Genomic DNA, 60,948 nt, shown 5'->3' with positions numbered 1-60,948 from the left:
TTTTAAATTATAATGATAACAGAAATCACCCAAATGGCCCTGATCAAAAGTTTACATACCCTTGAATGTTTGGCCTTGTTACAGACACACAATGCCCGACAACACCTTGACACAACCTGAGTGAAAACAGGTTGAAACAACCACACTGTCTTTTTCCAGAGCAGCCTGTATTTCTCCTGAGGTTACCTGTGGGTATTTCTTTGTATCCCAAACAATTCTTCTGGCAGTTGTGGCTGAAATCTTTCTTGGTCTACCTGACCTTTGCATGGTATCAAGATATCCCTGAATTTTCCACTTCTTAATAAGTGATTGAACAGTACTGACTGGCATTTTCAAGGCTTTGGATATCTTTTTATATCCTTTTCCATCTTTATAAAGTTCCATTACCTTGTTACGCAGGTCTTTTGACAGTTCTTTTCTGCTCCCCATGGCTCAGTATCTAGCCTGCTCAGTGCATCCACGTGAGAGCTAACAAACTCATTGACTATTTATACACAGACACTAATTGCAATTTAAAAAGCCACAGATGTGGGAAATTAACCTTTAATTGCCATTTAAACCTGTGTGTGTCACCTTGTATGTCTGTAACAAGGCCAAACATTCAAGGGTATTTAAACTTTTGATCAGGGCCATTTGGGTGATTTCTATTATCATTATGATTTAAAAAGGAGCCAAACAACTATGTGATGATAAATGGCTTCATATGATCACTATCCTTAAATAAAAGACAGATCAGTCCTATTTTCAAAATCAATGCCAAAATTTCGCAAACTTTTGAGCACAACTGTATATATATATATATATTTCTTTTTTTTTCTTTTTTTTTTTTAATATGGGGTCAAAATATTGAAGAAAAAAGAATAGGAAACATTCAGTTGTCTCTCTCACAACTGTGAAGAAAATGCTGATTTGATGAGATAGAGACACAATGGCAATTCTTGAAAATATAAAGCTCAGCAAGGAGGAAATGAGAGGTACATGCTTCAGAGGTCTGGAATACGGTCATAGGAAAATCCTGCTTCCTGCCCAGTGTAAGAGAGGATTGAGTGCAGACCAATGCCTGAAATGGCACAAACCCAAAGAAAGAAGGAAATGAATGTGAAGGTAAAAAAAAAAAAAAAAAAAAAAAAATATATATAATGTGGCATGTGAGAATGGCAAGTTTGTATAGATGTATCCCACTACCAACAGCAAATATTGTGGACAGATTTCCAAGAAATCACCAGAATTTCCAATTTTTTTCCAGTTTTTATTTTTGTCTGTCATAGAGAGAAAATAACCTTTTGAAATTTGGCTGAGCTGTCTGTGGTTTGTGCTAGAACCAAACAAAACCAGAAAATATAAAAATCAATAAGAAAATAAAATCACACTTCTGGGTTATAAAATATGTGTTGAATATAAATGATTAGAACATTCAATACATTAAAATAACAAGGAATTCAGTAATAGTCCCTTTATCAAATCTTTAAAAGTGCAATAGTTAAGGTGCTAATTCTTTTCAGGTCCACTGAAATAGCTATTTAACTATCCTGATGTCCCTTAAGTTTTTCTCCACATCATTCTAAGATTTCTTAATCCTAAGAAATCAAATTCTTGATTAGCTCGGCTTCCTTTCAGTATACTATTTTGTAATCCTTTGCTGAAAAGACCAGGATTTCCATGTTGGTTTAGGCTGGTTTGTATTTTTTAGTGCTAGTTTGGTGCTGATGTAGATGGTGGACCATTATAGCCATGCATTTCACTAACAAAAAATGCTGGTCAACCAGAATAGTCGTTCTGGTGAGGCTGGTTGACCAAGAAAGTCTTGCTGGTCAAGCTAGTTAAGAAGTCTAGTGGGAACACCAGTAAACCCATGTTGGGACCTTTTCAATCCCATCATTATTTTTTTGTGCCACTGTAATGTATATTTTTCCAGTTGTCATCATATGTGGGCGATTGAAACTTAAGCAGTTCCATTAGAACATCCTCTCAGTGTTGAAGACCCTCAGTTTTGTCATGAAGTTGAAGTAGATGTAGGCCAGGCAGACCAGCAGATTCTTCATCACATAGAGCAGTGGTGTTACAAAACCGAAGATGGCAATCAACGATATCCTCAAGATCAGGAAGGGCAGGTCTTGAAGGGCCACACCCAGAGGTGAGAGGAGAGGACTGTGCGGAGTTAGAACCAATCGCATTGTGGAGAGGAAGCAAAATAAGTAAACCGGTAACGCCCAGCCCGAAAAATACACAGGCATGTGGCCCGCTACTCGAACCATCTCTACCGTGTCCAACCAGAATAAGAAACTGTCCGCAAAGACCTCAGCACGGGCATCGCTAGCCAGGAGGAATCCGAGTGGTCCAGAATGTGGAGGGGTGTTTGTAAAGTTTGTGAAGTTCTGAAAGGGTACCCCTGAATGTGGAGAAATTCCTGTAATGCCAAATGGCTGCCCTTGGTTGCCTGGTAATCTTGGAATTGCACCATTTGCATTCAACCCTGGAACTGTCGTGTTGCCTTGGAGCCCTGCGACTGCACCATGGGCAGGTAACCCCGAAACTGCTGTGCCGCCGAGATGGCTTGGAACTGCTCCGTTGTTGGGCAACCCCGGGACTGTCGTGGTGGCCGAGTGACCCGGGACAGCGCCATTGGCGGGTAAACCTGAAACTGTGGCATTGCCAGGCAGTCCTCGCACAATACCGTTCGCTGCCACTACACCATGCTCTGTGCCCGCACTGGCATTGGTTGCTGTAGGAGATGGGCCAGTCATAGGAGTGACCATCTGAGTGACTCTTCCAACATGTGTAAGCATGGTAGTGGGGATATCTGAATCCCGTGCCAGTTCGTTAGCTGCACAAACACAGAAAACACAGATTAACAGAGCAGACTTGAAGCTCAGTTATGGTTTACTGCAAAGACACACTTATATACAGTTCTCATTCTCAATTCTCATTCTGAGACACCATCTTTCTGATCATGTATGTGTGTATTTGTTGACTTTTTCCTGGTATATGCATAATACAAAAATCATAGTTTTAAGAGAAAATGAGTTATATGCAACTTTCTATTAATATTTTAGTTATCAGAGTAATAATAGTCACACTGAAGTTGTAATGGTTATTTGACCATTGCATTATTAGTATGGTTATGAGGGTTTTCTGAAATTAAGAGGATACAGCGGAAGCTTTACCTACACACTGTGGGTGTAGATACTGTATGCATTCTAATATAATAAAGAATAATAAAAAATCTTTCTAAATAGCTCCAGTCAATTTTTTTACATTTCCCTATATAATGACTATAATGCTAAATATAATATATTTAAATTATAATATAATGTTAAATAAAGAGTGTTTGAACTTACAAACTGTGGTATTAGGTCAACAAAATAAACTGTATAATTGCATTTCTGAGAATGAGAGCTTTCATTTGATGTATGACTTCTCTAAGTGCTATGTGAAAGACTTTCTTATTCATATTAATATTTATACCACATTACCTCTTGTGGTGCTTATTTGAGACGTGGATGTTTTCAGGCCTTATTTTGTTATTTTATGTAAAATAAATGCAAAAGTGATGTTGTTTTATGAAAAGTCAAAATTCTAAGCTTTCAAATAATAGGGTACAATGGGGGTAAATGCTCCGCGGGGTAAAAGGCTCCATTGATTTTATTTTCTCCCAAAACACTAAATAGCACAAAAACTACCACAGGACTTTCCTAAACACCTGTTTGTCACAATACACTGGAAAAATTTTCTGTTCCTTGAGATCTTTGCGTGTGGTGTCTAAAGGTTGATTTTGAATTTTTAAAACATTCCAAATTTATGTAACTAATGAAAATCCCTGAAATTAACAAATTTATTCTGAGACAAAATACTTATTTATAATTTTCAGTTTTGCTTTAGGTGATTGAATCAAACATTTTTCAGTAACTGTCCTATAAGTGACAGGATAGTATTTGGGGTAAAAAGCCCCCCTGTTGCAGGGGCAAAAGGCCCTTTTAAACACATTGTTTTCTTAAGTGGGGCAAATAGATTTATTATGAAGAATGTTAAACGTGTGCTCACATTGACTCATCCAATCATAATAGAGATTAGTTTGTTTATAGAATATTTGAGATGTAATAAAATGCCAAATGTGTTTGAAATTAACAAGAAATGGTTGACTTTTTCTGACTTGGTTATTTTGAGTAAGCATCAATTAATTTGTTACTCAAAAAAGCATCTTGGTGTCTCAAAATTATTTGAATTCGTTGACAAATTGTTCCCTATAACTATTGCCCTGGTATCTACACAATTTCACTTTAAACCCCCAAGGAGCCTTTTACCCTCACCACCTTTTTTTTTTTTTTAAACTGAATTTTAATTGAAACAACTTTCCATTATTATTTATTTTCTCACAAATTATGTTGCTCCATCAATTTTCAATTTACATTAAAGAAACTGAACATCAATTCCATTGTTTAATACAGAATTTTTTGTAATGTTTGCAAACAGAGGTCTCCATAGTGTTTTGGCGGCATTATGCATTCACTGCTTTTGTATTTTGTGCTTAGTACATGCAAGGTCACCATCTCTTTGAGGTCAGCGTTGAGTTGAGGGATTTCTAATCCACACAGGATGAATTGAACAACACATTCCTTGACTCCTTTCAGTCAACAAAATTATTTGAAGCTTACACATTTGTTCCTCAACTTCTTTGACACCAGTGAAAGATTCTAAAGGCACGTGCAAAGTCTAATATCTTGATGAGAAATCAAAAGCTATAAATGTACAGCAGCAAAACATGTGAAACCTTACTATTAAACATTAGACAAATATTAATACTTATTGAAGGACACAAAAATTATGTTTTAGAAAGCCAACATTCAAAATATTATACATTTTCTATTTCTTGTGGTTAAAGGAATATCCCAGGTTCAATACAAGTAGACAGCTGTCACGGTCCTATCACTTTGTCAGGCTGGGTTTTTGTCTGACGGGACCGTGACATCATCACCCCATGTTCTGTCTTGTGTTTCGTGTCCTGTCTTTGTGTTGAGCACATGAGTCTGGGTGTGAGTTACCGCGTGCGCTCTTCGGTACTGTCACGGTTCTGTCACTCTGTCACGTTGGGGTTTTGTCTGACGGGACCGTGACATCATCATCCCATGTATTGTGTTTCGTGTACGTTCTTTGTGTTCAATTCAGTCGGTCTTGTTTCATGTCAGGAGCATGGTGTCTGGATCCTGACTTCCTGTATGGTTCCGTTTCGGTCTGTGTCGGGATCCGGACACATGCTCCATGTTCTGTTTGTTCTGTTTGTTCTTTCACAATGTTCCCTGTTTTTCACGTTAAAGCCCTCTGCTTCGCGTCAGAGACAATGAAGGTGGCATATGCCATCATGCTCCTCACCGGAAGGGCCGCTGATTGGGGAACCGCCATGTGGGACAATGGACGTCCTTGTTGCGCTTCATTCATAGCATTCGCCACAGAGCTCTGCCGATTATTCGATCCAGCCCTGTTGCAATATATATCAGCCAGTCACATTGTTTCCGCTTTTGTGGATTCCGGAGCCAAAGGGAACTTGATGGACATCGACGTGGCATCCAAGCGGCAAGTTCTGATGGTCCAGCTTGATGAACCTATCACTGCCTGGAGGAGGCGGAGGAGGAGCTGGGCGCCTGCTCAGTCACTGACAGCATCCACGGCCACGGAGGCCATTCCCCTGCCACTGCCAGTGTCCAGGGCCATGAAGGCTGTTCCCCTTCTGCTGACATCGTCCTCGGCCACGGGGGCCTTTCCCCTGCTGCTGACAGCATCCAAAGACACGGAGGCCCAGCTCTGGACCTGGTTTCCATTAAGGATCTCTCTGTATTTAGCTGCGTTCAGCTTTCCTTCAACCCTGACCAGTCCCTACCACTGAAAAACACCCCCACAGCATGATGCTTCCACCACCATGCTTTACCGTTGGGATGGTATTGTGCAGGTGATGAGCAGTACCTGGTTTCCTCCAGACATGACGCTTGGAACTGAGGTCAAGCAGTTCAATCTTCATTTCATCAGACCAGAGAATCTTGTTTTGCAATCTTGCATTGTAAAACAGGTTGCTGCAGATTTGATTCATAGTGTGGAACTTTTAACTTTAAAGGCACTTTAACTTTGAAATACACCGGTGGCTCTTATTGTGAAATGTTTACGCTTCACTGCATCCAGCTGCTCATTCAAACAGATAAGGGAAATTAAATGTGCATTCCTACAATAATCTACAACATATAACAATGTAAATAAAAGTAAACATTGTCATATTTCAATAACACTATATCATCATCAACAGTTGATCATTAGTAATCACTTGTCATACATTTCCGAAATGTCCTAATGATTACGAACTGCTCTGAAACATCTGAAAACACTCACAAGCGTGCTTGGATAAAATACAACAGTGCCGTGTTTTCACTTTGAAGGACGCAGCGCATGCATTTATTTAATTAAATCATATTCTTTTGAAGTCTGTTACTCACGTTAGGTCATATCACGATTCCTGTCTCTATGCCCCCAAATTTAAGACCTCTTTAAAAAGACTGTATCATTTAAGATATTTAAGATTTTTTATGACTTTTTAAGGATCCACGGAAACCCTGCCAGAGAATCTTGTTTCTCACAGTCTGATAGTCCTTTAGGTGTTTTTTTTGTGTGTGTGTGTGTTTTGCACTGAGGAGATGCTTCCATCTGGCCACTCTGCCATAAAGCCCAGATCAGTGGAGTATTGCAGTGATGGTTGTCCTTCTGCAAGTTTCTCCCATCTCCACACATGATCTCTGGAGCTCAACCATAGTGACCATCGGGTTCTTGGTCACCTCTCTTACCAAGGCCCTTCTCCCCCTATTGCTCAGTTTGGCCGGGCGGCCAGCTCAAGGAAGAGTCCTGTTTGTTCCAAACTTCTTCCATTTAAGAATTATGGAGGCCACTGTGCTCTTGGGAACCTTCAGTGCAGCCGAAATGTTTTTGTAGACTTCCCCAGATCTGTGCCTCAACACGATCCTGTCTCTGAGCTCTGCAGGCAGTTCCTTTGACCTCATGGCTTGGTTTTTGCTCTGATATGCATTTTCAGCTGTGAGACCTTTTATATACAGGTGTGTGCCTTTCCAAATCATGTCCAGTCAAATTAATTTGCCACAGGTGGACTCCAATAAAGGTGTAGAAATATCTCAAAGATGATCCAGAGAAATGGGATGCACCAGAGCTAAATTTCAAGTGTCATAGCAATATGTCTGAATACTTATGTCAATGTGATATTTCAGTTTTTTCTTTTTAATACATTTACAAAGTTATCAAAACACTGGTTTTTGCTTTGTCATTATGGGGTATGGAGTGTAGATTGATGTGGAAAAAAATAAATAATTTAAAGCATTTTAGCATAAGACTGCAACATAACAAAATGTGAAAAAAATGAAGAGGTCTGAAAACTTTATGAATGCACTGTATATAGTGATTTTGTGCCTGATTTGTTTGTTTTTGTGGCTTAGTGCAAGGAATGTGTCACTACTAAGTTTTTTCCCCCTTAATAACAACAATAAAACACAAATTATCATTATTACATTGTGTTTTAAACTATATATAATGTGTCAGAAGCCACATTGTTATCAAAATTGGTGCTTGCAGAGTGTTTGACACTGGGCTTATGTATGTATGTAAGCTTTGTGAATTTTATATGAAGATACTCTCCTGGTCTATTTTTAATCAGATGTAATTTCCAGTAACTGCTATACAGTATCTCTTATGGGGGTGATTTTGATAAGTCAGCATATCCTTGCAATAATAAACTAGAACTTTAGTGGAGCTCTTCTTGGAAAAGAGAACTTCTGGTTCTGTACTTGAACCACTATGGTTCTTGATTTCTCTGAAAACGTATAAGGAACTAAAAGAAGTAAATTGATTTCAATTGATTTATCAACTGATAGATTGAAGAAGAAAAAAATCAACCATTTAAAAGCAAAGAGTTGATTTTATAATTTCTAATTTGTAACAAAATCAGAGTAAGGCGAAAAATATATTTTGTGCAAAGTGTCCTGGAATTCTTTCATTTGCTGTAGATAATTATGGTATTATAGTATTATGTTCCTGCTATAGTGCATTGACATTCATTTTGTGTTTTGTAATATATGTGGAGGTGTTTGTTTTACCTTGGCCCGTAAGTCGGCAATGTCGGATTCTTTCCACTATATCGATGCAGATTAGGGAGAAAAGCACTAGTGAAACTGGCAGTTCAGCAAATGTATCCAACCTTAGATCATGTCTAATCTGCAACTAAAGAGAGGGGGTGAGAAAGAGGAAAAGAGGGAAAGAAAGAGATGTTTAATTTTTTTTTTTTTTTTTTTTTTTTACAATTGTTTGATTCTTCTATCTTTGTACCAGCTTTTTGCAAATGCAGAAAATCATAAGGCCAGTTTGGCCTTGGAATGCCAGTCCGGATAGGGATTTCTGCATTGGGAATGTTGAAGCATGGCTGTTTCCCTACAGCAGTATTTTTGTACTCAGGGAAGAGGAAAGCAGATGCAATGTCTTCACTTGTTAATATTCTGATTGAGCCATATTCTAATATAATATATATACAATATACTACACAGTATTAGAAAAGGCCATTATATTATATTATATTATATTATATTATATTATATTATATTATACGCAAACATAATTTTACTGTACTCATTATGAGTGCTTTGCCAAAATTCAACAGTATTATAATGACTTTATGCAAAGGTATTACGTATGTGCAAGATTTCAATAATAAATAGATTATTAAAGGAATATTCCAGGTTCAATGCAATTTAAGTTCAATCAACAGCATTTGTGACATAACATTGATTACCACAAAACTTATTTTGACTCATCCCTCCATTTCTTAAAAAAAAAAAAAAAAAGAATAAAAGAAAAAATCTGGGTTCCAGTGAGGCACTTACAATGGAAATGAATGGAGCCAATCCGTAAACGTTAAAATACTCACTGTTTCAAAACAATAGCCACAAGACATAAACACTATGCGCATCTTCAATATTTTAGTGTGATAAAATCGCTTAACTAACTTTTCTGTGAAAAGCTAAATCCAATTTTACAACTTCTTGCAAGGAGAATGTAACATCGTTAAACCCTGTAATTTTTTTCTGTGGCGATCAACATTATACCACAAATGCTGTCGATTGAGCTTAACTTGTACTGAACCTGGAATATTCCTTTAAGATTCTAATGCAATGTGATATAATTAATTCTACAATATCTGACCTTGATGCCTGAGATTTCTAACACATTCCTTTCATATACAGGTATGGAATTTTAAAATGCTGGGAGTTAGGATACATCTAAACAGATAAAGCATGCGGCTCATCCCTTATGCAATATAGACACACACACACACTCTCTCTCTCTCTCTCTCTCTCTCTCTCTCTCTCGTGTGTGTGTGTGTGTGTGTGTGTGTGTGTGTGTGTGTGTGTGTGTGTGTGTGAGTGTGAGAGAGAGAGAGTGTGTGTGTTAAACTGACACAGAGATTAAACTGAGTCAGGAAGTGAAAGAAAGGCTGACTCAAACACCCTGAATTGTTGCTTTACCAAAACAGGAAGAGCAACTGCTTATCAGTGTAGAGCATCATCACAATCAAAGACAGCTCAGCTCTTTCTTCTGTCTCCTTACATCAGATCACTAGAACCTCTTCTGTAGCAGGTATACACACACCTAGAGGAATGATTATTGCTCAGAGATTGCTCTTCCATTGCTCACGAGGCTTACTGGAGCTCTTAACTACAGTATGCTTCATTTAAGAATCAACTTTGTCTCAGAATTTTCCTCTAAAATTTAGGAGACATAAAAATGGAATCACACCAGACAATTGTTGCCATATGGTAAGCCAACCAAGATTTAAAATGCAACACACTCTCACAGCAGAATTGTAAGGATTCATACGACTTTTTGAATTTTGGTTATTTGTATGATATCGTACAACTGCACTCTTATGAATTCGTACAACCTTCACTACAGCCAATGACGTCGCTGGACATCGTTTTCATCTAATACGTGACAATTACTTGCTTCTGTCAAACATAACAGCTTCCTGTCATGTTTACACACTCTACTGATCGGATAGGATTAGACAAGGGGTTTGGGTAAGGGCATAATATTAATAAGCATGTCCTTGACACCTGGCAAGCAGAACTCCCGCTTACTTCCACATTACATTTGCATATGATGAAATTGGACAAATTCATATATACGAAATCTAACGAAATTATACGAAATAGCCAACTCGTAAAATATGTAAGAATTTACATATTTAAAGAGATCGGTTTGGTCTTGGAGGAATATGAGTTTATATTAAGATCTCTGACTTTTGATTGCAGACTTTAGTATCTGGGCACAGCATTTGTAAGCCAACTGGTGTGTAAAATAAATACTAGTAAAATGCAATCTGAAGACGCTACATTTACAGGATGTACAGAATTTCTGGACGTTGGACTGCAACATTTCATTCAGTTTTCTATGAAAACTTCACACATGGATTTACCTCAGAGCTGGCTATGAGAAACGCAAAACAGGGCAGCGTTGAGAGGAGCACGTAAGCCAAAGCAACAGGCCTCCTGAGGGAAGGAAGATGAAAACAGTTATACCAACATATTGCGATTAAAGTTTAAGACCACATCCACACTATTCCATTTCAAAACTCATTTCTGTTTCCTCTTTTCTAACATCATCGTTTTCCAAAGTAGCCTACCATATTCAGTAATGGACAGTGCTTTCGAAACACATTTTCAGTGGAGAAAAATGGCATTCTAGTGTGGATGAGAGACTTAAACATAGCTAAATCAATGCATTTTCAAATGAAAATCGATTAGTGTTGACATGCCCTAAAATGGCCAAACAAGATTAAATGAATAAAACTTATTTTGGTTTTATTTATTTTTCTTGAGGACTCCTCAAATCTCTTAGATGGAATTGTCAAGACAATGAAAAAAATTAATAATTTTTTTTTTTTAATGGCAGTAGCAGTAGCCAGGCATCAAAAAGCCCTTGAATATCAAATTCAAGGGGCAAATACTACCCCTTAATGGAAAAGTTCATTTCTAAAACTGCAAGACACCATACTAAAAAACAATATTATATTAATATTATACCACCACTACTACTATTCATACTAGTTGGGTAGAATACTATACCTGACACTTAAACAACAATACCATACACAATGTACACTGTACTATAGTATGTACAAGACACCATACTAAACAACAATACTCTACATGACAAGTATGACAGCTTTTTTATAAATAGCCACACAAGTAATTTTTTATTTATTTACAGGTCAGTATTGTTAGAATATACAGAGGTATTCAGAATTCATGCCATAAATAAACCACATTTATGGTGAAACAACACACAACTTGATGCTGCCAGGCATCAGTCAATAACATCCACCATCACGCCCACAAACTCAAAGCTACACAATTTGGAGTCAAAAAACACACTCTTCCAATCTCTCTTTATCTCACCACTTCTTCCGGGCGACCAGTGCCTTCTTCTTCATAAACACCATGTACTTCATAGGTAGCCAAATCAGCATCGCCACTGATGTCACATAGGCCACGGATGAAGCCACAATCAGCCAATAAGCTGTTGTAGAGTTCCCACCTGCAGGCTGCAATTGGCTCCTCACTTGAGCTACAATGAGGGCAAAACGTTGCATTATTATAAAAAGTGGAACGCAGAAGCTGGCGAACTGCAGCACCTCACAGACAGCAAACTTAATCTTGCTCCCTGAGCCCATGCTGAGAAAGGGATGCCAAACAAAGAATTAAAAAGAATAAAGGAGAAAGTGTCATTGGCTTCCGGGGGGGGGGTATTGTGCCAAAGCACTGGCATATTCCACCCACAGCAATGGAGCAACCCGTCAGGGTAATGCTTACTCTGCACTCACCATTGTGTGACCGAATCAGGCCAGGCCTGAACACACATACAACAAACACACACACACACACACACATACACTACCAGAGCACGTTTGTAAACAAACAACATTGGTATCATGTGGTCCCAAAAAGTATTTCAACACTTAAGTCACAGTTAAACATGTATGAATGTCTGCATTAGATGATAAACCATCAAACCAAGTGGTATTTATTTGAGGGTCATTGATAAATAAGGTTGTCTGTGAAAAAAAAAAAAAAAAAAAAATCTTTAAAATAATCACGTTTAAAACACGTGTCAAAATTGTAGAAATTTTTATATTTTTACTTTGAAACAAGTCTAGGTTCCCCTCGTAACCTTGGTTCCCTGAAAAGAGGGAACGAGACACTACGTCAAAAGCTGGCTCTATGGGAGCACCCCCCACGGGGTGTTGACTTTGAAACCCATACCATCAAGCCAATTGGTATTGCTGATGCCATCGTGGGCATACAAGCCGAAGCCCAGAGCCACACAATCAGGATTTTTCAACTGAAGGGAATGAGAGCAAACCATTAGTCCCATAACAGTGAAAATTCAGCAGCTGTGGCACAGCTACGCAGCATCTCATTCACTCCTTTATGTTAAACAATGTTACAAGAGCAACTGTGATGTTCCCTTTCAAGAAGGTAACTTTAACGTTGTGTCAGAAGCTGACGTTTTGGGACGTCACTGATTGTCACTGATTTCACTGATGTAAAATACTTCTGGTAGAATAAGCTTTTATGCCCATGGGACATTGTATGCCTTGTGAATCATGCGTAAGAACAATAGCATCCATGAACCAGCGGGAAATTATTTTCCTGAAGATGGCCAATCACTTTGAGCAGCCTTCAAAGCAAACAAAGAGTTGTTCTAATTCTGTGAATTGACTCGCTCTGTCAATGTACATACATAATGCCCTACCGGGCTGAGCATGTGTAGTCTCTTAGGCTCATCTTCCTCAAATAGAAGAGGAGAGAACGCCTGCAGGGTAAAAACCTAAAACCTAAAGGGTTGCCAGTATTTTGGGCACATACTGTAAATGGCCTTTGACAGGCCCAGTCCAAATTCTAGCAAGAGTTGCTGACCGAAAGGGTCTGAAGGTCCTTAACATGTTTTACTGATGCCTAAGTGAGTAGCAGCACAGTCTTCAGTGAGAGAATGCGAAAGCTTACCGCTTCTAGTGGCTCAAACGGAAAACCCATAAGCGTGTCTAATACCAGCGCTAAATCCCATACCAGGACAGTAGCAGGTCGAGAAGGTTTCAGACATTTCGCACCATGCAAGAATCTACTGACCAAATGTTGTTTTCCTACAAACTAACCCTCATCGCCGCTATGGCAGCAGTGTATACTTTGAATGAGGATAGAGTGAGTCCTGCATCCACACATTCTTGTAAAATGGAGAGTAATGTCAGCTGATCCTGAGTCCCAACTGCTCCAAATGCATGAGCAACATATCTCTGTACTTGTTTGCCTGTGCCTCTAATTGAGCTAGTAATAGCACATTTTGTAGGTAATTAAGGCGGAAGACGCTCAGCTTCTGCGGACCAAGTGCAATCGAAACATTTTGTGAATGTGCGAGGACCCAGGGACAACCCGAAGTGTAGGACCTTGAAATGAAAAGCAGTCCACTCAAATGCAAATCTCAAGAATGGTCTGTGACTAGGGCCAATTTGCACATGAAAACAAACATCTTTCAGATCGATTGATACAAACCAGTCCAGAGGGCAGACATTAGACAAAATCTGTCTCTGAGTCACCATCTTGAACAGATAATTCTTGTGTGTCAGATTCAAGGGTCTCAAGTTAAGTATGGGCCAAAATCCACTGCTCTTTTTGGTGATCAGAAAATAACAGCTGTAAAAGCCTTTCTGTTCTTTGCCTGTGGGTACACTCTCTATCATATCTTTGGCGAGGAGAATCTATACCTCTGAGCATACAATTGGCACATCAGGTACCGGGACGGTGGAGGAGAGAACGCCGTTGAAGTGTGGCGCTCTCTTTATGAACTGAATCACATATACTGTCTGGATTGTGTTCAGTAGCCAGCTAGAGATTATAACGGGTCTGAGGCCACAGCAGTTGGTCTTTGACCAGTGGGGTCTGAGGGCTGCCTACCATGGGGGCGGTCATTCAGAATAACCAGGTTGGTAAGAGCTGAAAAGTTGTCCGTTCTTGTGAAGTTGTTTGTGCCTTGAGCAACTGCAGTGAGGTTTGCAAACTTTATTTGGTCATGACACACATTGGGCACAGAGACAACAAGAACAGGCATTTGGTCTCCATCCCGGCATAGAACTGCGGGGTAGAACGAGAGGAAGGCTGCACGGACACGGCAAAGTGGTCTGGGTCTTCTTCTGAGCCGAAGCAGACTAGTCTGTGTGTGAACAACCCCACTTCGCTGGTGCCAAACCATCAGGAATGCTTGGCCTGCCCAGAAGGAACTTCTGACAAGCTCCAGGAAGCACCACATTTTGCCTGGGTGCAGGCCGCTAGGCTTGATTTCTTGCTAGTGGACGTGTTTCCACTCTTTGGGAAGAAAATAAAAGTGTTAGAGATGGTAACACTCTGTTTGGCTGGACATTGTCCCAAAGTAGAGCATGAGCAAACCATCTGGGTTATAGTACTACACCGTCTTGGCAGGATGTGCCTTTAATCCAGAAATTGCTTTCTAGCCGATTGGAACCTCTCGGTGAAAGCATCAATAGCATCACCAAAGAGGTCCTGCTAACACAGGGGCATCAGCAGGATGGCTTTGTCTATGTCGCTCAGATCTGACAAGATTAGCCAGATGGGTGTGAAGGCTGCTGCATCTGAGACATACGTTTTCGACAAGTACGGTGCACTCAATGTCTTGACAAGCTGAGCTTCATGCATTCACAATTATAATCCAGGAGCGCTGCTTTAGAATGAACTCGGCTCAAGCATAAAAGACAGAGCCCGTGCCCATCTGTCACGGGAATGTACTGTATCACTCACATGCTGAAAAACACCTGCGAAACATTGGCCATATTTAAAAAGATGTTTCAGCAAGTGTACTCTTTTAGTTTGCTTCAAATTTACTCTTTTATGAGTGCAATATAACACACTGTGAACACGGAAGTGCTTTTGAAGCTGTGCTTCTTTTGCTGGAACACAGTAGGTAGAAGAATATAACTAATTCTCGCTGACCGGGCGGAGATCAACAGTGATGCGTTGGTTTAGGGTTCCAGAGCACGAGAGATGGCTACGCTGCCCTGAAAGAGGAAAATTGGGATGGTGTGGTGCTGGGCTCTGGCTTATATGCCCACGATGACGTCAGCATAGCGCTTGGTGGAGCGCCAAGCATCACCTGCCAATTTAATAGGTAGATGGTATAGTGTTTCAAAGTCAACACTCCCTGGGCGAGGGTTCTTCCATAGCATCAGCTTCTGACGCAGCATTTAAGTTACCTCCTTGAAAGGTAACATAATTTTCAAGGTAAAAATATTTTGTACAAGTTTAATACATTTTTTAAAAGGTTTTTTCTAAGTTACAACACATGACCTGAACAAAATGTGCCTACATGTTACAACAGATGATACATTTGGTGGAAAGGTTTTTCAAAAAGGAATCATATTTGAAAACAATTATTTCACTGCTTATTTTTAAAGAAAAAAAATATTCTGCTCTACTCATGCCAACATTTCTTTTTTTCTTTTTCTTTTTTTTTTTTCAAGAATTTCAGCTTTAATGAGGCTTTGTTTTTTTGCTGTCTCTGCATGTTTTTTTTTAATTATTATTATTTTAAACCTCAGAAAAAATATATAAAAACAAAATTAAAAAATTAAATAAGAACATAAACATAATGTGTTAACATATATAATATTTCTGTAAATAATAACAATAACTCAGAAATGAAAAATTACTCATCATAAAAGAGGTGCATTGAAATAATTGCTTTGTGTAAATTGTATAAAACCACACACACACACACACACACACACAAAACACACACCCAACACACACACACACACACATATATATATATATATACAACATCTGTGGTTACTCTGCTCAAACACCTGTGTGAACTTGAGCAGAACTTATTTCAACCAGTTGTTCAAATGTCCTTGCAAAAATTTTTTATTTTTTTAAAAGGTCTTTATTTTGCAGATGTCATGGTTGTTTGATATTTTCTTTGCACAATGAAATGTATACATTTTAAGAGTGGCTTAAGTTTCCAAATACTTTTAATAGTAAATTTGAACAGACACATTTAGGAAGGTTTATGGTTGTTTTGTAGTCAAAATTTTTGTTGTTGTAAAAAATAATTGATGGCACCCTGCGATAGCTGTATTTTATGAATTAAATGGTTTTATTATTTAATTTTTTATATATTAATCTATGTTGCTTTGTCATGTCTCTGGGCAGATACGCAAGTACTGTGGTATATCTCCATCTTGTGGTCACTGTTAGAGACAGTATAGCTAATCATGGTTAGTCAAGTGCAAATGTAGTCATCATGAAATCATGCCTAAAGTTCCTTATTTTGGGATCAAATAATATATATAAAAAAATAAATAAAAAATAAACAGTAAAATGAAAATTTACATTTACATGCGTATGAAAGTAGCAGTGGGTTATTGGAGGAATTATGTTACAATGTTTTTGTATATGTGTGTGTTTGTTTCTCTACTTTTATTATTTGATTAAGTGTATGCTTACAGTATATGCATGTATGTATGTGTAACAGGATCAGGTTTGAGTGGGCTGTCCTATATTTGGTGGCGTCTTCAGTTTACTCTGATTTCTCAGGGTTGCAGGGGGGACTAATTTTAGGATCTGCTGTGAAATACTTTTTTAGACACAGCCTTCGGCCGTGCCCTGCACGCAGAGCTGTATTACGTCTTAAAGCAGTGGGAAAACATTCCCTCAACATTAGGCCTATATATCCCCAACAGACATAATCAGAACGAAAATGTATAGCCTATACGGGAATTTTTTTTGCTGATGGTGGAAACAGACTAATCGATTATAGGCATATGATGTTAAGAGTTGTTAAGAGTTGCCATGAAATACCTTTTCCAGCAACCCATTTCTAAGATTGTTTGGATTTTTTGTCTCTTTCATCAGTGGAGTTTTTTTATGTTTTTTATTATTTTCTAAAATATACACTCATAATATATATATACACTGGTGGGCAAAAGTTTGGAATAATGTACAGATGTTGCTCTTATGGAAAAAAATTGGTACTTTTATTCACCAAAGTGGCACTCAGCTGATCACAATGTATAGTCAGGACATTAATAACATGAAAAATTACTATTACAATTTGAAAAAAAAAAAAAAAAAAAATCAGAACTTCTTAAACTACTGCAAAGAGTTATCATCAAAAAATCCTCCACATGCAGCAATGACAGCTTTGCAGACCCTTGGCATTCTAGCTGTCAGTTTGTCCAGATACTCATGTGACATTTCACCCCACACTTCCTGTAGCACTTGCCATAGATGTGACTGTCTTGTCGAGCACTTCTCACACACCTTACAGTCTAGCTGATCCCACAAAAGCTCAATGGGGTTAAGATCCATAACACTCTTTTCCAATTATCTGTTGTCCAATGTCTGTGTTTCTTTGCCCACTCTAACCTTTTTTTTTTGTTGTTTTTCTGTTTCAAAAGTGGCTTTTTCTTTGCAATTCTTCCCATAAGGCCTGCACCCCTGAGTCTTCTCTTTACTGTTGTACATGAAACTGGCGTTGAGCGGGTAGAATTCAATGAAGCTGTCAGCTGAGGACATGTGAGGCATCTATTTCTCAAACTAGAGACTCTGATGTACTTATCCTCTTGTTTAGTTGTACATCTGGCCTTCCACATCTCTTTCTGTCCTTGTTAGAGTCAGTTGTCCTTTGTCTTTGAAGACTGTACTGTACACCTCTGTATGAAATCTTCAGTTTTTTGGCAGTTTCAAGCATTGTACAGCCTTCATTCCTCAAAACAATGATTGTCTGACGAGTTTCTAGAGAAATCTGTTTCTTTTTTGCCATTTTTAACCTAATATTGACCTTAAGACATGCCAGTCTATTGCATACTGTGGCAACTCAAAAACAAACACAAGACAAAGTTAAGCTTCATTTAATGAACCAAATAGCTTTTCAACTGCTGGAAATGGGGCCTGTCTAGATTTGATTAAAAATGACTTCTTTCAGATAGTGATGGTGCTCTTTTTTACATCAATGTCCTGACTATACTTAGTGATCAGTTGAATGCCACTTTGGTGAATTAAAGTACCAAATTCCTTCTGAAACAGCAAAATCTGTACATTATGCCAAACTTTTGGCTGACAGTGTGTGTGTGTGTGTGTGTGTGTGTGTGTGTGTGTGTGTATATATATATATATATACACACACACACACACACACACACACACACACACACACACACACACACACCGATCAGCCACAACATTAAAACCACCTGCCTAATATCGCATATGTCCCTCTCGTGCCACCAAAAGAGCTCTGACCCGTCGAGGCATGGACTCCACAAGACCTCTGAAATTGTCCTGTGGTATCTGTCACCAAGATGTTAGCAGCAGATTCTTTAAGTCCTGTAAGTTGCGAGGTTGGGCCTCCATGGATCTGACTTGTTGGTCCAGCACATCCCATAGATGCTCAACAGGATTGAGATCTGGGGAATTTGGAGGCCAAGTCAACACCTTGAACTCTTTGCCATGTTCCTCAAACCATTTCTGAAAATCTTTTGGAGTGTGGCAGGGCGCATTATCCTGCTGAAAGAGGACACTGCCATCAGGGAATACCATTGCCATGAAGGGGTGTACGTGGTCTGCAACAGTCTTTAGGTAGGTGGTACGTGTCAAAGTAACATCCACATGAATGCCAGGACCCAAGGATTCCCAGCAGAACATTTCCCAGAGCATCACACTGCCTCCGCCAGCCTGCCTTCTTCCCATAGTGCATCCTGCTGCCATCTCTTCCCCAGGTAAACGATGCATACACACCTGGCCGTCCACATGATCTAAAAGAAAACGTGATTCATCACACCAGGCCACCTTCTTCCATTGCTCCATGGTCCAGTTCTGATGATCACGTGCCCATTGTAGGCGCATTCAGAGGAGGACTGGGTTCAGCATGGGCACTCTGACCGGTCTGCGGCTACGCAGACCCATATGCAGAAAGCTGTGATGCACTGTGTGTCCTGACACCTTTCTATCATGGCCAGCATTAAGTTTTTCAGCAACTTGTGTTACAGTAACTCTTCTGTGGGATCGGACCAGACGGGCTAACCTTCACTCCCCAAGCACATCAATGAGCCTTGGGGGCCATATTTTTCTCCCATGCCAAATTATTATAATCAATTAGCAATATTAATTTCATTGAAAAGTTTAAATATTAACATGGATTTCAGAATTGCTTGGTTTTTGGTATGTCCCCCTTTTTGCTTTAATGACAACATCTACTCGAGCTGATGATCATGTATTCCAGCACTGAGAAAGAGCATGTTGTGTGCATCAATGTAAGCACAGTAAATCTGACCTAAAATAGTAGGGTAGAACGGGGCTTAAAGTGTATGAAGATTGAAAAAATAAATGTCTTTTTATAAAATATTGATGGAGCAACGTAATTTATGTGAAAAGAAATCATGACAGAAGGTTGTTTTGATTAAAATTCATTTTTTTTTTTTTTTTTTTTTTAAACAGGTGAGGAGGGGGCCTTTTACCCCACACTATAGTTATAGTTCAACATTTTTCAACTAATGCAAATAATTTTGAGACAGCAAGATGCTTTTTTGAGTAACACATTAAGATAATTCCACTTCAGAAAAGGGTGCACCATTATACTGTTAATTTCAATCACTTTTGACATTTTATAACATCTCAAGTACAGACGAATCTTCATTGTGATTGGATCAGTCAATGTGAGCCCACTCTGAACATTCTTCATAACAAGTCTATGTTGCTAAACTGGTACTGACAAAAAAAAAAAAAAAAGTTATTTATGTACAAAAATGACTTTCATCCACAGATTAAGCACTGGTGGCTCAGCGGTTAAGGCTCTGGGTTACTGACCAGAAGGTCAGGGGTTCAAGCCCCAGCACCACCACCACCAAGATGCCACTGTTGGGCCCTTGAGCAAGGCCCTTGACCCTATCTGCTCCAAGGCACCATTTTGTGTCTAAAATTTGTCTCTGGCATAGATACATTGCCTCTTATGGACTGCTAATAAAAACTGCTTAACTCTAGTAGCGAACATCTTAAATTTACAATTAACTACAATGATTTTCAGGTGAGCTTTCTTGACCTTTCATTACAAAGGATGGGGAGAGATTAGTAACAGATCTTTATAGAAAACCTACTGATAAAAATACAACTTTGAATGGTCATAGTTTTCACCGTTTAAAGAGAAGTTTTCCGATTAGTCAATTCAATAGGATACGTCACATTTGTAGTTCCGAGGAAACATATAAAAAACAATGTAATGATTTGACCTATAGGTTTCAGGAAAGAGGACATGCATATAGCTGGATTATAAAGGCTTCTTTTTGAAAATACAGATCAAAGTGAATGCCTCAATAGAAAACGTGCTGAGTCTAAAAGCAATCTCTTGTCCTGCATAATTCAATATTCTCCTTTATGTGAAGAATTTGAACGAATTGTACATAAACACTGGCATATTCTCAGCTCTGATCCTGTAATGAATTGTTTCTGTAAGGATCCTCCATGAATACAAACCCATTGCTGTTCACTTTAATCAGTTTAAGCATAATCTGTCTACTTTTCAATACACAGGGATTGAACAGGTTAAGATATCTAGAAGAGGAGGTGATGTCAACAAACTCCTCTTACAGAGAGAGGCATTTTATATCTATCTATCTATATATATATATATATATATACACTCAACACCCTCTGTCCAAAAGGGCTTAATGTAGATTAATGTTGGATGCTTTACTTGTTTGAATATTTATGAATTATGAACTTCTTTGCAATGTGTCATGTTTCTTATGCTTGTTTGTTTATACTCAATTTGCTTGAATATCATGAATCTATTTATAATGTTAATTGTAAAGTTATATTTGCCTTTGTAATGCATTGTTGATGCTGTTAGCTTTTGAGGATTGGTATAAGTGGTGGTGTTGCATGATCTTTATTTTAGGTCACTGGTGATTGTCCTCATTGGATAACTGTTTGCTTGTTTGCTGCCCACACCCATTGCCAGGTGTGAGTACTTATATAGGCCGTCAATACCTGATGCTTTTTACTGTCTGACGAAGAACTAAGGGGTCGAAACGTTGTTGTTTCTGTTAAATTTCATGGGTGCAACTATAGCAGATGTGCCGTTCTCTCCTTGTTTTATGATTTTGTCCCTTTTTGATCGTGCACCTGCCTTAATGTTTGGATGTGCAAATACTACTTCTATTCTACATAAACTTGCAGCATTTTAAAACGTATAAAAAATTAGATCAAATGACCTAAAAGTCAATCTTTAGAAACTGCATGCAATGATCTCATGGATCAGAAAACTTGTGCAGTGTATTGTGACAAACGTGTTTAGGAAAGTGCTGTGGTTGTTTTTTGTTGCTAGTTGGTAGTTTAGTGTTTTGGGACAATTTATTTATTTTTTTATTTTTTTATGAAATGTGCCTTTAACCCTGGGGAGCCTTAAGCCCCATTGTACCCTATAGAAAAATATATATTCTGCATTTTATGTCAGAACATTTCTTTGATTCACAATAATAATAATAATAATAATAATAAAATGAAATAAATAAATCCTAAAATTGTTTTAGGTTTATAGATGAACAAAAAAAATAAATAAAAAAAATAAAAGTGGTCTCAGATTTTTGGACTTGGGCGTGAAAATTTACAGCAAGTCTTTCTCTTTTTAAATTAGAAATATAATCGACTTTCATACGCGTGCATTTGCAGAACAGGCACTGGCCCCTCCAAGGGGTCCCGTGGAAGGATGACCAGCCCCCGCCGACAGCTGTGCTCGTGCACCGTTTGTGTGACTTTCGCAGTCTGTCCCCGGTACCATGGCGTCTGGCGAGGAGGACGGAACCGTGGAGGAGAAAGAAACCAACAACAAGAAGCGGACGAAAGGCGCCATCGCCACAGCATGGCTCACAATCTACAACATCGCCATGACGGCCGGGTAGTTGCGCATGAGCTTTTGCGTTAAACCGCTTTAATTCACTGTGCCTGCTGTATGCAGTCGTGTGTTTCTGTTTATAGTTTCTATCCACTGTAAATCACTCAAATAACATTTACTTCTTGGAGTGCTTTTATAAACGCCAAGAGAATATGTTGCGTTCAACTTTCGGAGTGCGCGTTGTTGATCGCTATTTTTGTTTTATTGCGGTCGGTTGTAACAATATAACGGGGATTTTCCTCGCAGTGGCCGAAGCGTGTTCAGTCTTTCCAAATACGGTCGAGAGTGCGGCGTGCGCGCGTCATTGAGCGTCTGTCGCAGTGATATGTTTAGACGCGCGCTGACGCTGGAACTCTCAGGGAGCGTTCACACGGAACACGTTTTGTGTCCGCGCTGTTTTTCAGTTGTTTTTGCAAGTAAACACGCGCTACACGGACATCTTCAAGCGGTTCGCCGCATCCGCTTGTCGCTATTTTTCAGTGTCTCGCGCCGGGTCAAGTTAAGTGTTAAAAACGCGTCTCGAAACACATGCATTCTGCTCTATTCGCGGCGCTGCATTTAGCTTTTTCAGGGCAAGGATGCGTTCGCTGTGAACGGCCCCTAACACAGCATGGCGAAATGCTCGATAAGCAGAATTAAACTAGGGGAAATGAAATGCATGATTATGAATATTATATTTGTGATCCCGTTGTTTAATACACTAGCAGTTATGCGCTCTAAATGAGTGAGAATCAAGTTCAGGTGAAGTGCATCGTTCATTTGTTGTAGTTTAGTGGAAAGCAGGGGGCAATTGCATCATTTTCTTCCCTAAAATGCTATCTTTTGTTATTAGAATCATATAGGCTACTTTGCGGCCCTAAAAAAAACCCTGTAGTGACATGCGCAAGTCATATACATTTTTGTCGTGACTTGTTAAAATATTGTGTGGTAACAACCTGTGACATTGTTTGCATGTCATTCATGTTAACCTTTAACAACAACCTAGAGACTACATTAAAAAAAATTTTTTTTTTTTTTTTTAAGTTTAAGGCATTTAAATTTCATAAAATTCCATCAAATAGAATTGTGTAATGTTTTAAAAAAAAATTAAAATAAATACAACTATATTATTACAATAGTAGTTTTTTTTGTTTGTTTGTTTGTTTGTTTGTTTGTTTTCATTTTATTAAATATTACTCAGTTCAATTTAATGGAATTTTGTTATAAAATTAAAATGTGTAAATCTTAAATGTGGGCTATGTTTTTGAGTGAAAAAAGCTTTTACGTTTATATCCAAAAGCATCATAACTTTAGAGAGCAGAAGAAAATACTGGGTATGAACAAATATCAAAATGTAGTATGTTACAGTTATCAGCCATTTAAGTTAGACATTTTTGTTTCCTTTTCTCTAAAATCTCTAAAAGCCATGAGTAAAGCTAATTGTAAATCTTCAAAGTTTAAGCATGAGAAATTACGTGGACTCTTAAACTATATGAATAGGATCATGAAATACAGCTAGTTCAACCCAATCTCATGAAAATTCGTACATAATTTACAAGTTGGCTATTTCGTATGGTCACACACGATGTTGTTCACATAAACTCTTACGACTTCATCACGTGCAAATTCCCGGATGTCTAATGCGGAAGTAAGCACGAGTTCCGCGCACGAGGCGTGAAGGACATACTTATTAATATTGTTCCCTTACCCAAACCCCTTATCTAAACTTAACCAATCAGTAGAGTGTGTAAACATGATAGGAAGTTGATGTGTGTGACAGAAGCAAGTAACTGTCACGTATTATATGGAAACGATGTCCAGCAACATCATTGGCTGTAGTGAAAGTCGTAGGAATTCAAACGAGTGCAGTCGCACGATATCCTACGAATTAGCCAAATTTAGAAAAGTTGGACGAATCCTGACGATTTTGCCATGAGAGTGTGAATTAGCCAAATTTAGAAAAGTTGTACGAGTCCTGACCATTTCGCCATGAGAGTGTGATCACTGTCTGGTTCATATTCTTCCAACCTACAGGCAGAAATCTGCTAAACCTGTAGTAAGGACTGTAAAGAGATGGACAAACGAAGCAGAGCTGGAACTACAATCCTGCTTTGACTGCACTGATTGGAGTGTTTTTGAGGCTGCAGCCACAGACCTGGACGAGCACACAGATACTGTTACATCATATATCAGTTTCTGTGAGGATATGTGCATTCCTACTAGGACTTATTTAACATTTAACAATGACAAACCATGGTTTACAGCGGAACTCAGGCAGCTTCGTCAGGCCAAAGAGGATGCTTACAGAGTTGGGGGTAAAGTCTTGTATAATCAGGCCAGGAACACACTGAATAAGGGAATCAGAGTGGCTAAAAGAAGATACTCTGAGATGCTGAAAAACAAGTTTTCAGCTAACGACCCTGCATCAGTGTAGAGTGGCATGAAACAACTTACGAATTACAGGACTCCTACCCCCAACTCTGTGGTGGACCAACAACTGGCTTATGACCTGAATGTGTTCTACTGTAGATTTGAAAGGTCCAATCTCACACCCCACACCAACTCTGACCTTCACTTCATACAAACACCAACACCTCCTGCAACCCCTGTTCTCCCCCCTCCTGCTACTCAACCTGCACTTAAGATCTGTGAAGATGATGTGAGCCGCGTCTTTCAAAAACAAAGGATAAGGAAAGCACAGGGCCCAGATGGCGTTTCACCTGCATGTCTTAGATCCTGTGCTAACCAGCTGGCCCCCATCTTCACATAGATTTTCAATAGATCACTGGAGCAGTGTGAAGTCCCATGCTGCTTCAAATGTTCAAATATCATCTCCATCCCAAAGAAACCAAAAATCACAGGACTTAATGACTACAGACCTGTCGCCCTGACGTCTGTGGTCATGAAGTCATTTGAGAGACTGGTGTTGGCCCACCTGAAGGACATCACTGGACCCTTTCTATATCACCTTCAATTTGCTTATCGAGCAAACAGGTCTGTGGATGATGCAGTCAACATGGGATTGCATCATATCCTGCAACATCTGGACAGACCAGGGACATATGCAAGGATCCTTTTTGTGGACTTCAGTTCGGCTTTCAACACCATCATCCCAGCTATTCTCCGGACTAAATTACACCAGCTCTCTATTCCCATGTCTATCTGTCAGTGGATTACCAGCTTTCTGACAGACAGGCTGCAGCTTGTGAGACAGGGGAAACTCACTTCCAGCACCTGTACAATCAGCACTGGCACCCCACAGGGATGTGTGCTCTCCCCACTACTCTTCTCCCTCTACACCAATGACTGCATCGCCAAGGACCCCTCTGTCAAGCTCCTGAAGTTTGCAGATGACACCACTGTCATCGGCCTCATCCGAGATGACGATGAGTCTGCATACAGAAGGGAGGTTAAACAGCAGGCTATCTGGTGCAGTCAAAACAACCTTGAGGAACACCCGAACACTGACCCCACTCACCATTCTAAACAGCACTGTGGCAGCAGTGGAGTCATTCAGGTTCCTGGGCACTACCATCTCACAGGACCTGAAGTGGGAGACACACATTGACTCCATTGCGAAAAAGGCCCAGCAGAGGTTGTACTTCCTTCGCCAGTTGAGGAAGTTCAACCTGCCACAGGCGCTGCTGATACAGTTCTACTCAGCAGTCATTGAGTCTGTCCTCTGCACTTCAATAACTGTCTGGTTTGGTTCAGCTACGAAATAAGACATCAGAAGACTACAAAGGACAGTTCGGACTGCTGAGAGGATTATTGGTTGCCCCCTGCCCCCCTCCCCTTCAAGAACTATACACTTCCAGAGTGAGGAAAAAGGCTGGAAAAATCACTCTGGACCCCACTCACCCTGCCCACTACCTTTTTGAACTGTTGCCTTCTGGTCGACGCTTCAGAGCTCTGAGCACCAGAACCGTCAGGCTCAGGAACAGTTTTTCCCCTCAGGCTATCCATCTCATGAACAGTTAAAACTGCCCCTTTGAGCAATAATTAATGTGCAATACACAGCTTAGTCTTTTTATATTATCCAATAATCCAATAATCCTACCTGTTCTGCCATTACATTCCCTTGCACTGTACATAACCGATTTGTATTTAGATTTGCACTACGTATGTGTATATGTGGGTGTATGTATGTATATGTATGTATATATATTCATATATGTGTATATGTATGTGTGTGTATGTATGTATGTATGTATGTATGTATATGTGTATGTATGTGTGTTTGTGAATATATATGTATGTATGTATGAATGTGTATATATATATATATATATATGTTGTCTATTGTGTATTCTATATATACTTTTTTCTTTTCAATATTTATCTGTTTTTTTATTCAATTTTAATTATTTTTTAAAAGTCTTGTTGCTGTTTTTGTATTGTTGTGTACTGGAAGCTCCTGTCACCAAGACAAATTCCTTGTATGTGTAAGCATACTTGGCAGTAAAGCTCATTCTGATTCTGAATTAGCCAAATGTAGAAAAGTTGTACGAATTCTAACGATTTCACAGTAAGAGTGTGAATTAGCCAAATTTAGAAAAGTCGTACGAATCCTGACGATTTAGCCATGAGAGTTTGTTGGCTAGTCTCAAAACTAACTTTACTTTTCTGAGCAATTTTTGCTCAATGTCTTTTAATCAACTGGTGTTGCGGTGATTTTTTTAGTGGTTGTATGAAGTCAATGTACACTGAAAAATTATTTTAATAACGGATGAAAACAATTCACTCCTACTCAAAACCGTACATATTTATAACATTTATAGCTTTACTTAATATGCATTAATGCGTACAACACATGAGTGATACATAAAGTAAATGAATAATTGTAAGTTCCTTAAACTTCTTTGGCTTTAAAAGCCATAAAATTAAGATTTTAAGTACTACTAACTCAAACGATCAAGTACAGAACTGAGGTTGTGGGGCAGGATTGTTTGGTGGGTATATAATTAGTTGTTATTAAAAATTCATAGAGATTTTTATCTCTTTTTAGTATTACTGATGTTGTTTTACCATAATTAGTTGTTTTCTGTATAGTCACCATTAGGTTGATTATTGATGCCGTTGGTGAAGTTGGATTCTGTTCAATCCATGTCATTTTTCCTTGTACATGTGAATGTGGAGAGCTGATGTGCAGCTTTACCGTCTTTGGGGAATCAAATTTAATGACTGACCTCAGTTATTTTCTTTTGAAACAATTAAATTAAGTAGAAACAACATGCTATTAGTTGTTAAATGTTGTTCCTTTGACATGCCTTTTTAAGTAAAGTTGAATGAACTGATACATTTGTGTATATCTAACAAAGGTCTTCTAGTTATGCTGACATAAAATGACCATAAGTTGAATTTACTTGAGAAGTGTGATGCAAAAATGCTACATTATTATTTTAAGCAAATCCAACACATTTTTTTTTCAGTGGGTTCCCTGATGAACATGTTCCACTAATGTTTAACAAACAAAGAATCCAAATACTTTTATCTTAATTTTGTTCAATCATTTAGAAACCTAACAAAGTATGTTATTTAGTTGAATATTTGTTAGTTTTTTTTTTTTTTTTTTTTTTTTGGCATTTTAAAACAGAATTGTGCATGCAAAAAAAATTTGATTTTAATTGCAGAGAGGCCTAATTCAAATGCAATTGAAATAATAATAAATTATTATTATTATTATTATTATTATTTTGCTCAAGATTAATCAATTAATCTTAACTGTTTCTTTAAAAAAAAAAATATATATATATATATATATATATATATATATATATATATATAATGTCTGACGATTTTATTGCATTAAATTAAATGTGTTGGATACAGTCATTGGATGTGACCTCTCTCTCTGCAGGTGGCTGGTACTGGCAGTTGCCATGGTCCGGTTTTACCTTCAGAAAGGAACTCATAAAGGCCTGTACAGAAGTATAGCAAGGACACTAAAGTTTTTCCAAACACTTGCGCTGCTGGAGGTAAGATCAGCTGCCTTAAACTATCATTGTGATTTCTTGGAACCTTCACTATCTTTCACTCCAGTAGAACAATATGTTTTTTGGTCTGTCTAAAATGAAAGAACTGATAAATTTGTCCCGACTCATTACTTTTTCTTTTTTTACATTTCAGGTTGGACACTGTGCAATTGGTATATACTCTTTAAAATGCTATTTTGTATATTAGTTTTAAAGTGCTAAAATATGTCATTCCAGGTGTATATAAAGATATTTTCAGGTGTCATTTTTGTGGTGTGTTAAAGGTATCGTGCGGACATCTGTAATTGTGACCGGGGTCCAAGTATCCTCTCGGATATTCATGGTTTGGTTCATTACAAACAGCATCAGACAGGTCAGTGCACACGATTAGAGATTAATTCTAAAATATTTTTAGGGCTGGGCGATATATATAGTACTTTCACGAAAATATCGCTATGATTTTGCTGACGATATAAAATTAAGCAATATTGTGAATATCGCGATGACTGTAGTGTGCTTTTAATTTGACCACTATTAAAGGGACAGTTCACCCAAAAATAAAAATTCTCTCATCATTTACTAACCCTCATGCCATCCCAGATGTGTATGACTATCTTTTTTTAGCAGAACACAAACAACGATTTTTAGAAGAATATTTCAGCTCTGTAGGTCCATACAATGCAAGTGAATGGTGACCAGAACTTTGTAGCTCCAAAAATCACATAAAGTCAGCATAAAAGTAATCTATAAGACTCCAGTGGTTTAATCCATGTCTTCTGAAGTGATATGATAGGTGTGGGTGAGAAACAGATCAATATTTAAGTGCTTTTTTACTCTAAATCTCCACTTTAACTTTCACTTTCAGGGGGCGTGTTACAGAAAACTTCCTGTCTTAAAGGAATATTCCAGATTCAATATAAGTTAAGCTCAATCGACAGCATTTGTGGCATAATGTTGATTACCACAAAACTTAATTTTTCTTTAAAAAAAAGCAAAAATCGGGGGCCTGGGTAGCTCAGCGTGTAAAGACGCTGAATACCACCCCTGGAGTTGCGAGTTCAAATCCAGGGCATGCTGAGTGACTCCAGCCAGGTCTCCTAAGCAACCAAATTGGCCCGGTTGCTAGGGAGGGTAGAGTCACATTGGGATAACCTCCTCATGGTCGCTATAATGTGGTTTTTGCTCTCGGTGGGGCTTGTGGTGAGTTGTGGGTGGATGCCGTGGAGAATAGCATGAAGCCTCCACACGTGCTACGTCTCCACGGTAACGCGCTCAACAAGCCTCGTGATAAAATGCGTGGATTGATGGTCTCAGACGCGGAGGCAACTGAAATTCGTCCTCCGTCACCAATTGAGGCGAGTCACTACGCCACCATGAGGATTTAGAGCGCATTGGGAATTGGGCATTCCAAAATTGGGGAATAAAAACAGAAAAAATCTGTTTTGAACATTAAAATACTCACTGTTTTAATAGTGTAGTCACAAGACATAAACAATATTAGTGTAAACATGATTTTAGTGTGATAAAAACACTTACTAACCGCATCTGTGTAAAGTTAAAGCCAATTTTACAACTTGGTTACCATGATGATGTAATGTCAACAAACACTAAAACGACTGCAAAAATGATGATTTAAACAACTTTACAGCTCAAATAATACACAAGTTTTAAAAGAAGACTTAATGTAAGTGCTTTTATAAAATTATAAGCTTCACAATTCTGTTTAAACCCTCCAAAAATTGGATAGGATTCTAAAGTTAAGATCTTTCTGTAATACGCCCCAGATGGGAAAGTGAAAATAAACAGGCGTCACATGTGACTTTCAGATGTGAAAGTGGAGATTTAGAGTAAACAAAGGACTTAAATATTGATCTGTTTCTCACCCACACCTATTGTATCGCTTCTGGAGACATGGATTTAACCAATGGAGTCATATGGATTACATTTATGTTTCCTTTATATGATTTTTGGAGCTACAAAGGTCTGATCACCATTCACTTGTACTGTATGGACCTACAGAGCTGAGGTATTCTTCTAAAAATCTTAATTTGTGTTTTGCTGAAGAAAGAAAGTCATACACATCTGGGATGGCATGAGGGTGAGTAAATGATGAGAGAATTTTCATTTTTGGGTGAACTATCCCTTTAAATTTCACGATCCTTCAGGGCTGCACAATTCATCAAAATAATATCAAAATCTCAGTAATGTCATAAGTGATTATTAAACGATACCAAGGAGCTCACATAATATGCTCTTTTCAGCAGTCTCCAAGCAGTTTGCATGGATTGTGAAAGCAAAACGCTGCAGATTTTACACATTAATGCAATTCCAAACATTTGTGACTGTTACAAGTTATTATACAAATCTAAAAACTGGACAGGTATCACAGAAAAGAAGGAGGTGACAACATTTCACCAGATTTGTAATGAGCAACACTGCAAACTGTCAAATACACATCGACACTGCAGTGCACTTTCAGCTTTCTGCCAAAATAAAAGCTCCAGGGTGAAGTAAACACGAAATATATATATATATATATATATATATATACACACTACTGATCAAAAGTTTAGTGTCACTTACTCATTCTTTATTATAATTTTAGGATAATTAAGGATAATAGTAAAGTCATCAAAACTATGGAATAACATAAATGGAACTATGGGAATTATATTGTGACTAAACAAAATCCAAAATAAATCAAAACTGTGTTATATTTTAACATCTTCAAAGTAGTCACCCTTTGCCTAGAATTTCAGAAATGTACTCTTGACATTTTCTCAACCAACTTCTTGAGGTATCACCCTGGGATGCTTTTTAAACAGTATTGAAGGAGTTCCCATCAATACTGGGCACTTATTTGCTGCTTTTCTTTTTTATTGGGGTAAAAGTCATCCATTTAAAAAACTTTTTATTTTTATAAAATTTTAGTTTTGTAATGAAATAAATTAGTATGGTGGCACAATTATATTTGTGCCTACAAAACTAATTTCAAACATTTAAGATGTTTTCAGATCAAAAGATTGGGAATTTGGAATGCCCAATTCCCAATGTGCTTTTTAAGTCCTCATGGTCGCATAGTGATTCACCTCAGTCCGGGTGGTGGAGGACAAATCCCAGCTGCCTCTGTGTCTGAGATCATCAACCTGCGCATCTTATCACGTGGCTTGTTGATCGTGTTGCCATGGAGACATAGCGCGTGTGGAGGCTTCACGCCATCCACCGCGGCAACAACGCTCAACTCACCACGCACCCCACCGAGAACGAACCACATTATAGCGATCATGAGAAGGTTACCCTATGTGACTCTACCCTCCCTAGCAACCAGGCCAATTTGGTTGCTTAGGAGACCTGACTGGAGTCACTCAGCACGCCCTGGGATTCGAACTAGCGAAATAGCGAACTCAAGGGCTTTACCACTGAGCTACCCAGGCCCAGTCAAGCGACCCCCAAACTTTTGAATGGCAGTGTATATATATATAAATATATATATTACTATTGTACAAAACTATATAATCATCATCATAATAATAAGAAAAATTATTAAGTATTATATTGTATAATAATACAATTCAACTGGGCTCAGCTCAGGTGTAAGCGCCCTTACCTCTCCGGAGAGATGCCTGACCACGCCCCCGATGCCACAATCGAATATTGTCAAAAAGCTGAAAAATATTGAGATATAATTTTTGTAGCCATATCGCCCAGCTCTAAATATTGTACAACCTTAGAGTGCTTAAAGTTTGCAGCTTGCAAATGAATTAATCGAGTTGATTTCATTACACCCTCAAGCTACATACCTATATTTGTTTCTTCAACTTCGGGCACTTTTACCCACTGTGGATTTCTAGAAAGTAAAGCCTCATTAAAACATTTCTCACGCTTTTTACGTTTACTATAGTAATATAAATAAATATCTCCATGCATCACAGAACATTTATGCCCTTTTTTCTAAAAGTCATGAAAATTCCCACCACAGTGTCATTTCCAGCACATCTCAAATTCTAGATTGTGTTTTGAAGAAATCTGCGGTGGAAATGACGTTAATGGAAATTACAGTTTTTAAAAGTTTTTTTTAATAAAATGGGGACTCCTTTGTCTTGCTAAGGCTAATTTCATAGCTAACATTTTATGTATCATAAATACACACAATTTAATAATATTTTTAAATTATACAGCTTGATTGGAAATGACGCCCAATAAAAATATTCCGCTCAAAAGGGATATTTACCTTAATGTTTTTTATTATTTGTTATTAAAACACCACTTGTCTCATATTTCATCTCAAGCATGCTCTTCACTGACACTTTTGTCGACTTGTTTAACAAGTACACTAACTTTTGAAAAAACTTTATTAGGGGCAAAATTGTTTGGTGTGGTGGAAATGACGGCACAATTGTGGGACAGTCTTACATTTTTTAAAATTGATAGAAATCATTTTAACACAATAAATATTGAAATGGTTTATGTTTATTTCACTCTTTGTTGGGTCTGGGACAAAAACAGTACAATCTATGCATTAGGGGTGTTTGATAAGTAAAAAAATTAATGATAAAGGCCTGGTAAAAAAAAAATGTATTAACTTTTAACAAGACCTACATATAATGAAAAGGAAAAAAAAAAAGTTAAAATCTGTTCATTTAAATAAAAATCAATCCATGGGACATGAAATTGTCAGAAGTTGAAGAAACACCCATATAATGTGCTCATGTATCTGAATATTTAGCAAAAATTATACAAAAATGTACTTTTTATTCAATAGTTTTATATTGTATTTTGTTTATAATTTAATTACATCATTTACAATGCTTCATGGGATGAGTAGTTCATCATAAAATAATTTCTTCGTTCATAGTCTAGTACCAATGTCATTTTCGATACTTTGATTTTTGATACTTTTTTTGCTTCAAAACAATGCTTGTACTGTAATGTTGGAGCTGGTTGGTTTGGTTCATAGCTTAGAACTCTTTATCATTTTTTTAATTAATTTTTTATCTGAAAATACTTCTGGAACCAAAAATTAAAGTGGGCGTTCATTATTGCGCGCCATTGTAACTGTTCTCTATTCACCTGTCTAAAATCGCAATCTCTCCCTCTTATTGTAAACTTTCCAAATTTGGTCCTTTACATTTCCCTCTCTGCCTCTTTTGTCTTTCCTGTGAAATGTTTGCTAAGATTCAGAACGAGGAGAGCGTGATTTTGTTCGTGGTGGTGTGGACAGTCACCGAGATCACACGCTACTCTTTCTACACCTTCAACCTTCTCAAACATCTGCCATACTTCATCAAATGGGCCAGGTGCACGTGGCATGTCACCACACTTTATTTCCCTGTAGCTTTGGCATGGGTTGGTTTATTTGAGCATGCCCAGTACTCACACTAAAAAACACTTTTAAAGAATTGAACTCATATGAACACTAATAGACAATAACTAGACAAAAAGTGTTTTAGGTTTTTAATGATTGTTGGTTCTTAAATGACCGACAATCTGCAGTGTCTTTAAACACTTATGTAATCCAATAATGGCCTGTGGTGTGATTGCAGATTTTCCCTGTTTGATTTGTGATTTGCTGTTTGATGTCTGTTGCTTTCGAATGCAGTGATTTATGTAAAAGAACATTTTAGACATTTGGTTAGTGCTAGAATTATAACACATTGCTTAAAAGTCAAATTTACCATTGCTCATGTATTTACTGTAAGCCCCACCATGTGTGTAGACCCACAGTTATATCATGTTTTATCCAGTTTTTAAAATCAGATATGAATGCTTCATTTGAGGATTGTTAAAGAGGGCTAGCAAGAAATAAGAAATATTTCACTCCAAAAATGAATATTCTGTTATTATTTACTCACCCTCATGACATTCAAAATCTGTTTGCTGTTATTTTGCTGCGGAATACAAAAGGAGACATTTTTGTAAAATCTTTATGCAGCTCTTTCCATACGTCGACAGATCATAGTGAAAATAAGCACCTTTAGAGGAATCTTCCATGTTAAATACAAGTTAAGTTCAATCAGCAGCATCTGTGGAATAATGCTGATTACCACAAAAAATATAAAAAAAAAAAAAACAGACTTTTCCCTCTTCTTTAAAAAAGAAAAAATCTGGGTTACAGTGAATTACTCACAATGGAAGTGAATAGGGCCAATCCGTAAATGTAAAAGAACAGAAAGCTGAGGCTGCAGTGGGCACAGGCTCACCAAAACCGGACAGTTAAAGACTGGAAAAACATCACCTTGTCTGATGAATCTCCATTTCTGCTGAGGTACACAGATGGCAGTCCCACTGCAGACTTTCTGTTCTTGGCTGACAGAAGTGGAACCCAACGTGGTCTTCTACTGTTGTAGCCCCTCTGCCTCAAGGTTTGACATGTTGTGCATTCTGAGATGACATTCTTCTCACCACAACTGTACAGAGTGGTTATCTGAGTTACTGTAGACTTTGTCAGTTTGAACAGTCTGGTCATTCTCTGTTGACCTCTCTCATCAACAAGGCATTTCCACCCACAGAACTGCCGCTCACTGGATGTTTTTTGTTTTTGGCATGTCATGTGTTCCCTAGTCATGTGATTGTAACTTTGTTGGATAGTTCATGCCATGTCAAGTCTAGTTTATGTCAAGTCAAGTTCATGTTTTGTTCACTTGTGGATTTACGGGTTTTTTGGATTTCACTACTGTAATTAAACTGCGCCTGGGTTCCTACATCATCGTCTTTGTCATTACCAGAAGCAGCAACGCTACAGAATACCTGACCGCCCATAATGAACCCAGCAGTTCGACTTCTTCGCCTACGTCAGCGGAGTCGTCACCTGGAGGATTATATAGAGGACTTCTGCGATCTGGCCTGCCGGGTGGACTTTAATGAGGTGGCCCTCAAGGACTGTTTCCGATTTGAACTTAATGAGCCCATCTCTTCTCTGATGCCAGGTGGTCAGAGTACCCACAGCCTGGCTCAATATATCAACCTTGCCCTGCAGATTATTGGTTCCACATTCACTGTGGGGGAGGCAGATGCCAAACCAGAGTTTCACGTCACGTCATTTCTACAAGTGCCATATCTAGCTTTACAATTTATCTTCATATGGATACAAATGGCCAGTCTCATCTTTTTTTTTCTTTTCTCCCCTTTCTCCCCAATTTGGAATGCCCAATTGCCAATGCGCTTTAAGTCCTCATGGTGGCGTAGTGACTCGCCTCTATCCGGGTGGCGGTGGACGAACCGTCAATCCGCGCATCTTATCACGTGGCTTGTTGAGCACGTTACCACGGAGACATAGTGAGTGTGGAGGCTTCACGCTATTCTCCGCGGCATCCACGCACAACTCACCACGCGCCCCACCGAGAGCGAGAACCACACATTATAGTGACCACGAGAAGGTTACCCCATGTGACTCTACCCTCCCTAGCAACCGGGCCAATTTGGTTGCTTAGGAGACCTGGCTGGAGTCACTCAGCACGCCCTGGATTCGAACTCGCGACTCCAGGGATGGTGGTCAGCGTCTTCACTTGCTGAGCTACCCAGGCCCATGGCCAGTCTCATCTTATAATCTCTCTGGTCGAGTTCAGGAGCAGGTTTCTGATCTTAAAGATTGCCAAGCTGAGCATGCTTAGTACAGTTATGATTTTGCTACCTATTTAAAGGAACTCACACCTTAACCTCTTTAACCTGATTATACTTAATAACCATGGGATTTTGATGTGAAATCTTGTGAAGTAACACTTCAGTAACTCCGTGTACTGTCACTGAATGTTGTGCAAGAAAGCATAATGCTACAGAATGATTCACATGTAATTTGAGAGCATCATATTTGGACTGTTTGAAAAATTATGTCTCACATTAAATTGACCAAGTCTCCTTTCTTTCTTACTGTCTCTTTTCACTTTCCATTCCTCAGATATAACATGTTTATTGTCATGTACCCATTGGGAGTGGTTGGTGAACTGCTGACCATATATGCCGCCTTACCGTATGTTCGTCGATCGGGCATGTACTCTCTGAGGCTCCCGAACAAATACAACGTTTCCTTTGACTATTACTACTTCCTGATCATCGTCATGCTGTCCTACATCCCATGTAAGCACTGACTTGACAATGAAATGTTTACATGCACGGTGTCATCGCATGACTTGACATCCACTATGAACATAAGAGAATTATTCTATTATGGTAGCAGTTAAAAGTGGCCATATCATCTTTACAGTTGGATTTACAAATCTTGAGACAACATGAAAAATCACAGATTCAAAATACTGTATAATTTAAATCTGGAAATAAAAACAAAGAAGGGTTATGAAGTCAAATTAAGAAATACTGTATTTCAGACTTTGCACTATTTCTAGGTCACTAATCAAAAGCAAATTTTCATTTAAATACTGTGCATTCAGAAAGTTTTCAGACCCCTTCATTTTTTCACATTTTGTTAAGTTGCAACCTTATGCTAGAATGCTTTAAATTATTATCTTATCACAGCAGTCTACACTCCATACTCCATAATGGCAAAGCAAAAAACAGATTTTCTATAACTTTTCTTTTTTTTTTTTTTTATAACCCATTTCTCTGGATCATCTTTGAGCTGTATCTACATTTTGATTGGAGATCACCTGTGGCTAATTCAATTGATTGGACATGATTAGGAAAGGCATTCACCCTTCTATATAAGGTCTCACAGCTGAAAATGCATATCAGAGCAAAAACCAAGCCATGAGGTCAAAGGAACTGCCTGCAGAGCTCAGAGACTGGTTTGTGTTGAGGCACAGATCTGGGGAAGGCTACAAACATTTTTCGGCTGCATTGAAGGTTCCCAAGAGCACGGTGGCCTCCATAATTCTTAAATGGAAGTTTGGAAAAACTGGGACTCTCCCTAGAGCTGGCCACCTGGCCAAACTGAGTAATAAGGGGAGAAGGGCCTTGGTAAGAACCCAATGGTAACTCTGGTTGAGCTCCAGAGATCATGTGTGGAGATGGGAGAAACTTGCAGAAGGACAACCATCACTGCAACACTCCACTGATCTGGGCTTTCAAGTTTGGGATCTCCATGAAAGTCCTCATTGGTGTTTGGACCCCTAGTGATGCATTCCAGAACTTTGCAAATGTACATTTCTGAAATCCAAAAACTAGTTATAGGTATTGCACTAACTGAAAACCCACATGTGTCATTTATTCTTTAACAACAGTGCATTATGGACTCAAGAAAATTGAGAAGTTTACATTATTGTTTTAATGTGAATAATTAAAGATAGATTTCCATTTTCAACATTAGTTGTACTTCAGAACTTCGTTTTATTGGACAAGAAAAACTAGCTTCATATCACACAACCCACATTTGGTTTTAGACCATTGAAAATGGGTAAAAACAATTTACAGATGGAATCACAATTGAGGGGCCCCTATTTCTCAACCATGTGGGCCCTTAAGAAATGAAGATTTTCTGAAACAGATTGTTCTGAATCAGAAAAATCTAAAGGGATATTAAGATATCTTTAATACTTCTGGAGTTATATACATTTAAATATTGATTTATGTTTATCATTTTTCAGAAAAAGTATTTACAAAATGAAAAATTTCAGCTGGGGAAGTTTCTGAAATTTGGTTGATTTCACATTAAATAATTCTGCTTTAAACTGGATATTAATGAAATACAGGGCACCCTCTGATTTCTCAGAGGAGATCAAGTTATTTTCCTGTACCTCTCATTGTCATCCTGTTTCTTCATTCATTTCCTGCATTTCTCTTTCAGTGTTTCCTCAGCTGTACTTCCACATGCTCCGTCAGAGGAGAAGGGTTCTTCATGGAGAAATCGTTGTGGAGAAAGACGAGTAGACGGTAACCATCCCCAAACCCCAGATAACAAAGTATTCGGTCCAAGATCAAAATAAGAAGCTACAATCAGATATTATGGATGAATGCACAGTGTTTCCAAAGCTGGGAAAAACTCAAACTATCAATAAATTCTGCAAAGCTTCAACACCCCTCCAGCTGTTTTTTCATTTCTCAATGGAATCAATAACAAAATCAAAGGATTTCAAGCAAAGTACAAGGACACCCCAACTTCATAGGTCATCGCAGATCTGCGTTCCCCAACATTTTCACACTCAATGGAGAAACCTCATCTGTGTTCTGAACAAGACCTTTTGGATGAAATTTTCTGTCAAACTAAACCTCATTCCTAGGTTGAATTAAATCGGATTAAACATTATCAACATTCATCTACTACACTTTGGATTCAACCTCACCTGATCTGGACTAAATTGTGGTTCAGCCTTTCACTTCCTTGATGAAAAGGCCAACTTTGACCAGCATCCTGGCCGAGCCTGGCTTTTTGCTAATTAGTTCTCATCTGGAGCTGGCCTAGCTGGTAGACCAACAAAACTGGTTGACCTGCCTGGTCTTGTTAATTGACTAAGGAAGTCTGGTTAACTTAAGCCTGATCTATTGAAAATTATGTGTCTGTGGCTACATTTTTAATTAAAAAAAAAAAAAAAAGATATTATGTGGCTCCTTACGTGTATCGCAGCAGCTCTGAGGTGAAATTTCCACTGTGTGGCGCTAAAAGTGAGTTAAATGTTCTCCCAAACAGATGAGGTTTTTAAAGTAAATGCTCAATCAAGTTTTAAATCAACAAAACCAACCTGCCTACCCTAAACCGACAGTGTCATAAGCGCTAATGTGATATGAAAAACTCAAATGCTGAAGCAACCACGTCAATTTGAGGTGCTTCTTTGACACTTTCGGCTCACGTGTCGACTCGCGTGCTCTTCGAGACTCGTCCCCAGTCCTTTGCATCACAAGTGCAACGCTCTGTCAGTTGCAAGTTGTAAATGTTGTTGAATATGTAATGCAACAGTTAAAATTTATCACCACTATAGTGTTTAGAAGTCATTAGATAGAATTGTGTGAGGAACAGGGTGAAAAGTAAGTGTTCATGAACTGATAATCTGCCGTTTACTCGTGATTTGTGTGAAAGTCAATAAAAGCATTGTTGTTGTAGTGTCCTCTAGTGTTCATTTCACCAAGAAACTGCCACGATACCAGCCTGATCTTATGAACGTAGCAAAATGTTTGCAAATCGAAATGATGTGCTTCAATCCACATGTGGCTGCAGTTTCCAAGTGAAATGTCCAGCGGGGGTGCTAAAAGCGAGTGAAATAGTGTCCCAATCAGACAAGGTTTTCAAAGGAGAATATTAGATGGAGGTTTTATTGTGTAAAACGTACCTCCCTAATGTAAAACTTTAACCTAAATTTAAGCAATAGTGTTCTAAAAACAAATGAGAGGTAAACAAAACAGACATCCTTAACCAACACCTAAACCTAACTGATAGTGTTATAAATGCAAATGAAAGGTACACAAAACAGACATCCTTACCCTTAATCAACATCTAAACCTAACCAATAATGTTGTAAATAAAAATTAAAAGTAAACAAAACACACATGCTTACCCTTAACCAACACCTAAACCTAACCGATAGTGTCATTAACGCAAATGAAAGGTAAACAAAACAGACATCCTTACCCTTAACTAACACCTAAACCTAACCAATAGTGTCGTAAACACAAATGAAAGGTAAACAAAACACACATGCCTACCCTAAATCAACATCTAAACCTAACCAATAGTGTCATAAAGGCAAATGAAAGGTAAACAGAACACACATGCTTACCCTAAATCAACATTTAAACCAACCGATAGTGTCGTAAATGCAAATGAAAGATAAACAAAACACACATGCTTACCCTAAATCAACATCTAAACCAACCGATAGTGTCATAAACGCAAATGAAAGATAAACAAAACACACATGCTTACCCTAAATCAACATCTAAACCTAACCAATAGTGTCATAAAGGCAAATGAAAGGTAAACAGAACACACATGCTTACCCTAAATCAACATTTAAACCAACCGATAGTGTCGTAAATGCAAATGAAAGATAAACAAAACACACATGCTTACCCTAAATCAACATCTAAACCAACCGATAGTGTCATAAACGCAAATGAAAGGTAAACAAAACACACATGCTTACCCTAAATCAACATCTAAACCTAACCGATAGTGTCATAAACGCAAATGAAAGGTAGACAAAACACACATGCTTACCTTAAATCAACATCTAAACCAAACGATAGTGTTGTAAATGCAAATGAAAGGTAAACAAAGCACACATGCTTACCCTAAATCAACAACTAAACCAACTGATAGTGTCGTAAATGCAAATGAAAGGTAAACAAAACACACATGTTTACCCTAAATCAACATCTAAACCTAACCGATAGTGTCATAAACGCAAATGAAAAGGTAAACAAAAGAGACATCCTTACCCTAAATCAACATCTAATCCAACAAGTAGTGTCGTAAATGCAAATGAAAGGTAAAAAAACACATTTACCATAAATCAACATCTAAACCAACCGATAGTGTCGTAAATGCAAATGAGATGTAAAAAAACCACACATGCTTACCCTAAATCAACATCTAAACCCAACCAATAGTGTCGTAAACGCAAATGAGAGGTTAAAAAAAATACGATTATCCAAAATCAACATTTAAACCCAACCGATAGTGTCGTAAAGGCAAATGAAAGGTAAACAAAACACACATGCTTACCCTAAATCAACATCTAAACCAACCGATAGTGTCGGAAATGCAAATGAAAGGTACACAAAACACACATGCTTACCCTAAATCAACCGATAGTGTCGTAAACGCAAATGAGAGGTTAAAAAAAACACACGATTACCCAAAATCAACATCTAAACCCAACCAATAGTGTCGTAAACGCAAATGAAAGGTAAACAAAACACACATGCTTACCCTAAATCAACATCTAAACCAACCGATAGTGTCGGAAATGCAAATGAAAGGTACACAAAACACACATGCTTACCCTAAATCAACCGATAGTGTCGTAAACGCAAATGAGAGGTTAAAAAAAACACACGATTACCCAAAATCAACATCTAAACCCAACCAATAGTGTCGTAAACGCAAATGAGAGGTTAAAATAACACACGCTAATTTTCTGATGCAACCATGTCATTTCTATGACACTTTCATCTCACGTCTCAGCTTCCGTGTTTGGCTGGGCTCGAACTGCTGTCTGTCTAGTCCTTAGTCTAGTTCTATCAGGTAAGCTACCGCAGAAGCTAGTCACTGTGGAATAAGGGTGTAAATGTAGGTGGGTCTGTAATTCAAGCATTAAAATGTGTAGTTTTTCAAATGATGCGTTATAGTAAGTGTTTCGATATCATAACATGGCAGTGTGCGACTAATAATGCTCAAAATAAGTATTAATAAAGTCATAATTAGCCATTGCAGTCATGATTTTGTGAAAGTGAATAAAATGCACAGTTGTTGTAGTGCTTCTAGTGTTCATTTCACAAGGAAACTTGTGTCAAAACGTAGTGTTTGCAACAAAAAAAAAGTCAGTTTGCAAAAATGTTGTTATGGTAATGTTCATTCTATGAAACTAGGTTGCGTGATACGTATGAGTCACGTAAAAATAATTTCGCAAAAATGTCGGTATAGTAATGTGATTCTGTGAGACCTGGTTGGTTAATGTAGTAAAGAAGTCTGTTGGGTCTTTTCAGCAGGATTATGTTGTTGTTTGCCAATCATCTATGTTATTAGCTGGACAGATTAGGAATTCAGTCACTGATATTGCCTTATCTTACCATATCCATCTAAATGGTAAAAATGCTAGTATAGTAAATGGCCATTTCAACACAATAACAACATTTCACACTAGCAATTAAGACTCTAAGAGAACTAGTGGATTGAATGTATGGGATTGACAAGAGATATGTAAACTGTATTTTTATCACTTGCCTATATCATTTCACAGATTATGTTTCATTCATAAACAAAAAGTATAAAAAAGATAAACAATCGTAATCCACATAAACAATCAACTTCTTTGTCAAACATCTTTAAGGGTTTATCTCTTAAGTATTCGTGAAAATGACTGTCGAGACATCTTCATCTAGATGTCAAAGATGTTCTTATGTTGGACAAGCAAGTTTTTCAAAAATCTTAAGTGTGAGAAATAATTTATTTAGAATGTCTTGTTCAAATGCTTTTTGTTTTGAATAATAATATAAGGGTTCAAGGCAAAGAGGGGAAAATGTCACAACTTTCTGAAATATTTTGTACACTTCGATCTGCACTATGATTATTTTTGTTGCTTCAATGTTTACAATGCAAAATAGAGCAACTAAACTGGTGAAGTTTGTACAGGTAGATCTGTAGAAAACAAGCAGCGCAGGTTAGGTTAATTCAAGACTCGTTTAACAATGAATGCTAAAACCGCTGTCAGACCTTCTGTGTTGTATTGTGTTATCTTTTTGTAAGAAACTTGAGTTTCATGCGCTCTGTTTTTGAGCGGATTCTCTCTCTAAGGTGCTACATCATTATATTGTTCTGTGCAGCTGAGAGAAGGGGATTTTGGGTGAAGAATGAAAGTGGTGAAATGATTCGAAACAAATGTGAAGACTTCAGATGGACATTTTCATGTAATTTAATTCAATATCTGGCAGTTGTACTGAATGAAAAAAGGTCTTTTTGTCAAACAGGAAAATGAAAGAAACAATAAAAATAACTATGACCATGTACTGAAGCACTAGCAAGGTTTTCATTGATAAATGTTCAATAGTAAATTAATAAAGGTACACTCAGAGGTTTGTAAACTTCTACTTTTGACATTCACATCATTGCCAACATGAAATGTAAGAAAAAACATTTTGGTAGACTACAATTATGATTTAGGTAGAGGCGGAGAGGCTATGTGTATGAAATTATTTATGTCATACAATTCATACAGTGTTTGAAAATCATATACCTACTGACTCTGCTTCAAAAGCTAGTGAGCTGCCTTGCTCTCTACTGCCTACATAGACAGCTGTCTTCTAAGGAAGCATCCTAACTGCAGTGGAACCTTATAAGTGACTGATTTGGAACGCACTTATGCAGCAACTCTGTGCATCATACAAATAGTGAAGTGCATGGGAGACTCGACTTGCAATGATTTTCAATAGAGTTTGCTGTTAGCATGTTGCTAAGATAACAATGTGATACTCTAATAAGCATAAAAATGCATACATGTGATGCTGCCTTAAAATTTGGCCAAAAAAAGGTATATTTGAAGTGCGGGCATTTCTTCAACTATGTGCAATATTATGAATCGGGGGTTGAGGTTAATTAAAACTAACAGATTCCAACTTTTTTTCTTTTTATTATATGAAGATCACATTTTCAAATGTCTTTTATATACACTGGCGGCCAAAAGTTTGGAACAATGTTCAGATTTAGCTGTTTCGGAAGGAAATTGGTACTTTAATTCACCAAAGTGGCATTCAACTGACAGCACATTACTGATGTAAAAACAGCACCATCACTATTTGAAAAAAAGTATTCAATTTTTAATCAAATCTAGACAGGCCGCATTTCCAGCAGCCATCAATCCAACATCTTATCCTTGAGTAATCATGCTAAATTGCTAATTTGGTACTGTAAAATCACTTACCATTATATCAAACACAGCTGAAAGCTAATTGGTACGTTAAATGAAGCTTAACATTGTCTTTGTGTTTGTTTTTGAGTTGCCACAGTATACAATAGACTGGCATGTCTTAAGGTCAATATTAGGCCAAAAATGGCAAAAAAGAAACAGATTTCTCTAGAAACTCATCAGTCAATCATTGTTTTGAGGAATGGAGGCTATACAATGTTTGAAATTGCCAAAAAACTGAAGATTTCATACAAAGGTGTACAGTACAGTCTTCAAAGACAAAGGACAACTGGCTCTAACAAGGACAGAAAGAGATGTGGAAGGCCCAGATGTACAACTAAACAAGAGGATAAGTACATCAGAGTCTCTAGTTTGAGAAATAGACACCTCACATGTCCTCAGCTGACAGCTTCATTGAATTCTACCCGCTCAACACCAGTTTCATGTACAGTAAAGAGAAGACTCAGGGGTGCAGGCCTTATGGGAAGAATTGCAAAGAAAAAAAAAACACTTTTGAAACAGAAAAACAAAAAGAAAAGGTTAGAGTGGACAAAGAAACAGACATTGGACAACAGATAATTGGAAAAGAGTGTTATGGATCTTTACCCCATTGAGCTTTTGTGGGATCAGCTAGACTGTAAGGTGTGTGAGAAGTGCCAGACAAACAGCCACATCCATGGCAAGTGCTACAGGAAGTGTGGGGTTAAATGTCACCTGAGTATCTGGACAAACTGACAGCTAGAATGTCAAGGATCTGCAAAGCTGTCATTGCTGCATGTGGAGGATTTTTTGATGAGAACTCTTTGAAGTAGTTTAAGAAGTTCTGATTTTTTTTTTTTTTTTTTTAAATTGTAATAGTAATTTTTCATGTTATTAATGTCCTGACTATACATTGTGATCAGTTGAATGCCACTTTGGTGAATAAAAGTACCAATTTCTTTCCATAAGAGCAAAATCTGCACATTATTCCAAACTTTTGGCCGCCAGTGTATATGTTTTATTGTTTTATCCTTGTTCCATACCTAGACTTTCAGTATTAAACTATGCAAATCCAACATGTTTGAAACTATAGCCCAATTCGGACAGCACTAGTTTCCCCTGAGGAGGTCAGAGAAATTCATGTTTCACAGACAACTTTGTGATTCTAATCCTGTCCGAATCTGACAAATCTGTGTTTTTCTCACACAAATTCTGTAAAAATTCCAGAGCAAATTACCAGCTAACTCAAGTGTCCTCTGAGAAATCTAGTCTCGTCCGAATGCGAATGTCTGTGATTGCTGATTATTGAATTTTCACAATGCTTCACCTCGTGTATTTTGGCCTAAGCCCTATTCGGACAGCAATTATTTTACATGGGGACGTGAGGTAATTCCAGCATTTACAGGGCGTAGTCAGTGATTCTATTGCCATCCGAAATGTCTGTGTTTTCCTCCCAGCTCCTGCGAAAATTACCTACTGTTTTTTGACAAACACCAAGGTCGTGTGGTAATTTAATTACCATCCAAATCCACATCTCTGAGTTTACAATCCAACAGCCGTTTTGCAAATCCTTTTTGACCACTGCTAAGTGTTGTACGTTTTCGCTGCATGTGGTAACAGCTGGCGATAATTGACAGCTGTGAAAGTTGGAGGATTGAGTATCAGAAATTTTTGAAATAATTCACAATAATAAAATTACATTGCCGCTCCACCACAGTGAGTGGGAACTCTTAAGTAGAAGGGAAAGAAAAACGAGAGCCAGATCACGTAGACTTTGGAAATGGTCCATTATTATGGCAGCAATGTAATAACATTTTAATATATCACATTTTAATGTAGAAACGTTTACTAAATACATTTGTACATAGGGCTTGCCTAACTAATCGTTTATATGGGTCGAGTAGTTCCAGAAATGTTGCCGGGTTAATGTCTATCTGATTTAAAAGGTTTAATTTCCACTTCCACTTTTTAAACACTGACAGATAATTCCAAATGATGTCTGTCATTTTGATAGATAAAACATAAGAAAACCATTTTTACCATAGCTCTTCAAATTTCATTTTAACTCTCTTTACTGTCCTTGATTTGTGAGGCTTCTATATCTCCTTGTGTGTGATTAGGAGAGAGTGCGCTAGCTGCGTTGATAAACAGTCTTGTCCCTACAGTTTCTTGATTAATTTAATTGCTCTTTGCAAGAATTTTGGCTTGCAGTAAGTGTCCTTCAGCGCTTTGCAGCGTGGTTCCGTCATGCTTTAAAATGTTTATTTTCACTTTAGCGTAATTCCAAACATATTTAAACACAAATACAGCGGACACAGTTTGTGGATTGATTAATTTTCCAAATAAAAAGCGCAAAATGTCTCGCTCGTCCCCCATGATTTAATTGTCAGTAAAAAGCAAGCTTGATATGAAATATGAGACAAGTGACGTTTGAAGGAAACAGACAATTTAAAGTAAAAATCACTTGTGAGCTGAATATTTTTAGTGGGCATCATTTCCAATCATGCTGTAATTTTGCCAAATTTTGCAAAAAGTGTTAAAATATTATTAAAAGTGCCTGAAGTTGAAGAAACACCCATAATATAGTGTAATAAAATGTTACCTATGTAGGCACCTCACTAGGATTTGGAACAGAGCTATTTTCTCCAAATACAGTATATGAAAATGTAATATCCAAAAACAGAAACCATAGTTTTTTCTTTTTTTTTCCATATGAATATATATATATTGGAGGGTTTAAAGAATAGCTTCGTGTTTTTCACCAATACCTTATTAAAATGACTGTTTCCAAACATGTAGAATCACCCAAAAATACACCAAATCAGAGTTTGTTTTCAAGCTGAATCATTCAAGAAGTTTTGTGGTTCAGAAATCCATAAAACCATCAAAATTCAACTGTCAAAAAAACTAGGAATGGTGGTTTCAAATAGGAGCCAATGAATAATTCTTGATTTAAAAGTCCCATAAAGTACCTAAAGTAATTGCTGTTAGGTTCCCTATCGTCACTCACTCGACGTTGTGTCGATGTAGTGACACTAGTGGTCACTCTTGGGAGCCCCAAACACCTTTTTTTTTAAAAGGCCAATGAGAATTGACAAGTGGAATTTGCATGCCACTTCCCCGGATATACGGGTATAAAAGGAGCTGGTATGCAACCACTCATTCAGATTTTCTCTTCGGAGCTGAGCGGTTCTATTCATTGAGCTGAATTCATCCGCCGAGTTCATTCACCTCTCTCTGCTGGATTTTACGGTGCATTTCAGCGGCTTCTCCCCCTCTGCATCTGTGGTTTGCAGAGAACGCCCCTGGGCGCTTCGGCAGAAACAACTAAAAGAGTATATTCTAAAAAAAAATAATAAAAAAAAAAGAGTATATTTTCTTTCTAAAAGAGCGGCACACACGGAATGTCTTTTTAAAGATGACTTTCCATCTGTGTGTTATTCCTGGTTGCGGTCGATATCTCTCCGCTTCTGACGGCCACGATCACTGTCTTTCGTGCGGAGATCGCTACCCTTCTGCACAAGGGCGCGATAGAGCCTGTCCCTCCAGCCAAGATGAAGAAAGGGTTCTACAGCCCTTACTTCATCGTACCGAAGAAAGGCGGTGGGTTGCGACCAATCCTGGACCTGCAAGTACTGAACCAGGATTTGCACAGACTCCCGTTCAAGATGCTGATGCAAAAACGCATTCTAGCGAGCGTCCGGCATCAAGATTGGTTCGCTGCAGTAGACCTGAAGGATGCATACTTTCACGTCTCGGTCTTACCTCGACACAGACCCTTCCTGCGGTTTGCCTTCGAAGGTCAGGCATACCAGTACAAGGTCCTCCCCTTCGGCCTGTCCCTGTCCCCTCGCATCTTCATGAAGGTCGCAGAGGCTGCCTTGCTCCGCTAAGGGAAGTGGGCAGGGGTTCCCCTAGAGCAGGTCTCCAGGCGTGTCGTGGTTACAACAGACGCCTCCGAGACGGGTTGGGGCACCTTATGCAACGGGCAAATAGCTGCCGGCTCCTGGACTGGCCCGCGGCTGCGTTGGCACATCAACTGCCTAGAGTTGTTGGCAGTACTGCTCGCCCTGCGGAGGTTTCGGCTATTGATCCAGGGCAAGCACGTGTTGGTCCGGACGGACAACACAGCATCGGTAGCGTACATCAACTGCCAAGGTGGTCTACACTCCCATTGCATGTCACAACTCGCCCGCCGTCTCCTCTTCTGGAGTCAGCAGCACCTCAAGTCGCTACGAGCCACTCACATCCTGGGCGACCTCAACACCGCAGCGGATGCGTTGTCACATCAGGTTACTCTCAGGGGAGAGTGGAGACTCCATCCTCAGGTGGTCCAGCTGATTTGGAGTCGATTCGGTCGAGCACAGGTAGACCTGTTTGCTTCCCGGGAATCCTCCCACTGCCCGCTCTGGTACGCCCTGACCGAGGCACCCCTCAGTATAGATGTGCTGGCACACAGCTGGCCCCCTGGACTATGCAAATATGCGTTTCCCCCAGTGAGCCTACTTGCACAGACCCTGTGCAAGGTCAGGGAGGACGTGGAGCCGGTCATCCTAGTAGCACCCTACTGGTCCACCCAGACGTGGTTCTCGGATCTCACGATCCTCGCGACAGCCCCCCCCGTCGAATTCCCCTGAGGAAGGACCTTTTTTCACAGGGACAGGGCACCATCTGACACCCATGACCAGACCTCTGGAATCTCCACGTCTGGCCCCTGGACGGAACTCGGAAGACCTAAGTGGCCTACGACCCACGGTGGTAGACATGATCACTCAGGCTAGGGTTCCCTCTTCGAGGCACCTGTTCGCTAAGTGGTGTTCTTCCTGACGCGAAGACCCCCAGAGATGCGCAGTCGGATCAGTGCTTTCCTTCCTGCAGGAGAGGCTGGAGGGGCAGCTGTCCCCCTCCACCCTGAAGGTGTATGTAGCCGCTATTTTGGCGCATCATGATGCAGTAGATGGTAAGTATTTGGGGAAGCATGACTTGATCATCAGGTTCCTGAGAGGCGCTAGGAGGTTGAATCCCTCCAGACCGTGCCTCATCCCCTCATGGGACCTCTCCGTAGTCCTTCGGGGTCTACAAGGAGCTCTCTTTGAGCCCTTGGAGTAAGCTGAGCTTAAGGCACTCTCTTTGAAGACTACCCTCCTGACTGCGCTCACTTCCATCAAAAAGGGTAGGGGACTTGCAGGCATTCTCTGTCAGTGAATCGTGCCTGGAGTTCAGTCCGGGTTACTCTCACATGATCCTGAGACCCCGACCGGGCTATGTGCCCAAGGTTCCCACGACTCCTTTTAGGGATCAGGTGGTGAACCTGCAAGCGCTGCCCCAGGAGGAGGCAGACCCATCCTTGGCATTGCTGTGTCCGGTGCGAGCTTTACGCATCTATTTGGATCGCACACAGAGCCTTAGAAGCTCCGAGCAGCTCTTTGTTTGCTTTGGTGGACAGCGAAAAGGAAGCACTGTCTCCAAACAGAGGATCTCCCACTCGGTCATCGACGCCATCACGATGGCATATCAGGCTCAGGACGTGCCACCCCCTGCATGGTTACAAGCCCACTGCACCAGGAGTGTGCCGGCCTCCTGGGCCCTGGCCAGTGGCGCCTCTTTGGCAGACATCTGCAGAGCAGCGGGCTGGGCAACACCCAACACTTTTGTGAGGTTCTACAATCTCCGGGTTGAGCTGGGCTCCTCCCGTGTATTGGTAGGCACGATCAGGTAAGTTCCGGGACAACTGGCCAGGAGTAGTGCTTGTACATAGCGCCTTTCCCCTCCCTTGAGGTGAAGACATGCGCTCTTGACTCCCAGTCGTGTTCACAGACTGTGATCCCTGGATGACTTTCCTCCTTAGCCCTCTGGCAGCTGAGTTTGCGGAGAAACTCAGTACGTGCACTAATGAGCCCCTGTACTGAGGTAGGTGCTCCACATGTGCTGGTTCCCCAAAGGCGACCCCATGTGATATCTTCCGCAAAATTGTTTCCCTGACAGCAAACTGCGTCTTCCTTGGGCAGAGGCCCCTCTGCCCCTGGTCGCCATGCTTTGTAGAAACTCCTCCCCCTTTGGGTAGGACCTACCATGGGACCTCTCCATATGACATACTTCCGACAAGACTCGGTAAGACCATGTGACGTATTCCACTCAAAATACCCCCCCCCTTTTTGGGCGGGGTGTGGTCTCCACGGTGTCTTCCCCTTTGGAGGGACACCCCCTGACGCAGACACTTATGGCTCCCAGTCAGTTAACAAATTCCACTCTTTTTGGGGAGAAAAGAGAGGGAAAAGAGGCCTCGACTGGGCTAGCCTGTCCCTATAGCTGGGGAGTCGACTTGTTCCTGATGGAACATTCGACGCTCATAAGAGCGTTGGGGGAGGTTACGTGATGGCCTGGTGTGCTGGCTATGAGGCACACAGCAGTCTGCCCGTCACACACCGCCACTTCACGTAACACCGTTCAGTTAGTTGTGCCATTTTGTATAGGGGCCGCTAGTGTCACTACATCAACACAACGTAGAGTGAGTGACAGATAGGGAACGTCATGGTTACTTTCGTAACCTCCGTTCACTGATGAAGGGAATGAGATGTTGTTTCCCTCTTGCCACAATGCTGAACTACCTGCTGAAATGACCGGGACCTTATCTCGGCTCCTCAGCACAAAACCTGAATGAGTGGTTGCATACCAGCTCCTTTTATAACCGTATGTCCGGGGGGAGTGGCATGCAAATTCCACTCACCAATTCTCATTGGCCTTTTAAAAAAAAAGATCAGAGGTGTTTGGAGCTCCCAAGAATGACCCCTAGTGTCACTACATCGACACAACGTCTTGTTCCCTCCATCAGGGAATGGAGGTTACGAAAGTAACCATGATGTTTTCAACACACCCTAGTTCTGGGTGAATGGTCCCTTTAAAAGCACTGCAGATAGCATAATTTTACGAGATATCTAGGTAGCAAGAAGGCAGGAAGTGTACACAGTACATGATATTCATATCATAATATATGATATGGTACAGTATATAGACCTGTATGTATAGCTTGTACCTTTTGCCTCATATTACTTGCGTCAGATTGGCCTACCAGTGGCAATCATGCAGGGTCAATCCACCACATTCACGTGTACTGCTACAATGTCCTCTGATCTTTGCAAGGATTCATATAGCTGAAATGAACATAGAATCATTGTAAGACAATGTAAATCCAGACAGATCTCACATAGCACTCAAAAGTACTTACATCTGTCCGTTGCCTTCTCACAGATGAGGCTGTGGCGTTCATCACAATAAAAGTCATTCCATTGGCCACCATGAGTAATTCCTGCACAGTCTTCACCCTGCTCGTGCCCATGACTCCAGTTATTGGGCTGACCAGGCCTCCACTTTCTTCACATAAATAAACACACACAATGTTAAACCATACTCATCAAAAGTGTTGTGGCAAATTACTTTTTAAAATAACACACTAAACAATTGAGTTATTTATAATAAAAGTAATTGATTATGCAACATTGTTACTTATTATCGAAAGTAAAGCATTAGTTACTTTTGCATTACTTTTTCTCAACGTCAGTTGCCTGAAAAGGTGTTTACACCGATAGTGAATTGCATCGACAAAGTGACCAGAACCCTGTTGAAAAGACTAGCATATGATGGATTTTGGAAGCTGGTCAAACTAGCTTCTTAACTAGCTTCTTAACTTGTACAAGATTTGTCTTTGCACATATACAGGGACAATTTTTAAAAACTAAGCATGGGAGAGCATTTAAGAAATTGTTGGCATGCCAAAGGAGTGCATTGATAATCATTAATAAAATCACTGTCATTCTGGTCCTGTTCTTAAATTAATTCAAAATAATGTGAATACCTCCAATTGTGAAATACATTGTATTTGTCATTAAATAAATGAAAAAGAAATATACAGTATATGCGTTACATCTAGTGTGTTATACCACTATTTATTATTTAGCAGAGATGGGCCACTTCTATTTAAATGAATGGGAGAAATTGGAACGCCCAACCAAGAAACAGTGCCCAATGGTCAACGGATGTAGAAAGGAAGCCCCGCCTTACAGGTAAAAGAGCCAATTACCTTTTAGATACAGACATTTAAACGTAATCTGAGGTAAAGAATCTCAATTTATGATTTCAATATCTGGCATGGCATGACTGGAAATAGACTCCCGAAAGCGTTCCAAAGATGGCCGACAGTGGACTGACTTGCTAGAATGACTTTGGTTATACTCAACACTGCTCGGGATCATGTTTGTATTATCTGCTGTAATTTCGAACACACAGAAGCACACAGTTTATACATACGTAAAGACAGGCTCTGATCCATCCACCCATCGCCAGACATTCTCCTCCTGCCTGTCTGTGAGTCCCAGCCAAAAATTCCCTCGACCCACAGTCTGCAGATGCAGCCAGCGCTAAACATTACGAATGGAATAATCTTCAGAAATATGGGGACACTATGTAAGGCATCATTAAATCTATGCATATACTATCCAAACCCAAACATCCATTAAACAAAAAAACTTGCCTTCAACTCACAGTCAAACAAATTATTTCCATACAGCATCTTTTCCTAAAACACATTCTCCTCAATACAGATTTACCAACTCATCTCACTGCTTCCTTATATAATACCACCAGTGAAAACATGAAAGGGAATTCATCTACTCACCTGTTCCTCAACATCACCGATAATGACCATTGAGGAAGACATATTGTTGCAATATTGTTGAGCACTGTCAAAGCTCAGTGGCTCAATGTGAAAGAAATAGCAGCGGTCTTCAAACCTCAACCAACCAAGAGGACAACCAGCTATACCTGTGAAATCAATGCATTTTTCAGTTTGCATGTGTGCATCAACCGCATAATATCTGACCTGATTGGGCTCGAAGTGTGTTTGAGTGTAAGTGATACTGATTAACTTATGGTTAATTTTTTTAATCATTTTAACCCTCGGTTAAGCAGTAATACTAAGTAATTTTCAAAAGTGGTTAGCACCGCTTGTAACTCTTGATTATATTATAACCCAGGCTCCAGAGTGTGAACAGTGTGAAACAACACGGACTAATGAAATAAACATGTAAACCCTGGAACAATATAGCCCTCTATTACTTTAACCCAGGGTTAAAAATGACCCCAGGTTAACAATTTTGAATGTGAAAAACCCCTTTAACATGTGTGTGTACTAGTCTTGCCTGCCTGAGCATCCATCACAGGTGGCTCTCTTTGCAGGACTACTGGTAGTGCAGGCACTGCTAAAGTTTTGCCCGGGAGGCCTGTTAACCCTGGTGGTCCTGGGGCTCCCATTGGGCCTGTTGGGCCCCTGTGTCCTGGCTCTCCTGCTGGGCCCACTGGGCCCCGGACTCCTGCTGGCCCCTGAGCACCCTGATGTCCTGGCAGACCATCTCGTCCTGGTAGTCCCGGGGAACCTTGCTCTCCCTTGGTGCCTGGGGGCCCTGCACGGCCTCCTGAACCTCTTGGGCCCTTGGGACCCGGGTCTCCGCGTGGTCCTGGTAGACCTTTCAATCCTGGGAATCCAAGAGCCCCAGCCACTCCCTTCTCTCCTCGAGGACCAGACACACCTGCCTCTCCTTTATCTCCTCTTTCACCCTTCAATCCAGGAGAACCTACTTCACCTGGTTGACCTCGATCTCCACGAGGGCCCCTCGGGCCAGAAGGACCTGACAAGAGGTTATAAGATTATCTCATAAATTTGGCATGTCCACACTATCAAACTTTTTGTCATAAACTACACTATGCGAACACCACCTTTATAGACCCCTTTTACTGTGATGACACATTTCCACGTTAAAGCACCAGTACATCTAAAAATGAAAACAGTCAAAATGTACTCATCTCGTTTCAAAACTACTGAAGTAGTTTTGCGTTACCTCGCAAAAGTTTTGTGTTCTCTCACAAAAAGTTTTGCGTTACCTTGCAATAGTTTGCATTCCCTGACAATATGTTTTGCGTTCACTTATTTTGGGTACCCTCGTAAAAGCTTTATCCAGCCCTTACAAACATTTACCATAGTTTTACTACACTAACCAGATTATTCATGATAAATACAGGTAAACCAAAACTATGGTAATAAAAATCATAATTTTGTGGTTACTATGGTTTTACCACAAATGCAGTATTTCAGCAATGGTTTCTGTAGTTACACCATGGATAAAGCTATTGCGAGGCAACCCTGAAAAACTGTGAACGCACTACTTCTTCAGAATCAGAATCAACTTTATTGCCAAGTATGCTTACACATACAAGGAATTTGTCTTGGTGACAGGAGCTTCCAGTGTACAACAATACAAAAACAATACAAAAACAGCGGCAACACATAGATAATAATAAAAAATAAAAAATATAACTAATTGTACATATACGTACAGACACACGCATACATACATACACACATACACATGGGTAGTGCAAATCTAATACAATGTTATGTACAGTTCAAATACAAATCTATTATGTACAGTTTTTTTCAGAGGAATGAAATGGCAGAAGAGGTTGGATGTGTTGGATAAATATAAAAAAGACTAACTCTGTATTGCACATAGTTATTGCTCAATGGGGCAGTTTTAACTGTTCATGGGATGGATAGCCTGAGGGGAAAAAAACTGTTCCTGTGCCTGATGGTTCTGGTGCTCAGAGCTCTGAAGCGTCGGCCAGAAGGCAACAGTTCAAAAAGGTAGTGGGCGGGGTGAGTGGGGTCCAGAGTGATTTTTCCAGCCTTTTTCCTCACTCTGGAAGTGTATAGTTCTTGAAGGGGGGGCAGGGGGCAACCAATAATCCTCTCAGCAGTCCAAACTGTCCTTTGTAGTCTTCTGATGTCTGATTTCATAGCTGAACCAAACCAGACAGATATTGAAGTGCAGAGGACAGACTCAATGTCTGCTGAGTAAAACTGTATTAGCAACTCTTGCGAGGAAAAGCAAAACTCTTGTGAGGGAAGGCAAAACTTATGGCAAGGAAACTGTTTTCAGGGGACGCAAAACTGTTGCAAGGCAATGCAAAAATTAATGCAAGGGAATGCAAAACTCATTGCAAGGGAATGTAAAACTAAATGCAAGAGTACGCAAACTTTTGCAGGGGAATGCAAAACTTATTGCGAGTGAATGCAAAACTTATTGCTAGGGAACGCAAAACTAAATGGCAGAGTACGCAAAACTGTTGCGAGGGAACGCAAAACGTATTGCGAGGGAACGCAAAACGTATTGCGAGGGAATGCCAAACTTATTGCGAGGAAACACAAAACTAAATGCAAGGGAACACAAAACTTATTGCGAGAGAACGCAAAACTTATTGCAGGGAAACGCATAACTTATTGCGAGGGAATGTAAAAGTTATTGAGAGGGAACACAAAACTAAATGCGAGGGAACACAAAACTGTTGCGAGGGAACACAAAGCTTATTATGAGGGAACGCAAAATGTATTGCAAGGGAACAGAAAACATATGGGAAGGGAATGCAAAACTGTTGTGATGGAATTCAAAACTTATTGTGAGGGAATGTAAAACGAATCGGAATGCAAAACTTCTTGCGAGGGAACCCAAAACTTTGTTAGGGAAAGCAAAATTTATTTCAAGGGAACGCAAACCTTATTGCTAGGAAACATAAAACTCATTGCGATGAAACACAAAACTAAACGTGAGGGAAACACAAAACTGTTGTGAGGGAATGAAAACTTATTGCGAGAGAATGTAAAACTCATTGCAAGGAAATGCAAAACTTATTGTAAGGAAAGAAAAAACTTATTTTGAGAGAAGGTAAAACTGTTGCAAGAGAATGCAAAACTTATTGCAAAGGAAAGTAACACTTATTGTTAGGGAACACAAAACGTATTGAGTCGGAACACAAAACTGTTGCGAGGGAACGCAAAACTTATTGCGTGGGAACGGGAAATGTATTGTGAGAAGAAGCAAAATTGTTGTGAGGGAATGCAAAATGAACTGTGAGGGAATGCAAAGTATTGCAAGGGAACACAAACCCTTTTGTGAGAGAACACAAAACTATTGCGTGAGAACGCAAAACCTGTATGACATTCGTTTTTATGCAGACTTTCTTATTTATTTCTTTAGTGGTAAAAACAAAAGTTCTCGCATGAACTCGCTTGTCACTGATAACAAGCTCTCTCAAAGCTCTAATGAATGCACAACAGATGTCAACATTTTCACAGAAAAATTACATACTTGCGTACATTTCAGGTTGTTTCTCACCTTATGTCTTAAGAAGACTTGGAATATGACGCATGATGAGTATAGACTATTTCTATGATATTTTGGGGTCCATTTTTAAGCTTTAAAGTGAGGCACTATCCATTGCCATTATTTCAAAGATGGCTTGCGTTATTTATTAAAACATCCCTTGTTGTGTTCTGTATCAGAAAGTCATACCGGTTTGGAACGACATCATGATGAGTAAATAAATGTATGACAGAAAAATAAATAAATAATGACATAATTTTCATTTTTGGGTGAACTATTCCTTTGAGGAATAGCCAAACCTGTTAATTAGAAGGGAGTGTCTACATACATTACTTTTGGCCATACAGTATATCAAATCATTTGATTTGAGAGAATTGAGAGATTCAATGCCATTTTTACACATTTCCACTTCTTACCCTGTAATACGGTAAAGTTGTTGATTAGCTGAGAGTGTTTGCTGTCCACCAGTTTCATTTCCTCCATGATGACTGACAGGCTGCTGACCTCCATATCGAGTCGTGCCACAAGTTCATCTTGTAGTGACCACAATGATGAAGCATCTGACCTCGCCACGGCCATACTCCCATTCAAACCCACCAGAAGGTCAGAATGTCGTCCAAGAGTGTCCGAGCAACTCCTCAATTCACTCAACTCGATGTTAACCCCCCCGAGCAGCTGTGTTGTATAGCTAATGTTTCCCGTCACCTGGTCCACTTCCTCTTCCACCATGTCCAATCGTTTTTCTAGTTGGTCAAAGCGTCCACTAGTTAGGTTTCCAAAGTCAAGCTGCTGGTCCAGTAATGAACGCAGGTTTCCTGCGTTAACATCACCAAGCATGCTAATATTTAAGATCTGAGAAGATATGGAAGATAGCTGAGCACTCAAATCCTCAAGACCTTCTCCAATGCTTTGAATCTGGAATGATGCATTGCCTTTAACTCTTTCTAGATACTGTATCTTTTCTCGCAGCCAGTCGGCATCACTACGAACTAGTTGCGTGTCACGCATAAGTGCTAGTGCATTATTGCGCATGTTTTGTGTGTTTTGGGCTGAGGTCTCAAGAGTATGCTGCAACAGTAAGGCAAAAGCGTCCTGTCGTGTCTGAGTGAGATCGAGATTGTCTACCGTGAGCTTCAGCATGCGTTGTTCATTCATATTCTCTTGTAGTTCGTGTTGCAATCGGGACGTGTTTTTCTGCAGCACAGGTGTGACCGCTGCAATTGAAAATAATGTGGAGTTTACCAAATGCAGCTTTGATGTTTGGTCCTTCAGCTGGAAACGTAGATGGTCTTGTGACAGATACACATCCTGTGAGGATGTCTGGAGCTGTTTGAGCGCCACGGCATTGTCGCTGACATGCTGTGTGACTGAAGCTAGCGTGCAACGTAATGCTAATAACCCAGAACGAAACATTTGCAGCTCAGAGGAAGTTCTTTCAAATTTCATGCTAGCCTCATCATCTGCAGAGAAAGAGGAAGTGAAAAATCAGGGATTAAAATACATCCCGAATTCCAAAAAAGTTGGGACAGTATGAAAAATGCTAATAAAAACAAAAAGGAGTTATTTGTAAATTATATTCACCCTTATTGCTATATTGAAAGCACTACAACTACACATTATATGATGTTTTACCTTGTGAATTACACTGTTTTTTAAAATGCACAGTAACTTCAAATTAGATGATTGCAACACGCTCCAAAAAAGTTGGGACAGTTGAGTGTTTACCACTGTGAAACTTCACAATTTCTTCTAATAACAATTATTAATCATTTATGCACTGAAGACACAAGTTTGTTAAGTTTAGAAAGTGGAATTTTCCACCAATCATCCATTATGCAGGTCTTTAGCTGCACAATTGTATGGGGTATTCGTTGCCGTATGCTCTGCTTCATAATGCGCCACACATTCTCAATTGGAGACAGGTCAGGACTGCAGGCAAGCCAGTCTAGCACCCACACTCTCTGCTTACACAACCATGCACGTGTAATCTGGGAAGTATGTGGTTTGAAGTTGTCCTGCTAGAAAATGCAGGGACGTCCCTTGAAAAGATGGTGCTGGATAGCAGTATATGTTGCTCCAAATTTTTTACATATCTGTCTGCATTCATGGTGTTCTCACAGATGTGCAAGTTGCCCATGCCATGGGCACGGACACACCCCTGACCCAAACAGACACTGGCTTTTGTACCTGACGCTGATAACAGCTTGGATGGTCCTTTTCCTCTTTGGCCTGGATAACATGACAGCTGTGTTTTTCAAAAACTTTTTTAAATGTGGACTCTTCGGACCAAAAAACACAGTTCCACTGTTCTACTTTCCATCTAAGATGAGACTGCGCCCAGAGAAGTCTGCAGCTTTTCAGGACAGTGTTGATGTATGGCTTCTGCTTTGCATAGTAAAGTCTTAACTTGCATCTGTGGATGCAGCAGTGAATGGTGTTGACTAACAAAGGTTTACTAAAGTTATCCCAAGCCCATGTTCATGATATCCATTATAGATAAATTACGTTTTTTTAAGACTGTGACGTCTGAGGGATCAGAGATCACGTGCATTCAGAATGCCCTTTACGCACCAAGATTTGACCAGATTCCTTGAATATTTTAACTATATTGTGCACTGTAGAGGGTCAAATGCCCCAAATCCTTCCAATTTGTCTTTGAGGAACATTGTTCTCAAAGTGCTGGATTATTTGCTGAAGCATCTGTTGGCAAATTGATAAATCTCGAATGATCCTTGCTCTTGAAGGACTAGGCTGTTTTTGGAGGCTCCCTATATACTGTGACACAATTGCCTCACCTGTCTAACATCTCCTGTTTCACATCGCCTTGTTATTTCAACTCGTCAAATTGTTATTAGACTTAAATTGCCCCTGTCTCAAATTTTTTGGAGTGTGTTGCAATTATATGATTTGAAATGACTGTACATTTTCAAAAAAACAATGAAATTCACAAGGAAATATAATCATATAATGTGTAGTAGTAGTAGTGCTTTCAATATAGCAAAGGGTAAATATAATTACAAATCACTACTTTTTGTTTTTATTAGCATTTTTCCGACTGTCCCAACTTTTTCGGAACTGGGGTTGTAGTTACGCTGGCATTTTGAAATATTAACCCTGCTGGAAAAAAACATTTGTTGGTCTTAGATGGTTTAGCTGGTCTCCCACCCTGGTGTTTTGCTGGTTTAGTTGGTCTGACCAACTGGTATCTCAAACTGACCAGCTGACAACTTCCCAAAACCTAGGAATGGGAATCATGAGGAATTTAACGATTCCAGTTCTGATTCTCAAACGGTCTCATTAGCAATTCTTTTAACACTTTTCAGTAAGGAATATTTGGAATAAGAAATGCAATTCTTGATGGATTTACTACCCTCAGCAGCATTAAAAATAATTTGTTCAGGAATTGGACTACACTGGTCACACTGTGAGTTTCATGCTGTTGATTAAGTAGCATTGTGGCAGTGCAGCTGAATGGTAGCGCAGAAAACACAGTCAGAGTATTTTAGCATGGTGATGTGTCTGCATTGGTGGAAGAATGCACGCTCGAGAACCATTAATGTAACTGAAAGTCATGAAAACCTTTCGGTTCCGGTACTATTTAAAAAAACATGATCGGTTCTGAACAAGAACTGGTTCTCGTTTCCCACACCTACCAAAACCCTCCTAAAACCAGCAAAAAAGACCAGCCTTAGGAGCTTAGGGGACCAGTTAAATATTTTAGATTGGTTAAAGTGGGGTATTTTTTTTTTTAGCAAGTGAAACTAAGAAACAAGTACAAATATAAGCAAAACTTCTTGATTTACTGATTACAATTTTGCAGTTTAGCTTGCCATTGGACTTACCATGACTTTTTATATCTGTCTCCATGGAAATTATTTTTCCTCCATAACTTTTCATTCCTTCAGTGACATTATCCACCTTCTGGACCACTAAAAGAAAATGCTATTAGTAGTATGACAACATGTGCCCTAAATTATGGAAGACGGATCCCGCCAGGTAATTAAAAAATAAAAGAGGTAATTCTGAAAAAACATTTTATTTCACAATTGTAACTTTATTTCTTGCAATTTCAACTTTATAACTCACAATTACGTGATATAAATGCGCAATTACGTGATATAAACTCGCAATTGTGAGTTTTCATCATGCAATTGCAAGTTTATATTGTGTAATTTTGACTTTATTTTTGCATTTGCAGTGGCATTTCTCATTATTGTGTCGCATTCTCTCGATGCGACAATCTTACAAATATATCATTAGCACAATTAAGTTTAAGAGTATATAACCATACTATACAGGCATAAAACATTTGAATTAAAAGAGTCAACATTTGTTGTAGTGACAGAATAAAGACAGAGAATGCTCGGATGCGCTTTCGTTGTCATACTTAAGGGACCGTCTGAAAATCCCACCCTCTTACCCTTTAATTTTATTGTTATAAAGTCGAAACTGAGAGAAATAAAGTGACAATTGCAACTTTTTAATCACACAATTGTGTTTAATTCTCGGAATTGCGACTTTATTTCTCACAATTGTGAATTTATTTCTCGCTATTGTGAGATATTAAGTCGCAATTCTGGGAAATAAAATCAAAACTCGAAATTGAGAGAAATAAAGCCGCAATTGTGACTTTTTAATCACGCAATTATGAGTTTATTTCCCGGAATTGCGACTTAATATATCACAATTGTGAGCTTATATCACGTAATTGTGAGTTATAAAGTCTAAATTGTGAAAAAAGTTTCACTTTTATTTTTGTATTACCTGACAGGATCAGTCTTCCATACGAAATAGATGTGTTTCTTAATTTGTATTTTATCAGGGATGTCGATCTAACACATTAATTCAGTGCGATTAATTATATTTAAAAAATGAACCGTAATAATGATCATCCGAGCAATTGAAGCCTGAAAAACTATCTGTTTTCAGCAGGGGGCAGTAAGCGAAACTCCAGCTGTTCAGGCATCGAGCAGACAACAAACCACAATCTCAGGCTTGCTTGACACTAACGACAATGAAAACACGTTCTTGAGCTCATACACAGTTGAACAAAGCACAATTCTGATGGCAGGGATCTCGAGACATGTTTTTCTAAGTTTCAAACAAAGTTTAACTTGACACAGCGACCTAAAAACGCTGTGCTTATGATGCGACAGAACCAAAATGAGATGCCCCAAAAGTGTCCGTTTGGCGTATATGTGCATTGACTCATCCTTAGATAGGCCTTTACAATAAATCTCGGACAGA

The 60,948-nt window shown here is 39.1% G+C and overlaps 3 protein-coding genes across 3 annotated transcripts in view; 1 reads left to right on the top strand and 2 right to left on the bottom strand.

The window, feature by feature from the left end:
- Nucleotides 1-1,298: 1,298 nt before the first annotated feature.
- LOC127427318 (transmembrane protein 236-like) lies at nucleotides 1,299-11,767 on the bottom strand. The gene is made up of 4 exons (XM_051674900.1): nucleotides 11,493-11,767; nucleotides 10,511-10,583; nucleotides 8,139-8,262; nucleotides 1,299-2,824 (listed from the first exon to the last, which is right to left on the bottom strand). Exons 1-4 carry the CDS (start codon nucleotides 11,765-11,767, stop codon nucleotides 1,956-1,958), a joined length of 1,341 nt encoding a protein of 446 aa, XP_051530860.1. The 3' UTR covers nucleotides 1,299-1,955.
- A 10,117-nt stretch (nucleotides 11,768-21,884) lies between these two features.
- LOC127428260 (very-long-chain (3R)-3-hydroxyacyl-CoA dehydratase 1-like) lies at nucleotides 21,885-42,374 on the top strand. Its single transcript, XM_051676531.1, has 7 exons — nucleotides 21,885-22,056; nucleotides 27,893-28,010; nucleotides 28,162-28,180; nucleotides 28,292-28,380; nucleotides 33,183-33,304; nucleotides 35,902-36,080; nucleotides 37,744-42,374. The coding sequence occupies exons 1-7, from the start codon at nucleotides 21,938-21,940 to the stop codon at nucleotides 37,824-37,826; spliced, it is 729 nt and encodes a 242-aa protein (XP_051532491.1). The 5' UTR covers nucleotides 21,885-21,937; the 3' UTR covers nucleotides 37,827-42,374.
- Nucleotides 42,375-50,530: 8,156 nt separating this feature from the next.
- LOC127426138 (collectin-12-like) overlaps nucleotides 50,531-60,948 on the bottom strand; it is a 15,555-nt gene continuing 5,137 nt past the window's right edge. The window contains exons 4-10 of the mRNA XM_051672747.1: nucleotides 59,544-59,630; nucleotides 56,118-57,161; nucleotides 52,687-53,172; nucleotides 52,164-52,303; nucleotides 51,797-51,906; nucleotides 50,718-50,863; nucleotides 50,531-50,643 (exon numbers count right to left, since the gene is read on the bottom strand). Coding sequence (XP_051528707.1) covers nucleotides 50,636-50,643; nucleotides 50,718-50,863; nucleotides 51,797-51,906; nucleotides 52,164-52,303; nucleotides 52,687-53,172; nucleotides 56,118-57,161; nucleotides 59,544-59,630 — 2,021 coding nt within the window. The 3' untranslated portion in view covers nucleotides 50,531-50,635. The remainder of the gene's footprint in view (nucleotides 50,644-50,717; nucleotides 50,864-51,796; nucleotides 51,907-52,163; nucleotides 52,304-52,686; nucleotides 53,173-56,117; nucleotides 57,162-59,543; nucleotides 59,631-60,948) is intronic.

Source organism: Myxocyprinus asiaticus, chromosome 1 (genome assembly GCF_019703515.2).
Source record: "Myxocyprinus asiaticus isolate MX2 ecotype Aquarium Trade chromosome 1, UBuf_Myxa_2, whole genome shotgun sequence".
Lineage (NCBI taxonomy): Eukaryota > Metazoa > Chordata > Actinopteri > Cypriniformes > Catostomidae > Myxocyprinus > Myxocyprinus asiaticus.
The sequence above is the reverse complement of the archived record's forward strand: the minus strand, read 5'-3'. Positions and strand labels throughout refer to the sequence as shown.

Coding starts and splice junctions, on each gene's coding strand:
- LOC127427318 (XM_051674900.1), bottom strand. CDS start 11,767: ATGGGCTCAGGGAGCAAGATTAAGTTTGCTGTCTGTGAGGTGCTGCAG. Junction 10,584..11,492: donor CTGGTCGCCCGGAAGAAGTG/GTGAGATAAAGA, acceptor TCCTTCCCTCAG/GAGGCCTGTTGCTTTGGCTT. Junction 8,263..10,510: donor TTCTCATAGCCAGCTCTGAG/GTAAATCCATGT, acceptor CCCTCTCTTTAG/TTGCAGATTAGACATGATCT.
- LOC127428260 (XM_051676531.1), top strand. CDS start 21,938: ATGGCGTCTGGCGAGGAGGACGGAACCGTGGAGGAGAAAGAAACCAAC. Junction 28,381..33,182: donor TTACAAACAGCATCAGACAG/GTCAGTGCACAC, acceptor ATGTTTGCTAAG/ATTCAGAACGAGGAGAGCGT. Junction 33,305..35,901: donor TACTTCATCAAATGGGCCAG/GTGCACGTGGCA, acceptor TCCATTCCTCAG/ATATAACATGTTTATTGTCA.